Source organism: Hibiscus syriacus, unplaced genomic scaffold, assembly GCF_006381635.1.
Source record: "Hibiscus syriacus cultivar Baekdansim isolate YM2019G1 unplaced genomic scaffold, ASM638163v2 tig00110551_pilon, whole genome shotgun sequence".
In the NCBI taxonomy this organism is placed as follows: domain Eukaryota; kingdom Viridiplantae; phylum Streptophyta; class Magnoliopsida; order Malvales; family Malvaceae; genus Hibiscus; species Hibiscus syriacus.
Window position 1 is genome coordinate 608,663 of NW_024062778.1, and position 72,089 is coordinate 680,751.

Sequence of the window (72,089 nt, forward strand, 5' to 3'; positions counted from 1 at the left end):
TTTTTGGCGCCGTTGCCGGGGATTGACAGTCTGAAGTTAATTGGTTTTGCCAGAGCATTTTATTTTTGCATTTTTATTTGTGTATAGTTTAGTTGATATTTTTGTTTTATTATTTTTAAGGTTTGTTTAGTGTATGCTTAGAAGACATTTTGAAGAGCCATTGGAACCGATATAACCTGAGATTGAAAGACTCTTTAGACAAAGGAGACATGCTCAACGTGATCAAGGAAATATGTATCAAATTGGAAACCAAGGCATTGGTCAGGATAACAGAATTCCGAATGCCGAGGCATTACAAAATGCTGAACCTACTGGTAGGCCTCGAGTTATTCGTGATCATTTAAACTCGATGCTAGATGATCTGAATCCTGGAATTGTGGCACCCAAAATTCAAGCTGCATATTTCAAGCTTAAACCAATCATGTTCAACATGTTGAATTCCATTGGGCAGTTTGGGGGTATGCCAACTGAATATGCCAGGCATCATATTCGAAACTTTCTAGAAGTTTATGATTCTTTCCTCCAAGAAGGAGTGCATAAGGATGTTCTGAAATTAAATTTGTTTTCGTATTCATTGCGTGATCGAGCTAGGGCTTGGTTGAGTGGTGCACCATTCGGTTCGATGGAATCATGGGCTTATTTTTGCAAGAGTTTCTTATTGCGGTACAACTCACCGAACATGAATACTCAGTTATGGAATGACATAGCATCATCTCGCCAGGGCGACAACGAATCTATGTATGAGTGTTGGGATCGTTACAAGAGTTTGCTTCGAAAGTGTTTAAATTATGATTTTCATGATTGGACTCAAGTAGTTATGTTCTATAATAGAGTCAATGAACCCACGATGATGATGTTGGATGCCTCGGCAAATGGGATATTACTGGAGAAATCACCCACTGAGACGTTTGCTATCTTGGACAAAATTGCTAATAATGATTATCAATTTCCTTTCTCAAGGCTTGGGAGTGGGAGGAAAGCACCTAGAGCATTTGAGTTAGATTCCAAGGATTCGGTGTCTGCTCAACTCTCAGCTATCACGAACTTGTTGAAAAATTTACAACATTCCACTGATGTGAAGAAAGTGAAAGCAACTAGCTTGGCATGTTTGTTATGCCAAGGCAATCATCACGAGAGCGAATACCTGACTAACCATGAGTCCATCAACTTTGTAGGTAATTTCAATCGAGGCAATAACAATCCTTACTCTAACACTTATAATGTAGGATAGCAACAGCATCCCAATTTCTCATGGGGAAATCAAGGAGCCCACAATACTAGTCAGTCCACTAGACATCAGAATCACAATGAGCCTCAAGGTTACCAAAATGCTATACCATGGAATAATACCAACAAATGAGCTTCATCTTCAGTGAGCATAAGTTCATTGGAAGCTACAATTCAAGAGTTCGTATATACTATGAAGACAATGCTGCAATATCATCCTTCTTCAGTTAAGAATCAAGGAGCTTTACTTCATAGTCAAGGCGCCCTAATTCAAAGCCATAGCTCATCTCTGAGAGCTTTGGAAGGTCAAGTTGGCTAGATTGCTACGGCATTGCAAGATCATCAGCAAGGATGTTTCCCAAGTGATACTAAAGTCACTAAAGTGCATGGGAAAGAGCATTGTAATGTGTTAACTCTTAGGAGTGGAACACAAATCAATCAATAAGTCAAGGCTAGTGGGACACAACATGATGACTATAATCCCACTACTGACAATGGTAAAGCTGAATTACATGATGATATTATTTCTAAGAAGGACAAGGAGGAGGGTTCTACTAAGGCACCAGATTCTGATTCCAAGGCAAAAGCAATTCCTATTCCTGCAGTTAAGGAAAATAGACCTCCACCACCCTTCCCGCAAAAATTAAAGAAGCATAATGATGAAGTTCAATTCAAGAAGTTTGTGGACATTCTTGATCAACTCCATATCAATGTACCTCTCTTGGAAGCTATTGATCAGATGCCGATGTATGCCAAATTTCTGAAGGAAATCTGTACCAAGAAGAGGAAAGTAGAGACTTATGAGACTATTTCCACGGTAATAGAATTTTGTTCTTCATTAAGTTTCCACCAAAGCAAATTGATCCAAGTAGCTTCATTATTCCTTGTTCAATAAGAGGTAATTTCATTGGAAAGACACTATATGATCTTGGTTCAAGTGTCAACTTAATGCCGAAATATATATTCTTGAAGCTTGGTATAGGAGATGCAAGACCCACATCGGTTATTTTACAACTTGCCGACAAATCCCTTGTTAAACCTGAAGAGAGAGTTGAGGATGTCATAGTAAGGGTGGATAAGTTTATGTTTCCAGTTGACTTCTTAATTCTGGATTGCGAAGTTGATGCCAAGGTACCAATTATTCTGGGAAGACCTTTCCTAGCCACTGGTCAAATTTTGATAGACTATGAAAAAGGTGAACTCACTATGAGATTGGATGACCAGTGTGTGACTGTCAATGTGTTTCGAACTCTCAAGTATGTCGATGATACTGAAGAATGCCAAGACATTTTTAAATTGAACTCAATAATTGAAGAAGAGGCTGAACAGCTTTGCCAGAACAATTTTATTCAGCTAACATAAAAGAAATATTGGGTGGATGATGAAAGCTTAGTGGAGTACGATAACTTCCCAATTTTGGAGGAGCAATCTAGCTTACTACAAGTTAGATCAGGTATGAATTTTGAACCTCTGAATTTTGATGAATTTATTCCTCCTAAGCCTTCATTATTGCATGCACTTACTTTAGAGCTTAAGACTTTGCCAGGGCATCTTAAATATGTTTACTTAGGTAGCGATAAAACTTTACCGGTGATTATTTTTGCTAACCTTAATGCTAATCTAGAGCAAAGTTTGTTAAGTGTTTTGATGCAGCATAAGAAAACAATTGGTTAGACTATGGCCGATTTGAAAGGAATTAGTCTTACGATCTGCATGCACAATATTATACTTGAAGATTGCCACGTCAATTTAATATAACCACAAAAAAGACTCAACCCTTTTATGAAGAAAGTGATAATGAAAGAAATTCTAAAATGGCTTGATGCTGAAGTGATTTACCCTATCTCAAATAGCTCATGGGTGAGCCCTGTACAATGTGTTACGAAGAAAGGAGGCACAACAGTGGCTACCAATGAGGATAATGAGCTATTACCCACTCGCACTGTTACCAGATGGAGGATATGCGTGGACTATTGTAAACTCAATAAATCTCAAAGAAAGACCATTTTTCTCTACATTTCATCGACCAAATGTTGGATCGATTGGCCAACAAAGCATTCCATTACTTTTTGGATGGGTACTCGGGGTACAATCAAACTTCCATCGCACCAGAGGACCAAGAAAAGACTACATTTACTTGTCCTTATAGCATTTTTTCCTTTAGGAGGATGCCTTTTGGACTCTATAATGCATCGGCAACATTTCAACGCTGTATGCAAGATATATTTTCAGACATGGTTGAGGATTTTCTGGAGATATTCATGGACTACTTTTTTGTTTCTGGAGATGATTTTGAACGATGCCTCCACAATTTGGCAAAAGTTCTCAAAAGATGCGATGAGGTTGATTTGGTCTTAAATTGGGAAAAATGTCACTTTATGGTGACTGAAGGCATTTTGTTAGACCACAAAATTTCTCACAAGGGTATTAAGGTTAATAAAGCTAAGATTGAAGTAATTGAAAAGTTACCACCACCATATTCAGTCAAGGGTATAAGCAGTTTTCTTGGACATGCTGGATTCTATAGAAGATTTATCAAAGATTTCTCCAAGATTTCTAAGCCCTTGTGCACATTTCTTCAACAAAACCAGCCCTTTTTGTTTGATGAGATATGCCTCGGCGTATTCACTGAGCTGAAATAGTGATTGATCTCAGCACCTATAGTAGTTCCTCCCGATTGGACATCACCATTTGAGCTGATGTGTGATGCAAGTGATTATGCCATAGGATCTGTTTTGGGGCAACAACGAGGTAAACTTTTTCATGTTATATATTACTCTAGTCGCACATTGAATGAAGTACAATTGAACTACACCACCACTGAGAAAGAATTACTTGCCGTGATATTTGCTTTTGATAAATTTAGACCTTACCTAATAGGCACTAAAGTTATTGTTCACACTGATCATTTGGCTATAAAATACTTAGTGAACAAAAAGGATGCAAAGCCTAGACTTATTAGGTGGATCTTACTATTGCAAGAATTCAACTTAGAGGTGGTAGATAGAAAAGGAACTAAAAATCAAGTTGTTGATCAATTATCTAGGCTAGAGAACAATTCTGAATGCCATGACATTATAGATATTCAAGAGGAATTACCTGATGAGAAAATTTTATATGCCACGACAATCCCGTGGTACGCTGACCTTGTTAATTTTCTTGTTAGTGGAATATTGCCTTTTCATTTAGACAGCCAGGGTAAAAAGAAGTTCAAGAATGATGCAAGGCACTATTTTTGGGACAAGCCATATTTGTTTAAGCATTGTGCCAATCAACTCATTAAACGATGTGTACCTGAAGAAGAACAACGCGACATTTTATACCATTGTCATTCAGCCCCAAGTGGAGGCCATTTTTTGGAGCAAGGACTACTGTTAATGTCCTGTAATCAGGCTTTTACTGGTCAACTCTGTTTAGAGATGCTCAAGCATTTTACAAATCTTGTGATCCATGCAACCGGACTAGAAACATATCCAGACGACATGAAATGCCACTGTAAAATATTCTAGAAATAGAGCTGTTTGATGTGTGGGGCATTGATTTCATGGGACCATTCCCATCTTCTGGAGGAAATCTATATATCTTTCTTGTTGTGGATTATGTATCGAAGTGGGAAGCAATAGCAACATCAAGGAATGACTCTAAAACCGTACTCAAGTTTTTGTACAAGTATATTTTCACTTGGTTTGGAGTACCTCGAGCTATCATTAGTGATAAAGGAACCCATTTTAATAACAAGTTGATTACCAAGGCATTGAGGAGATATGGAGTTTGATATAAGATTGCCACGGCATATCATTTATAGAAAAATGGCTAAGCAGATATATCTAATCGAGAGATCAAGTAGATTTTAGAGAAAGTGGTGAACCCAAGGCGGAAGGATTGGTCGCCAAAGTTAGATGAATCACTCTGGGCGTATAGAACATCGTTTAAAACTCCTTTGGGAATGTCACCATTCAAGTTGGTGTATGGGAAAGCTTGTAATCTCCCGGTTGAACTTGAACTTAAGGCGTATTGAGCCATTAAACGATTGAATTTTGATGCTCAACTAGATGGGGAGAAGAGATTATTGGAACTTAATGGAATGGTAGAGTTTAGAGCACAAGCATAAGAAAATGCTCAAATATACAAAGAGAAAACCAAGAAGTGGCATGACCAAAAACTGATGCCACGACATTTTCATATTGGCCAAAAAGAATAAAAAGAAAAAGAAGATGATACCTCTCATTCTGATTCTTATCTCATATTCAGACTTGTTACCCTTTCTCTTTGAAAGTGGACTCCTAACGCCTATTCCTCCGAGGCCTAGTACTTATTTGCGTCTAGACTGACAAGCTGTCAAAAATTCATGCGGCTATCATTCTGGAGAGTTTAGCCACACTACAGAAAGTTGTACGATCCTGAGATTAAAAGTTGAAAGCCTCATCACAGAAGGGTTGTTGTGCTTTAAAAATGGAAAACTTAAGCTCCCCGGAAGGTCAAAACTTGTCGATGAAGGGAATTCTGCAAATCTATGTCTCTCCCAAGGCGCTAGCCAAAAGTTAAACCCTCAAAATGAACATCTCAATGATCAGTCTTAAAGTCTTCAATATGGTCATAATAATTGCAAGGGGAAAGCAAGGTCAAAAGAGATTTCGTATAGCAAGTTATATCCCAAGTTTCTCCAAGCCCAACTGATTGCTCCACGTCTAGCTAAGCTTTTGAAGACCCCTTATCCGAATTGGTCTAATGAGAAAGTTTCTTTTGAATATCACGCCAGGGCTCGAGGACATTCCATTGAGAATTGCAGTAACTTTAAGTGACAAGTATGAGATCTTTTGGCTCACGGAGTTATAGAGTTGGATGGTAACAATCAATCTATTTAACTCAAACAGTTGAGAGTCAGCCCCTGAAATAGAGTTGATGGGGTCGAAACGAATGAAGTGCATATGGAAGAGGGCGTAAAAAAATAAAAGAGTAAAATCAAGAAAAACGAGGTATGTGAGGCAGAGATAAATGATCCAACTCTCGAGACCTCTCTGACACTAAAAAAAGAGATCAAGGTCGAAAATGATGAGAAAGAAGTTAAAGGAGAGGTAATCCGAGACTGGCCGCAAAAGATTTATTGGGAAAATACGACCCTCAATGTTTTTCAAGTGCCAATTTCCAACTTGCTATCCCCTTTAATCAAGAGTTAGTACCTCACTCCAATGCCTTTAAGGGTGAAAACTAGCCCATATGCTTATGGCTATGACCTGAATAGTGCTTGCGATTTTCATCTGGGGGCTTTGGGCTATCACACTGACAAGTGCATACCATTGTTGGAAGAGATAGAAAGACTCGTTGACAAGGGAGTCCTAACAAGAGAAATGATCGAGAAATGGGGATTAAGTGACGGTAACAACCCTAATCTAACTGGGCACCCATCATTTTAGGAGAAATAGGGTATTCTGGCTGAACAAGTGAAGGTTGTGCTCCACCGCAATCGCATTTTCCATTTACAACATCTTGTTTGAACTCTTTTTTATACTTTCTCATATTTCTTTTTGTAAGGACATTTATGTTTAGGCTACTTTAAGGATGATGAACATTAAATCAAATTTTCAATCTTGAAATTTTGTGAATATCAACTGAATTAAAAACTCTTTAAATGATTAGAGCTATAAATCTTTGACAAAGTAACAAGATTGAGATCTGATAAAATAAGGACCCTTAACCTTACCCCAAAAGATACACTAGAACACCATACCCTTCCCTTGCAGGGGCCAAGCTAGCCTTCTTTCTGCATGAAGAGAACATTAAAGGTTTGACATTCAGGTATATAAAGATGTGGACAAAATGGGGCAGTTTGCATATGAGATTGCAAAGCTGATTGGTTTCTAATTTTGTTGATGATGTTCAATGATGATTGTGATCTTCACAGATGGAATAGTCGAGTAGGTGAATCTAGTTTAGGTCAGTTTCTTGGAAATTGAACTCTAAAGAGGAGATTTTATGACTTTCAATAACACCTAGACTATAACAGGTTCTTCTTGACAAGCTTAAGAAATTGAATCTGTATACCCATAATGTAATTATATATGTATACAATAAAGCTTGAGCTATCCCTCTAGAGCAATTGGTTAAACGCCCCGATTTTATGGATAAGATTCAGCTAGCCCGATAAATGCGATTATAATATATATATACAATAAAGCTGAACTCAGCTAGCCAAACAATGGCAAATTAAGTCAAATTTATCTAAATAAGGAGTTTTGGTAAAGATGGACTAAGGGAGTTAAGGAATACCTGTTATAGCCAATTTCACACGAACACTTCGGAATTTCATTTTTAGACCGATATTTCTGCACTGCCTTTGTTAAAGGAGTGTTGAGTTAATCGATTGACGGAATTGGCCAAGAGGGGGTGAATTGGCAATTAAAAATTTCGTGGAAGCTTTTGTAGAAAAATTGAAAGTAATTGTACAGTGATTTACAGTGATTCGACTTTCTCAAACAAAGTCTACGTCCACTACCTTAGCTATCCACACTAAGGATTTTCCAACAAATTCACTAATTTGTTCTTTCTTTTGAGGCCAAAGAGATAACCTTACAAAATCCCTCAAGAGTATACCCCAACTCTTGAGAACACTCTTTTTCCCAAAGAGAAGATTACAAATTTGCAAACTTACAAGAAAACCTCACAAGGTAAGATGTTTGCACAATTCTAGAACAAGAAAAGAACACTCAAAGATAATTACAAATGAGCACAAATGGTGTTCTTGAAAGCAAAATGAATATTGAAAGGAAAATTGGCTTGATTTGCACAAACTTGATGTTTGATGCTTTCTCTCTTGTTTCTCTATGATTTCTTATTGATCAAGGGCTTCAGAACTTGTTTAAATACACCATGAATCACTTCTGAACGTTGGGGATAATTAATGAAGATAATATAGCCGTTTTAGTGTGAAAACAATTAATAAAACAGCTTGGAGCGTGGGGGGAATCGGTTCCCCTTCATAGGGAATCGGTTCCGTAAGTGTAAAATTCAAATATTTCGACCGTTGAACAGGGGGGGAATCGGTACCCCCTATGGGGGAATCGGTTCCCTCCGAGCATTCTGGAAATCTCGGAGCCAAACCATTCAGGGGGGAATCGGTACCCCCTTGGGGGGGGAATCGGTTCCCTCTGAGCAATCTGGAATTTTTGGCTTTGAAATGGTTCGAAATACTTTGAAAGATTATTTTGAAATTGTTTTAAGATTAAAACTTAATTTTACACTTAAGTAAGGATTAAAAATAATTTTTGAAATATTTTGAGTAATGTTTTGATATTCGAATAATTATATCGAATATACTTAGAAAATCATTTTGGAAAATCTTAAAATTCATTTAACATAATTTGTTATATCGAAATATCAAAATGTTTTCAACAATCTCCCCCTTTTTGATATAACAAAGCATTTTAGTAATTTTAAGATTTTGAAATCAAGTTTTGAAATTACTCCCCCTTACTTTAACACTTCTCCCATTTATCATTTTAAAAAACACACTTAAAAAACACTTCTCCCCCTTTTTGTTAAATCAAAAAGACATTTTAAAGAATTTAAACAAGGTTTTGAAATCATTTAGCCAATTGATTATATATAATATAAGCTGCTAAGATCACAAGCAAGAGAAACGTTAGCCATTAGTTTCATAATCAATATTCATAAACAATGTGAAATGACAAAAAAATTGGTCATAATGCAACTAATATGTAAATGATGCAAAAATAAACATTAAGCTCAAAATGAAAGTGAAAATCAAACCAAATATATAAGCATATAAGTTCAAATATTCATTTATCCAACAAATTCAAACACCTAAAATAAAACAATCCATGAACATCAAAATGTTTCACAATTAAAAGTTCTGAGTTCGGGACGATAAACCCATTGACCCAAAGACCGAGTTTGATAAACAAATTACTAAGGAGACAACCATAAACCAAGGTTTCTATATTCTTGGAAGGAACAATGTTTATGGAAACTCACTAAAAAATGATCTGTGGCAGATAAATCTTCTTTTTATGTTGGATACAATATATCCACCATATATCTATGTTCCTAAGGGAGGATTACCTACCTCCGGATGGTCTAAACCACCAAGAGATCAAATAATGAAGAAATCTATCACGATGAGTTCTTAGGGTACTCTCAATATCCTTAGACTTATAGGGTGAATCCACAGTCTCTTTTTCATTAAACCTGAGGTATCTAGTCCAAAATGGGTAGCGATTGTGCCGGAGTCAATAAAAATGAATTGTCCTAAAAGATAGGATCAAATTCCTATAGTTTCAGATCGGAGCTCGTTTTGGACACATACCACATTGGAATAGAAAAATACGGACTAATTGATGATAAACCAAAGGTTTGAGTTAAAAGAGTTTATCAAACTTCTAGGATTTAAGAGTAGGAAGATATTGGAAGTCCATATCTTCTATAGCTTGGATCGAAGGGATACACTCTTCCCAGATTTTATATGACTCAAAACAAGTATGGTACATATGGTATAGATCTTGTCCATAACCAGGTACGTTGAAACAAGAGTTCATAATGGTCATATTTGGGTTATTTGGATTGGGTGGAGGAATAAGAGGTCGGTTTTGATTTGAGCGACTAGACAATGTCCTAGGTCGTTTAGGATTTGACATGGTTTAAGAATCGGAATAGAATATGTAACCTTGAAGGATTTCGGATTTGAGTGAGATTAGATGAAGTTTGCACGTTTTTTATGATTCCAACATGTTTAGAAGATGATATTTGAAGTGAATTCCGATTAAGAACGTTGATTTGAGGCAAGAATGGAGATAAGGAGAGAGTTTAGAGGAAACGACAGCAAGGAAGAGAAGGGTTTTGAACAAAAGTAAGGGTTCTGCCCGTGTATAACCAGAACCCCATAGGGGTATCGATTCCCCTGTGGGGGGATCGATTCCCTCTGCACCAAAATGCTAAAATCCGATTTTAAACACCCAAAATGCTAAATTAATTTCCTCTAGTGGTATTGACAACTCATATATTGAAAATTAATCATGTTCAAACAATTCAATTAATCTTTAAACGATATTTAAACATAAAATTAATTTTTCATCACGAATCATAAACTCCCCCTAACTAATAGCAATGAATGCAATCAAAAATTGCTATTATAAGCATTTTTCATTTATTATTAAAAGTGCTAAAATTATTTTAAACACTCAGTGAAGATAGATTGGTCAAACCTAATTCTCTCCTAAGTGTCCAAAATCGTTCCTTGTCTAAAGGTTTTGTAAAGATATCCGCTAATTGGTGCAAAGTATCAACAAATTCTAGAACTACATCTTCCTTAGTGACATGGTCTCTAATGAAGTGATGTCTTATTTCAATGTGCTTAGTTCTAGAGTGTTGGATGGGATTTTTAGTGAGACAAATAGCACTAGTATTGTCACACTTGATAGGAATGGTACCTACTTCAATTCCATAATCAAAAAGTTGTTGTTTCATCCATAAAACTTGTGCACATCAACTACCAGCTGAAATGTGTTCGGCTTCAGTGGTAGATAATGCAACACAATTTTGTTTCTTTGAAAACCAAGAAATTAGCATATTTCCAAGGAATTGGCAAGTACCGGAGGTGCTTTTCCTATCTAATTTGCATCCTCCATAATCCGCATCAGAAAAAGCATGCAAGCTAAAGCTAGAGTCTCTAGGATACCAAATTACTAGACTATGAGTGTCTTTAAGGTATCTAAAGATTCTCTTAATAGCTAGTAAATGTGATTCCTTAGGACATGATTGAAATCTAGCACATAAGCAAACACTAAACATAATATCCGGTCTACTTGCAGTTAGATAAAGTAGAGATCCAATCATTGACCTATATAATTTGACATCTACACATTTACCTCCTTCATCTAAGTCAAGCTTTGTTGAAGAGCTCATTGGAGTGTCATGAGGTTTCCCATTTTCCAGTCCAAACTTCTTGAGCATATCTTTGACGTACTTAGCTTGATTGATGAAGATGCCATCTTTTCTTTGCTTGATTTGGAGTCCCAAGAAAAATGAGAGCTCCCCCATCATGCTCATCTCAAACTCACTTTGCATTAGCTTAGAAAATTCTTGGCAAAGAACATCATTAGTAGAACCAAATATTATATCATCAACATAAATTTGAACTACTAATAAATCTTTACCTTTATGCTTCAAAAACAATGTAGTGTCAACCTTCCCTTTTGAAAAACCTTTTTCAATTAAAAAATTTGACAATCTTTCATTCCAAGCTCTAGGAGCTTGCTTTAAACCATAAAGAGCTTTTGTCAATTTTAAAACATGATCCGGAAAATTTGAATTTTCAAAACCTGGAGATTGTTCCACATACACTTCTTTTTTTATAAAACCATTTAAAAATGCACTTTTAACATCCATTTGATATAATTTAAATTCATTGAAACATGCAAATGCTAATAACATTCTAATTGCTTCCATCCTAGCTACGGGAGCGTATGTTTCATCATAGTCTATGCCCTCTTCTTGAGTATACCCTTGAGCAACAAGTCTAGCCTTGTTTCTCACTATATTACCACTCTCATCAAGCTTATTCCTAAATACCCTTCTAGTACCTACAGTAGATTTATTACTAGGCCTTTCAACTAATGTCCATACTTTACTTCTCTCAAATTGATTTAACTCTTCTTGCATAGCCATAATCCAATGTTCATCATTTAATGCTTCTTTAATATTCTTAGGCTCTATCCATGAGATAAATGCAACATAATTACAAATATTTCTAAGAGAAGATCGAGTTGTTACCCCTTTTGATGGATCACCTATAATTTCACCATCCTTGACATAGTTGTACTCTCTTGGATAAGATACTTCCCTTTATTCAATGGTTGGATTCTCAAGAGGATCATGAGTTTCCTCATTTTTCGTTTCTTCCTTTGATGATGGTTCTCCAACGTTATGTCTAACGTCATTTGTATTTATAACACCTACATCATCATTCACACAAGAATCCTTCCTCGGAAGGGGATTATCATCGAAAACAACATGTATAGACTCTTCTACAACTAAAGTTCTTTTATTAAATACACGATAGGCTTTAGAATTTAAGGAATAACCCAGAAAAATTCCTTCATCACTTTAGCATCAAATTTGCCAAGGTTTTCTTTACTGTTGTTTAAAACAAAACATTTACATCCAAAAGGATGAAAATAACTAATGTTAGGCTTTTTATTTTTGAAAATTTCATATGGAGTTTTCTTTAAAATTGGCCTAATCATTACTCGATTTACAACATAACAAGCGGTATTTGTGGCTTCCGCCCAAAAATATTTTGGCAAATTATTTTCACAAAGCATGGTTCTAGCCATTTCTTCTAAAGTTCGATTTTTCCTCTCAACAACTCCATTTTGTTGAGGGGTTCTAGGTGCTGAAAAATTATGGCTAATACCGTTAGAGTTACAAAATTCAGTAAATCCAAGATTTTCAAATTCAGTTCCATGATCACTCCTAACACTAGTTATAGAGTAACCTTTTTCATTTTAGATTACTTTTGAAAACGTGATGAATTGTTCTAATGCTTCATCTTTAGTATTTAAAAAATAGAACCCAAGTATATCTAGAATAGTCATCTACCAAGACAAACGCATATTGTTTTCCACCCAAGCTAGTAGTTCTAGTTGGCCCAAAAAGATCTAAATGGATCAATTGTAAAACTCTACTAGTTGATACATCATTAATGGATTTAAAAGAAACTCGCTTTTGTTTTCCTTTAGCACAAGCATCACATATTTTATCATTATCAAATTTAAGCTTAGGCAACCCTCTTACTAGGTCTCCTTGAATTAACCGTTGCAAAACACTCATACTAGCATGCCCTAGTCTCCTATGTCATAACCAACTATCATGTTCATCCTTAGCAACTAGGCATAAATTAGTCATATCAAAAGAATCTAAATGCACCATGTATATGTTTCCTATTCTATGACCAACAAGCATAATCCGATTAGATGCAATGTCAATGACTTTACAACCATTAATTTCAAATAAGACATTGAATCCTTTATCGCATAATTGACTAATACTCAATAGATTATGCTTTAATCCATTCACATATAAAACATTATACAATGTTGATTATAGAGAGTAAGAGCACATGCATAAAGTTTTTGAAAATGTTATGCATTAAAACTTTATAATATTTAAACAAAAATCTATGCATAAACATTAAAAATTGCAGATCAAAATTTTGCAAAAACAAAGTTCTTGAAAAATCAATATCAATTATTAAAGAGATATCAATTACATTTTAAAAACAATTTTGACCAAAAAATTAATATTATGAACTAGAGTTTATAAAAAGAATTACCAAAAATTACCATGTTCATCATACAATATTTTTCAACATACATGAGACAAAACATAATCATTTAGAATTATTTAACATTTAAAACCTCATGCATGCATAGAATAAATGAGCAACCAAATAAAATAAAAAAATTTAAGTTTAGAGGTTACCCATTACTTTTTCATGTGTGGCTAGAGCATCTTGAATATCATCAACTTCATCACCATTGTTCCCACACACCTACAAGAGACATTTAAGTAGATTTTGGTATCCAAATTGCTTTGGATCCTTGAACATTAGTTTCAATGCCTCTTGTTCCTTTTGGAACCCATACTTGTCTAATTTTAAATCGTTTTCCTTTCTTTAAAGGACAAGTATGTTCCTTATGACCATGATAATGACAATGTGAACATATTGTCATTATTGAACTAGATGAATTATTTAGAATGATCTCTTTTTCTTTTGTTAAACATTCAAGCTTATCTTTTAAATTGAAATTTTCTTTTTCAATACTTTCAAATTTCATTTTTGAGAGTTCTAAATCCTTCTTCAAGATTTCATTTTGATTTTCAAAATCCATTTTCATTTCTAGAAGAAGTTTGTTTAATTTGAAAATTTCTTTTTCAAAGTTTTCAGATTTTATTTTTGAAAGCTCTAACTCCTTTCTCAACATTTCATTTTTATTTTCCAAGTCTGTTTTAGCTTTCAAAAGAAGATCATTTTTAGCAATAAATTTAGAAATCAATTTATTGTATTTGGAGTTCATGGTCTCAAACTCCGAAATAATTTATCATAAGCATCTTGTAACTCATTAAAAGATTTTGAATTTGATATATTTGAGTTAGAAGATACCTTTGGCTCTGTGAGAGCTAATAGAGACATCACTTTTATTGGTTCTTCTTCTTCCTTGTCTCTATAGATCTCCTCAAGCTTATCCCACATTTCCTTGGCACTTGAACAAGAAGAAACTCCTTTATATACATTAGGATCAATTGCACAACACAACATGTGCATAACCTTTGAGTTTTGTTGAGCTTCATTCCGTTCTTGAATACTCCACTTCTTTGCCTTCTTAGTTGGAGAGGAATATCCTTTCTTGATTATCATCCAAGCTTCCATATCAAATGCTTTGATGAATATCATCATACACCTCTTCCAATGACGATAATTTGTTCCATTGAAGTGTGGAGGCACGTCAATTGGTCTGGATTCTTCCATGGAGAATGAACCGGAAGTGGACGCCATCTTTATCGATTTAACTCTTCCCGGATCGACTCAAGAGGCGATTAAACCTTCAAATGAGTTAGGCTCTGATGCCAATTGTTGAGTTAATCGATTAACGGAATTGGCCAAGAGGGGGTGAATTGGCAATTAAAAATTTCGTGGAAGCTTTTGCAGAAAAAATGAAAGTGATTGTACAGCGATTTACAGTGATTCGACTTTCTCAAACAAAGTCTACGTCCACTACCTTAGCTATCCACACTAAGGATTTTCCAACAAATTCACTAATTTGTTCTTTCTTTTGAGGCCAAAGAGATAACCTTACAAAATCCCTCAAGAGTATACCCCAACTCTTGAGAACACTCTTTTTCCCAAAGAGAAGATTACAAATTTGCAAACTTACAAGAAAACCTCACAAGGTAAGATGTTTGCACAATTCTAGAACAAGAAAAGAACACTCAAAGATAATTACAAATGAGCACAAATGGTGTTCTTGAAAGCAAAATGAATATTGAAAGGAAAATTGGCTTGATTTGCACAAACTTGATGTTTGATGCTTTCTCTCTTGTTTCTCTATGATTTCTTATTGATCAAGGGCTTCAGAACTTGTTTAAATACACCTTGAATCACTTCTGAACGTTGGGGATAATTAATGAAGATAATATAGCCGTTTTAGTGTGAAAACAATTAATAAAACAGCTTGGAACGTGGGGGGGAATCGGTTCCCCTTCATAGGGAATCAGTTCCGTAAGTGTAAAATTCAAATATTTCGACCGTTGAACAGGGGGGAATCGGCACCCCCTATGGGGGAATCAGTTCCCTCCGAGCATTCTGGAAATCTCGGAGCTAAACTATTCAGGGGGGAATCGGTACCCCCTTGGGGGGAATCGGTTCCCTCTGAGCAATCTGGAATTTTTGGCTTTGAAATGGTTCGAAATACTTTGAAAGATTATTTTGAAATTATTTTAAGATTAAAACTTAATTTTACACTTAAGTAAGGATTAAAAATGATTTTTGAAATATTTTGAGTAATGTTTTGATATTTGAATAATTATATCGAATATACTTAGAAAATCATTTTGGAAAATCTTAAAATTCATTTAACTTAATTTGTTATATCGAAATATCAAAATGTTTTCAACAAGGAGTCTACAAAGCTTGAACAAATTGAAATGGAAGTGTTCCAAAAAGTCTAGCAATTGAATATGCTAGTTGCTTCATTTTGTCTTCATCCACTTAATATGCCAAGCCGAGAAAGAAGGGCACGTCATGACGTTCACACGGGCGTATAAACAAATAATGATGTCTCAATGACTGAAACCTTAGAAAATAAGGAAGCCAACCCATCAATTTTGATACTTTTCAAAGAGTTATAACTTTGAAATGTTAAAGAGCAGTTGATTCTTTTAATATTCTATGAATTCATGTTTGCAATTTGATTGTGAGCTAGAATTAAAGGGTAATCCTTTACAAAATTCTTTCATTCTTTGATTTCTAAAATAAAAGAAAGGAGAAAAATATTTTCAAATAGGACAGTCTCAAATGCGAAAAGTCCTTGGAGCAGTGATCCGTCAAAGAATCAGATGATCGTCTTGTTTGAAGAGGGCACATATCTTATCGTATAAAAAATACAAGAGTATGACCAGTCGAGGATGAATTTTGGCACCCAAGTAGGGATGAGCCATGAAGTACCTACTTTGGGGAATGACCAAAGACCTAGATAATGTTGGATGACAAAATTCATACCATTAAGAAATCGAGAATGAGTCTCACAATTTGAAGTGTTAGGGACAAGCCCTGAATATGAGCAGAGCTTACCTCGTGAAGTAAATCAATCAAGCATCAATAAATGGCAGAGTCTTAAAAAACAACTCTGATAGCCCATTTGAGCCAATAACAGAAAGGGGCATCGAGACCACAACAAGAAATAAAACATTTATGCTGATACTATAATGCTGATGAGAAGTAAACAGAACACAAAGTCAAGATGATTGGGCAGATCTTCAGAAGTTGCAAGCTGCTACACCGATATCTGAGCAAACCCTAGTGAAGAATGTTGAAGAGGAAGAAGACATGGTTTTCCAGTTTGGAGCTAAAAGAAAATTAAATCAACATTTGTGCATGCATGAGAACATCATTTGAATAAAAGAAAATGCATTACATTGCATTCGCATTTTGCACATAAACATATAATTTTTACATATCTTCCAAGGGAAAAAAAGATTCATTATATCCAAATCCCAACAAGTGGAAGCTAGATTCAAACCTCAAATACAGAGAATCACATTCAAGGTGGTAGACTCCCATATTAGATGGCTGCGAGACAAATTTGCACAAGAAAAATTGATTTTCGAAGATTATCTTGAAATCCAAATCTTTAAGTATGATCTTTAAAATTTTTGAACATATACTAAAAATTGGTAATGTTTAACCTACAGATCTGACATTCCCTTAGAAGAAGCGAAACAGATCCCTCTCTTCCAAGATTTGAGATTCCCTGAGTGACAGCGGAACAAGTTTACCCCGATTCATTAGATCAACTCCCCCCATATATGATATTCCCTTAGAATAAGCGTAACAGATCTCTCTCTTCCAAGATTTGATATTCCCTGAGTGACAATGGAACAAGTCAGGATCGATTCAATGGATCAACTCCCCCCGATCTGATATTCCCTTAGAAGAATTAGAACATATCCCTCTCTTCCAAGATTTGATATTCCCTTAGAAGAAGTGGAACATATCACTCTATTCCAAGATTTGATATTCCCTGAGTGACAGCGGAACAAGTCTGCCCCGATCAATGGATTAACTCCCACCATATATGATTTTCCCTTAGAAGAAGCGGAACATATCACTCTCTTCAAAGATTTGATATTCCCTGAGTGACAGCGGAACAAGTCTGCCCCTATTCAATGGATCAACTCCCCCAGATCTGATATTCCCTTAGAAGAAGCAGAACATATTCCTCTCTTCCAATATTTTATATTCCCTGAGTGACAGCGGAACAAGTCTACCCCAGATCTGATATTCCCTAAGTGACAGCGGAACAAATCCCATGTCAAATTTCAAAGCATAAAGTTCACCGGACGAAAAACTCATTGTCTCTTCGTCTTTGTTCTATTCCTGTTGACACAAGAATGGGCAAAGAGGGGAAGCTATCGACACTCAATTTTTCGTCCCGTTATTATTACTACTACTACTACTACTACTACTACTACTACTACTACTACTACTATTATTATTATTAATATATTTTATTTTTAATTTTTGGCAAGTTTATACAAAACTCGATTGGGCCCAAATTACAATTGATTCAACCCAACAGCTCAGAGCCCAAAACACAAGTCTCAACCCATTAAGACCCAAACCCAGAGCCTACCCTGGAGCCCAAACCAATTTAGGGTTTTACCCTATCTCCTCAGCCACCAAAAGCTTCTATCCGTTAGATCTGGGAGAGATCCAACGGCCCATATGTAACCCATATTAGTGTTTCCTCTTCAACAACTGCCGTCTCTCATCTCAGTCGTCTGATATGGACCCATCCAACGATCCCGATCGAACTTCAACAATCAATTTCGTTCACCAAACCCTGGCCACCTCCTTACTGCGTCAACCACCGACCACCAAACACTGCTGCCAATCAGAGCCCTGCAATGTCAGCAACGCAGATCACATAAGCAACCACAAGGACCAACAAAGCACGCAATAATCACTTTTTTTAATTTATACTCATTTTATTTTCAGAAAAAAACAAGCAGAAAAAAGAAAAGAAAAAGTTAAATCAAATGTAAATCGAGGTTTATAAATACCCGAACGATAAATGTAAAAAAGATAGAGGCACCCTCCAGATTAAAAAAGTAGTAAAAAAGCTAGAGTATTTCGAGGTATATTTGGATTGATTTTATTTTTACAGTTTCGAGATTAGTAAAAAATCCCTTTCATGTAAAAATAAAACCGAGTCTAAAGGAGAAATTACCTGACGGGGAGTCCTTGAGGTGGCCAGAGCGCGTAGGAAGCCGAAAAGTTGAGGCTTTTCCTGCTCGTTTTGGGGGTGTTTATGGTAGTTTCAGGTCTAGATTTAGTGCTAGGATGCTAGATCGAGGCGAGAATGTTGTTTCAAGTGAGTTTGAGAGGTCCGTCCACCGTGTGCGGTGACCAGAACGACGATCAGACGGCGATCGGTGGTTGTTCGGGGTGACCGGTAGTAGGCCGGACGAAGCCTTTGAGAGAAAAAAAGAAAGAAAGTTTTTGTTTAGAAAATCGGTTGCAATGAAAAAAAAATCTAAAGTAGTATATATAGGGGTAAGTTAGGGGAAATTGCACTTTGGTCCCCCTAACTTACGTGTGTTTTTACAGAATAGTCACTAGGGGACCGTTTTTAGAATTTGCCCATTTATATTCATACTTTGCAATGTTTGGTTTAATCATAGTTTAGTCCCTTTACTTTTAGCTCGTTTTGCATGTTAGTCACCTGTAGGGATTTTCTCTATAATTTACCCATTTATGTGTTTGTGATTTATTTTTAGGAATATTTACTATTTAGCCCTTGCATGTTTACGCTTGTTTTGCATTTTAATCATGTAGTGACTGTTTAATTTTTCTTTAAATATTTAGGGTCTGATTTTATAATTTCCTTTTTATTTCGAGTATGTAAATTTTAGGCTAAAACAAATTGGAATATTTATGAAATGATCCTTGTATTTTTGCATATTTGTATTTCAAACCCGGGTATGTTATTTTTTATTTATTTTAATTCGGCCATAGAATTTTAATTCACTTTAATTTAGTCTCATGTTTTATTTATTTTTGTTTTAGCCCTTAATGTTGGAAATGTTTATTTTAGTCACTTGTATGTTTTGTTTTGTTTTAATTGTGGCATGTTAGTGCGATTATTTTTTATTTAGTTCTATTTTTATGTTTTTATTTTAATTTTTGCATGTTGTTTGCATATTAGTTCATTTTAGTCCTAATTAATCTCGCATTATATCCTCATAAGCATTGATTGACTCGAATTGTAGTAAATTGACTAAGGGTAATATTCGATCATTTTAATATTATCGCAAAGTGATTGTCTTAACTTATTAGAAATTTACTTTCGATAATTTTAAAATGAAAGTCTATCCCATTTAGTGACACGAATTGAATCAATTTCATTTTTAAAATTTGGGAATTGAGAAAAAGACAATGTTCTTTTAATAAAATTCATTGAGAAAAGACTGTTATAACGAGTTTAAGGCCTCCTCTCGATATATTTAAATAATTGAGCATCCTTATTCTCATTAAATATAGGTAAATTAATTAATTAATTGTGTTTGCTTGATGTTTGCTTGATGTATGTTTTTTATTTGTTTTATTTTTGCATGTGTTTTCCGATAGATTTTCAAAATAGTAACATTCGAATCAATGAGAATGGTAATATCCTTTCATTTCGGTCGGAGTAATAAATGACTGCTTTAAGGAATAAGAGGTCATTTATTCTCGATTGGAAATAATTTGATATTGTCGTTTTCTCTCGAATTAATAAAGATTTTTAGACGGAATATTAATATCTCTTTATTTCAATTGGAGTAATAAATTATTGTTTTAATGCACAAAAGGTCGTTTATTCTCGATATTGTTATTTTCACTTGAATTGATATTGAATTTTAAGATGAAATAGTAATATCTCTTTATTTCAATTGGAGTAATGAATAATTGTTTTAATGCACGAAAGGTCATTTATTCTCGATTGGAAATAATTAGATATTATCATTTTCACTCTTAAAATTATTTTGGGTGTTATTATTTCGAATTAATAATGAAATTTAGAATGGAATTCTAATATTTCTTTATTTCGATTGGAGTAAGAATCGATTTCTTCAAGGTGTGAGAGATCGATTCTTCTAGATAGGAAATAATTAAATATTATCATGTTTCATCCGAAAATTCAAAGAATATTACTCAGTGGATCTTAAATTAAATTAGACTCGAACTTGTAAATTTTATTGCAAAGATAATTAATTAATCGACTAGGTATAGATTTAGGGCGTTGTGGGGGTGCTAATCCTTCCCCACACGTAACCGACTCTCGAACTTAAATTTTGGTAACGCATACCGAAAGTTTGTTGTTTTAATTAAAATTAATATTTTATTAAAATGGCAAATTTATTTTTAGGTGCCCAATCACACCCTAATAAAAGATTGGAGGCGACTCCTCGAACCACGCTTTTTTACTAACCATTAGTTCCAAAGATTATTTTCGAAATGATACCTCTTTTTCCCCCTTCGGAAAAAACTGTTTCTACAATTTGATGAACTTTGAAATTTTTCCTCATGAGAGGGGGAAAATGTCTTTAATAAAGACAAGATTTCAAGTGAAATTTTTAAAAGTATCCTCATAAGAGGGAAAATCAAAGTCTTTATTGCACATGATGATGAATGGTTGATGCAAAGATACAAATTCCTTGCAACATGTATGTATGTGTTGGTGTATGCTTTCTCGATCTATGAGGGGAATGGTTGCGTGAGCAGTCTTCATTTTATCCCTGATTCAATTGTCTTTATTTTCCACCAGGGTGTACTCTTGCAAACTTCGACCTGGGATAACTTCTTTTCCATTTCCCCATCAAATTTTGCCCCAACAATTTGGCTTCCCTTGCCACAACTTCGATCATGAGCTTCGGAGAGATATTTGTTGAATTCCATGATATACTTCCAGAGATAATATTTTGTTTGAAAATGTTTTCCTTCTTCTTTTTATTTTCAAAATTTTGAAAAATATCAAAATGAATTTTGAAAAAAATATTGTCTCCTTCTATGTTTCACAATTGAAACAAATCATAAAAGAGGAGTTCATTGAATATCAAAAGAATCAACTGCTCTTTTAATCTTTCATAACTGCAAATCTTTGAAAAATATCAAGATCGACATGTTGGTTTTGAGGTTAGTTACCTATATTTTGTGGTTTGTTTCATCGATTCGTCATTTTCCTTTTCTCGATCATCGTGAAAATTAGGACATGGCCCTCTTTCTTGGTTTGTCATTTTAATCAGATGTGGACAAAATGACACAACTAGAATAGTCAATTGCTAGCCTTTTTAGAACACTTCTATTTCAGTTCTCTGAAATCTTCCATTTGCTCAAGCTTTATAGACTCCTCTAGCCAAGACAATGCAGAAATATCAATCTAAAAATTAGATTCTTGAGTGCTCGTGTTAAATTGAATATAACAGGTGTTTCTCAACTCCCTTGGTCCATATTCACCAAAACTCCTTATTTAGTAAATTTGATTTAATTTATCATTGTTTGGCTAGTTGAATTCAACTTTATTGTACATATATATATTAAAATTGCATTTGTTCAGCTAGTTGAAAGATTCATGTCGTCACAAAGTCTTTAACTTGACAATCACAGTGGAACAAACACCGAATCTCCAAGTACCCAATCAATGTCATGGTTTGAATGTACTCTATTCATAAAGCCATGGCTTTCGAGTTTCCTCTATAAACAATTCCTTTAGCGGAATAGCTCAGCTTTATTGTATACACTTATAATTATATTCTGGGTATACGGATTCAACTTATTAATCTTGTCAAGAAGAACCTGTTATAGCCCATATGTTTGTTGAAGGTCAGAAAATCTCATCGTTAGAGTTCAATTCCCAAGAAACTGACATAAACTAGATTTACCTAATCGACCATTCCATCTGTGAAGATCATGATCATCTTTGAACATCATCAACAGAAGTAGAAACCAATAGGCTTTGCAATCTCATGTGCAAGATGCCCCATTTGTCCGTTCCTAACACATACCTGAATGCCAAGACCAATTAACTTTACATGCGAGGAGAGAGCTAGCTTGGTCCCTACAAGAGAAGGGTACGTATTATGGTGTACATTTTGGAGTAGGATTAAGGGTTATTGTTTTACAGGGTTCAATCTTATCATTTGTCAGAGATTTACAACCTCAATTATTAAAGAGCTTTTAATTGAGTTTATATTCAATGAATTTCAAGATTAAAATTTGGTTATTGCTCGTTACCTCAGAAGAAAGTGTTTTATTTAAAATGTTTGAACGTCAAATGACTTACAAACATTCAAACATAGGAAGAAAAATAAGTTCAAATAAGATGAGAATGCTTTTGATGAGAATGCAACAAAATTCCTGATGGATGCCACTTCCTACTCCTAATCAGAATGCCCCGTCATTCTTCAATTGTCCATGCCCCTTGAATCAATCAGATTCTAGACTTTGCTTCAATGCCCCACATTTCTCAGCGGAATGTCTGGAGCTTCCTATATTGTAACTGCATACGACATCAACATCGTAGCCCTCAGGATATGGGGACTTTTTTTGCCTGGACTGAATGGGATTCACAAGGATTTTGTCAAAGAGTGTTGGAATTAATTTCGCATACGTCATTGGAATTATATCAAATTGGATCTTTTCTCGGATCATCCTAGAAGGCTCGATAATACAACCAGCTGAATAGGCTCACACCGTATTGATTTCAGTTTATTCATTTAATTGTTCAAATCTTGCTTCTATTCTTAATGTCGTGTCACGTGATAAGGACCACTTCATCGAATCATCCACGAATTAATTCCATGTTTTCATGAATGGTGTGTGAAATGCTTAAAAAATGAAATGCGGATGCAAATTCAGATGCCAAAAATGTTGATCCCAACGATGAATATCATAGAATAATTTTCATCATAGATAAAAGTCTTCAAATTACAAGATAGCCCATTTTACAGACATGCTTTCTCTTAGATGCTCAGTCTTAAATAAGCCAATGCTTCATCTCAGATCTTCGTCCTTGAAAATGATGCCCCTCAAGCACTCTGTAACCTAACTCCGTTAGTGCCCCGTGCGGTGCTGAAGTCACACGTCACTCATTAGTAATTAGCGATGGAACGATCGTAGATAAGACTCTATTACTGGATTACTTCCCAGATCAATAGATCATCTTTCTAGTCTCGAATGTTGTACAATCTTCGAGCAAGTCTCTTTCTTCTACTCTTTAAACTTCTTTTACCCCTCAATGTATGTTTGTGTACGCAACTTCTTGATTGAAAACTTTTATCTCACCTTGTGAAAATTTTCACTTGAATATCCCCTTGCGGATCAATACTTTCGCAATATGTAATGTTGATGAAATGCAATGCAAAAAGAATGAAAAATGACACAAACAAAAGAAAAGAAATAAGTTAGTACATGCAAGATAATCAATAAAATTAAAGATGTTATTTAAAGATAAATATAACACCTACCCAATCATGATATCTACTCAAGCATGCTTTTATTAAATAGCAATCCTACCCGAACATGCTTTCTACCCAAAATGATTTATTTTCAAGAAATTGATCCTAATCTCATATAATTTATAGTATGCATGCTTTTATTCAACAAAATTTAAAGCAAAAAGTAAAGATTTAGAAACACTCATCCTTTGTGTACACTTATTTTGGCACCTACTGATGGATAGAGGTTCGGTATGACTATACCTAGGACTCTCGTTTTACGATTCACTATATGCATGGTTTCGGCTCTAACGAGAAAGGATACTCGAATTTTCCTTGATGTTGGTGCCCCCTTGGGCTGCCAAACCCTCGATCCTCATCCATTACAAGTTTCAAATGGAACGAGTTCAATTTGAGGGGATTCACTTCCTTATACCCATACGAGGAATAAATCTCTATGAAGGTATAAGGCATGTATCCCAGGGGTTATTTGCTAAAACTCATACGAAGAATAAATTCTTACGAGAATAAAACATTCACCACGACTTATTTTGGAAAGAAGCTCGGGCCTAGAGCTCATGTCATGTAAATGCACATGATGTGTGTGAGGAGGAACACACAAACCTTTTACTCAAAAAATGGAAAAATAAAAACTCTCAATAGAAACTTTGACAAAGCTGAAAATAAAAATTAGATCGTTAGTATGAAAAATAGAGAAATGAAAAACATCAATAAATGGATCATAAATTATCTTAAGGCTCGAACTCATGATTTCCACTACAACAAAAATGTGTAAGCGACCAACAACCTGACTCTCTTAAAAAAAGTCCCCAGAGGAGTCGCCAAGTTGTCATAACCATTTTTTTTAAAAAACAATTAAGTTTAGAAAAAAACAATTATGACTATATTTGAAAATTTGGTGATTTTGAATTAATTTGTATTCAATTGAAAGGGAGTCGCCATCAACCTTTGGGTTAGGTAGGTCGAATACGTAAAAACGTCTTTTAAAACAATTTTAAGGAAAATCGTTTTTCAAGACAAAATTTGGGATGCGTTATCCAAAATTCATTTTTAAGGGTTCGGGAGTTGGTTACACGTGGGGAAGGAGATGCACCCCACAACGCCAAAAAATTGGTACTTAATCGCTTACACGTCGTCATAATAGTGGAAATAATAAATCGAATATAAAGATAAAATATTATCCATTTATTGAACACTGATTAATTTGTTTCAAATTATTTATGAAAATTATTCGAGTAACACATCAAAGAAGTCTAATGAAAAACAAACATGAACTGGAATATATTTATATAATATACATATAGAACAAAATATTTATTACAAATGGAATTAACAAAATTTATTTAATAAATACATAACATACAAAATACGTATATACATAAAAGATTAAAACAAAACAAGAAATCATTACACATCAAAATATAAATAACCGAATAAGCACATTTGGTAATTTAAGGGAATCATAATGGTATTATCAAAAACTTGGAGGACCAAACAATAATTACAAACAAACCAGAGCCAAGATCGAATATATTACACAATACAGGTACTGGAAACGATAATAACCCTTAAATAGTATTAAAGATTGAAATAAAATAAACCAGAAACATAAAAGAGCAAATAATAATTAAAACTAAATGCATTCATATTAAAATAGTGACCAAAACGAAAGATGCACAAATCATAGGGTCAGATTCAAGCATCAACAAACATAGCATAATATACAAACTAGTGACTTAAATGCATAATATATAAACTAGTGACTTAAATGCATATATTGAAAAATAGAGGCTCAAAACAAAATAAAATGCTATTTTATTCAAAGACCGAAGGACAAGATTATAAAGATAAGGGGACCTAATATGTGATTTACCCCTGGAAAAATGAAAAACACGGGTGATATTTACAAAAGGGATGGACCAAACACGCTATTAACCCAAACTTGAAAACACGTTGAACCCCACTAAAACCACGCGTTTCATGCTTATTATTTAAGGCCAAAACAAAGCCAAAGCCCGATCCCTCTCCCATTTGCTCACTTTTGTTTTAATCGAATGAGAGAGAGAGAGAGGGAGAAACTCTCTCAACTCTCTCAACTCTCTCATCTTCTCTTCTTTGCACTGTATCCTTGCCACCTAGAAAAAACCAAAAGCCCAAACCACTGTGGATCAATGGCCACAAGGAGTGAATCAAACCCTAAAGACCTCGATTCTCCCTTATCCTTTCTTCCTCTAAAAACCCGATCCTTCAAAAAGCTCTAAACCCAAAAAAAATCTTCTAAAAACCCTAAGGACCTAGAAAACATTACCTCCGAACGTGGCTTTCTTGGTCTTCGATGAAGCCGAATGCCTTGCTAACATGTAAACTTTTCTCCCTTTCCCCTTTTGTTTTCTTCTTTTTTTTTTCGAAGTTGTCTCTGTGTTTTTTTTAATCTGGTCCCCGAATACTCCTACTCTCTCTCTCATTTTTTTCCTTTTTAAAATTGGTTGCCTCTTGCTTTATAGGTATCTTCGGGTAGGAAAAGTCCATAGGGAAATGATTTCCCTATTCTTTTAGGATTTGGTGGGATTTTCTTTCATATTTTACTGGGTTTTTTTTATTTTTTCTTCTTCTTTTTTTCTGTGTTAATGTTAATTGACTTTCAGTCACTGTAGAATGAAAACATCAACAGTGGTGGCGGCGTGGATCTTCAATGGTGACGATTCACGCGGCGGGGAAGTGAAGAGTTGGGTTGTGCATCTCACGCGCGGCAGATCGGACAATCCACTTCTACTGGCAGCAGCGGTTGTTACTTGAGGATTAGGGTGAAAACCCTAATCTGTTTGGGTTGTCAAGTGGGCTAGTTTGGGTTGGATCCGGGTCAGGCTCCAGTTGGGTTCTAGTGGGTTGGGTTACTGATGTAATTTGGGCTTCATTTGGGTCCTTTGTAATGGGCCAGATTTTCTTTGTTTGTGCCTTGGTTTCGGGCCTATAAAATGTAAATTAATAATAATAATAATAATCGTAATAAAAAAGACCCGGACAAAAACGAGTGTCTACAAGTAATAAATAAAGTTTACTTATCTTACTTGTTATAAAAATATTAAAAATAATAGAAAACAACTAAAACAAAGGAAATAATATTAGATTTATAATAAAAATAATATAAAATTTACTTACTAAAACTTAACAAATAAAAATAAGTATTATTTTTAAAATTTTAATAAAAATATTAAAATTTTAATTGGAAATAAAAAAATTGTTTCTTTATAAAATAGTTCCCATTATTATCTTTTCACACGAGATCAATATAAAATTTTGATAACAAATTCTAACACGTATTATAGGATTATATTTGTGTCAATTTATCTATTTATCATATCTAAATGATGGTTTAATTCAAAATATTGAACGATTAAGAATTGAAATTAAATCTAAATGATAAAATTAACAAATAAGAAGACATATTTTTACAAGTATATATCAATTATAATATATATACACTTGATTTTGACTCATAGCCAATTCAACCCGAATTGACCTGATCTAAAGGTTGACCTAAACCGAAAATAATTGATCCAATATTGATCCGACCTAAAATCTAACCGATCTGGTATTAACCCGACCCAAAAATAAACCTATATGGTATTGACCTGACCCGATATTGACCAAGTCCAAAAATCAACTGAATCATGTATTGATCTGAACCGGAAAACAACCGATCCAATAATCACCTGACCTGAAAATTGAACCGGCCCGATCTGATTCACCGTACACCTGAACTAGATCCGAACCATATCCAATCGGACCCGAATAAAATTAAACCGAATTTAATCTAGACCTGAAATGATCCGAACCAAACCCGATCCGAATAACTCGTTTGCCACCTCTAGGTGTTTTGTGTATAGTTTCATAATCGGTATAAGTATATAGGTCTGAACAAATAATATAATAGTAAGTGAGTATCGTCTCTACAAGGATTACATTAGCTATTAACCAATCAATTATTACTAATGAATCCCTTAAGAATGAGTATAAACATATGAAATAAACTAAGATATAAATTATGAATAAAATAATTAACTAAAGTAATATAAATTATAAATTAGTCTACTCTAAGGTTGACTGAAGTATAACAAAAGAACTTAAACAAGGTCCAATGATGATATAGATGGCATGAACTGCTACATGATAGCCTTAAAGATCGAATAATGTCATGACATTGCTTACGATTATTAATTGCTCAAGACAAAATATATGCAAAAACTATCCAAAATAAGCTATCAATGCAACTAAAATACTCAAGTACAAGCAAATAACTAAAATATATACACTCTGATGTATGCAATGCTATTTTAGTACAGTAGAGTCATGTATACTCCATTTTCTCCTTCAAATAGAAAAGATAGTTTGTATATATGAGTGAATAAAAGTCTTTATGAGATGATTATATTTAATAGGCTCGAGAGTTTGATGTGCTCCATTTATCTTTAAATCTAGAAAATTAGATGTGATGAGCTGAAGCCCCAAAAATCACGCTAATAAAATAGTAAGAGTACTGTGCTAAAATGAAAAAAAAACTGTCAGAGCAAAACTTTAGAGTTAGACTATTGTTTTCTAAACTTGTTAAGTATTGATTGGATATAACCAGTTGCACACATACGCACAGGTGTGGATTCTAGTCTTAGAGATTTTTTTTTTTTTTTATTCTGAAAGTCTTAATTTGTTTGGATATATATGACAATATTTCGAGGACTGAAAATTTTTAATGCATGTTCTGTCTTATTATTGCTATGGCAAGCTGACAATTTTAAAGTAGCGCACAATATGGCATTACTTGAGGACAAGTAATAGTTTAAGTTAGAGGTGTGTTACTCTATGGAAAGAGTATCTTTCTTTCATGTCTTTTTACTTGAATATTTGTTTAAAATCAATATCATTTAGTTGCATTAGTACATTTTATTTGTATTTTCAAAGCTTTTCTTTAGTCGTATTGAATTGTCATATTTAGTTGTCACTTGTGGGGAATAAATTCTTTTTAGTGGTGTTGTGTTGGATTTCATTAACACCTTGAAATTGCTCAAGCTCCCGAAAGAAGCTCGAGACAGTGAAGCAAACTCACGACTTGGTAAGAAAATTTTTGCCATGATAAATGATCATTTCTAGATTTTTAAAAGATGATTTGTGAAAGTTTTGTTGTGGATGATTATTACCCATCCATGAATTGATTTTATTGGTTTGGGTTTACTTTAGGTCTGATTATTTTTAATTTTATGGATGCTTGGTTTATTTTGATATCTAATTACTTTATCCATTTCTGTGCCTATTAAGATTTATAGATGCTTTTGAAAATTAGTATTAAGCCTCTTTATCTAAAATGGATAATAATTTTTTAACTGGAATGCAATAAAATCTAACTCACCTTAAAAATAAGAAATAGTTTTATTCGACTAAAAGGAGTTGTGTTTAATCGATGATAGTATATTATAAGTTTACGCAAGAGTATATTGTAGCGATATATTATCATCAAGTCTTGTACTAGGCATACTACAATGATATGTTTAAATACTTTGTCGGAGCATTTAGATAGTAATAATTGATGTGGTATCCCAAAGAATTATAATTCCTTATTTTCTTAGTAAACCTAGGCTGTTTCATCATCCTTATTAGAGTTCTTTTGTTACTTGTGTTCTTTACTTTGTCGTGGCATAATTATTGCAGTTCCCTTTATTATTTCATAGCTCTTTATTTTACATTCTCTTCACCTTACTTCATATTTGTTTACTTTCAGTGCAATTACATAAACTATAATATTTATCAATCTTTATGTAGAAGATCTTATTCATTATTTTATTATTTGTTCGACGTGAAAACTTACATATTTCCACAACATTCTAAACATGCAATAGTAATTCACCCATAGAACTCTTGCACCTCTCAAGTTTCACAAAAAAGATTAAAAGTCTCCTAAATATTCAAATTGGTCCATCATTTTTAAGGGTTTTAACTTTTAACCTGAAGTGGTAATGGAAATAAAGCCAATGATGAATTTTTTAGAATTATAATCAAAATATTAAAAACATATTAAATTGATATTTTATCTAAAAGTCACGTGTCAAATTAGAAATTGACTTTTTCTAACATGTTACTTCGTCACTATAATGTCTAAGTGATCAAATTATAACTAATTGATAACGTAAATAATTAAAACTAAGCTTTGATCGTTGAATGATCTAAATCAGAAGAAAACCAAAAAAATGACATGCAATTATAATTTACCCTATATTTTTCTTATTTTTTGACCTTGCAAAACATTACAAAAAGTTAAAGAAACAAAAGTAATCAGAAATATAACTCAAATTAAAAGAAACAAAACAAAAGGAGTTGCCAATTATAAAAAGGCTATAGAATTAATAAAAAAATGGGAAGTATTTGTTAATAATTTCTCCCATCTTGAATTTCCTCATATTAAAAATGAGCTTCGATTAGCAACAGAAAGGACAAAAACAAACGCTAATCACATGTTAGCAACAAGTTTTTACACTACTTCGATTTGTTGGCTAGGCTTTGGCACTAGATGCTGATCAATAGGCTTCCCATTCTCTGGGGAATCAGTGGATATAATTTCATGTACTGTGATAACAACATTATCATTGCTATCAGCATCAACAACAGGTTGGATTATTCCCCTGTGAAGCAACTGCTGTGGTTTCTCCGGTGGCAGCTGGTAATATTGCTGCCAAGTCTGCATTCTCTAAGGAGGCAGCTTTGAGGGCGAACTTGAGGTCTTTCATGGCAGCTTTGGAGTTCTCCACATGGATATTGGCTGAAGAATTTGGATCTGTCATTGTTTTCATTGATATGGCTAATGCTTTTAGTGCCTTCCCACATTCTGCACTCATTCTTGTGCATGATCCTTCTATTTTACTTTTGAATTCTTCTGATGCCTGTAAACATATATCAATCGTATTCAGAACATGTGCATTGATCATTAGTTTGCTGTGTAAAGATTGTTCAGTGAAGTATTACTACTTGTATATTATCATCAGAGACAATGCATCCATCAATAGCTTCAATCTGATATGCACATTGTCGAGCAAGAGCTCCAATTTTCAAGTAGTGTTTCCATGGGTGACGGAGTCGAAAACGGACATGTCCAGGTTCCCATCTTGCAAAATTTGCCTATTATGCATTAATTAAGTAAAAGGGTTCATTATTATATAACTTAATAAATATTTAAACAAAAAAGAAAAGTTAGTGGAGAGAAGCCAAACTCACCAAAGATTCTTCTCTGCTCTTTGAGTTGAGAACACTTTAATATCCCTGAGGAAATAGCTTGCCAATGCCATTGCCATCATTTTCAGAAGATTGAAAATATACACCTCCGAATCCTGCATTTAGTTTCGGTTTTAACATAAAATGTTTTCGAAGAATTACATTAAGTATTTCTGTTAATGCACACCTTCAAGGTAAGTAGCAAGCTTTTCCAGGTTGGTAGACACAGCCTTGTGAAGATCTTCACCAGCCCAAACAGGACAAACAAATATAGATATAAGCATGCAGGTTGCTCCTCCCATTATGATTGTGGATAGTCTTTGATGAGCCAAAACTACGAGTTCATTCACTCGGTAACCCGAAACAGCTACCAAACTGAAAGTCAGTATGAATATCATCACTCCATAATTATATCTTGCCTTTATCCTCGGAAAAAATCTTGAAAATGTTTCTGCTGCAGCTGCAACTAAATCAACTTGCATGAGTACATCTAAACATGTGTACATATATCGTTCGTTTTGACACACACATTTACATAACATACCTAGGAGAAAGACAAGGATTCCTAGGACAATGGGTTCTCCAATCTTTCCGAAGAGTTCCGCAAAGTAATCGGCTCCGAGTCCGAGAGCACCAGCGAGTAATGTTGCGAAGCCCCTATTTATAGTCTTGCTTAGAGTCCCACCTGGATATAGGGTAAAGATACGAGTTATAATCAGCATTTTTCAATGATTTACTATGGAACTTTTGTGAACATTTGACAGTCTTACCTACTGTGAATTCAAATACAACCACAACAGTTAGCACTGCCCACATTCCGGACACCCCAAAACCATCATAGATAGGGCGAGTATAGTACAAGAGTGACACCGAAGTGAGAGCAAGTCCCACTTTCAGGGAGTGGGTGAGCCTTCTTTGCCCTAGCTTTTTGATGCTCTTAGCCGTTGATATGACCTTGTCCTTCAACTTTCCAGGCAAGCCCTTAATCTTGCTCCAAGAACCCACAAAAAACCCTGCTTTATCTTGTGCTGATGGCTCCATATCCATGGCTAGCTGAAGAAGAGGGAATGTGTATGAAGATTGTCCTCGACTGGCCTCATATTTGTAAGTAGAAAAGTTTGGTATGGAGAATAATTTCTACTTTCTAGTGCAGACTAGACCTAACATATTGTTTATTACTACAAACAGTAGTCCACTATTTATTACAAGAACCACTTCCACGCCATAAAGATTATGTTAGTGGCTCGGTCGGTTCTCAGATTCAGAAGTCAGAAGCAAAGGCTTAGAATCCTTCTGCTTTTAAGCACTATGGTACTTTCCATACGAATGAGGCAATGAGCACCGCCAAATTCCCATTGACATCAACTTCTTTTTGTTGTTTATGTTTCTTTTTTATTTATTTTCTGGACTTCTCTCTAAACATCTCGCTTACTTGCATTTCTGACGTGTCAACTTCCTGAACTCAGCTGGATAATAAGACTTACTCAGCTAACTCAGTTTACACCATTTTTATCTGTTTAATGATTTGATATTGAATTATGCAAACCATAATTTATTTATTCATGAGTTTTGTTTTGTTTTGTTTTTTTAAGTAAGAAAGTGGAAGGATGATGAGGCTAAAGCTTTAAACAATTGTGAAAGAATTCAGTCAAAGAATCTTTTTTGTTAACGGCATTGGACTTCAACCAGTCCTGGCCCCTTCTTTACCCCCAGAGTCAAATATATAAGGGAAAAACTCGAGCAATCTGAGATTTAATGTGGTTTAACCTTCTTTATTTCCATGGATGAAAAGAATAGTAATTCATTATAAATGTAAAGATTACAAAATGTACAAACAGATGATATTCAATATATTCTAAAATTCATTTTCTATACTAAAATTCTACGAAACTTATCTTTGTAACATAAATCCAAAGTTATAGACATTACAGAATGATTATATCTCTCCAAAATAATATCTCAAATCACTCACCCATTATAACTACAAAGTTATAGAGATTACAAAATGATTACATATCTTCAAATAATTTACTCTCGTAATTCTAAATGTTAAGATATTCTTTATATCTTTATATTTAGAGTGAAACACTTCATCAAAAAAAACCCTATTTCATAAGATCTAATATCTAACACATATTAAAACATATACTTGATTCAAGGTTCAAATTTGAAACATAATAGCAACATGTGTAATAAGTGTTAAGAATTTCGGTGGCATAACTTGGGAATAAATTTAAGATATTAAAAAGAAGAAAAGGTCCAACAAAACATAGTGTACGCCTGTAGTTGTCAACAGAAGAGAAAGTTAAGAATCAAGTCCATTATTCACTGTTCAAATGCGTATTAAGATTGAAAATAGCTGTTGTGCATTGGATCATGGTGACTTTGCCCAAAAATAAAAAAGGTGAAAAGTGTAGTGAAGATAGGAAATGAAGAGCAGACAGATATAATGTTTTTAAATTGCATCTTAGAACTCTCCATACCATCGTTTTCAGCTTTTGGGTGTTAAAACTGTATGAAAATAAAAAAACGTAACTCAATATTCAACTATTTTAAATGATGTAAACACTGATAATCCCATGGTTCAAACATTGGGGATGGGGTCCAGATACATTAGTTATTTCAAAACTTGAGAATAATCTATCATTTAAATACTTTAGTGACGTGTCGCACTTCTAGTAATCTAATCTTCAAATGATCATTTAAAAACAAGGGGATCATTGTATTAAGAATTTACGAATGTAAAGTTTATTTTTGGAGTTTTTTAAAATAGATCAGGAATTTAATCGTTGATTCCAAGGTTCAAACGAATAAAAATTTGAGTTCTCATGTCATCTCCATTATCATAGTTATTTTTACATTTTAAGCGTATTATCGTCATTCTATTCAATTCTGCCAGTGGCATTACTCCTGATAAATTAGGCTTCAAAGTATTCTAGTTCCTTTAAAGTTCAGAGTAATTTGAACATTGGAGGTTATTTTAGTTATTTCGTAGCTCAAGGACATTTCGACAATTCCTTTCAATCCAAACATATGCATTTTTTCTGATAATTGGTCAAATATGTCATTTTTGGGTTATTTTTCACCATCAAGGGAAGTCTTGGTCTTTTACAGTACAAAGACATTTTCGTAATTTTACCCCATAGCGCTATTTTTGGTAATTTTTTTTTATCTAAATATTCTCGGTATTTAACCTTTAAAGAAATTAATAAAGATTTTGCGGATCTTGAAGTCAATTCATTTATTAATGAATCACTGAACTCATAATTATTTCTAATAGATCTTCCAGTTTCTTATACGAGTCATCTAAGTCTTATACATTTTAGTGTCTTTTTACTGAATTCTGTTCGAGTCCCAAAATAATTAATTTTACCCAAAGGACCAATCATTTCATCGATGCAGTTACCAATTACTATCTCGATTTAATAGCCATATCGATCAACCATTTAATCTTCATTCGATCAGAAATAATTTCTCAGATACATAGCAAACGAATTCACGTCAGAAATTGAACTTAATCGAAAAACTAATTTGAATCCAAAGATAAAATATTGAAAATGACTTACCGAGTGTGAATTTAGAAAAACAGACTTTGAATTCAGACTCAGGATGTCGAAAAACATGAAATATGACTTTTCGAAAAATTTGACTTTTTGATCAAAGTCAACGGTCAAAGTCAACTATCAGAGTCAACGTGTCAAAGTCAATGGGTCAAATTCAACGGGTTGACTCGAACGAGTTGACTTAGTCGGGTCAAATAGACCCGACTCAAATCAGTTCGGGGTTGTTCGGTCCACCTGAACCATTTATAGAAGAAACCATGGCTGAGAAAGAGCCCCACGCGCGCACGACGACGCGTGGTGGCGCGTGACGACGACGACATGCTCGTTGTGGTTGGTCGATTACTCCACTAGCAGTTACACACCATTTCAAACCAGAATTAAGCCAAAAACATCAACCAAACCAAGCCAACATAACCAAAAACATTTGGGACTTACCCAAGCCATCGATTGAGGGAAATCGACAATGATAGAACGATAGTGAGTCTAATGTGTTCAGCGTTGAGGCGAGACGGTCGTCGGATCGGCCATAATCGAAGGAAATCCGAACGGAGATTTTGGGTTTTCGGTGAATCTTCGACGAGTTTTCCATGGTGAATGATGGTCGATCTCGGTTAGGGATGAGGGGGTTTTTGGTTGGGGCGAGGTGGCGCTTCAGTTGGGGTCATCGATGACATCCACGACGAACGGTGGCGTCGAAACGATGAAGGCAAGCCGATGGGTTTTTTACAAATTCGTGCCTAACGACGATCGAATCAGCCGATCGGAAGGCTGGGGCTGGATCGCTAGTCGCTGTTGAGCTCGGTAGTAACGGCATATTACACCACCATCGATCGAAGGCGACGGGCCGAAGTGCAACGGAGAATGGTAGTTTTGGTTGGAGAAAATATGGGTTTGGGGTATTTTGTTTACGAAACCAGGGGTTAACTGGGTTTATTTTTCACTACCTAGGAAAAATGGGAAAATTCAAGGTTAAATCCATGAACTTCCTGTAGTTTATGAAACCAACTTTTAAACAATTTTTACCATTTGTTTATCAATTTTTCCCTGATTACGACTTTAATTTAATACTTTAAATTAATAAAAATTTAACCCCTAAATTAGGGTGTGACATAAATATTAAGAATTAAATGTATATATTATAGAAAAGTAGTTAAAATTTAATAAAATATATAAATGAAAAGTATAGAAATATGAATTTGTCAAATCCAAATATAAACTACAAAATTCAAAATTATTACTTTATATATATTTAACAGATAAAAATATTTTAAAAAATAACCATTGATATTTTATTTTTAAGCGGACTTAATGATTAAGAGGATGTTGTCCTCCCTGAAGTACTAAAATGGAGCTTCTACCTTTACAAAGTGTACGTGCGTTGTTAATGATTAAATTTTTTTTGAATATATATTACTTTGTAATATCTCCTGACCATTCAAAAAAATATTTTCTTCTTTTATAAAAATAACTAAATAATTTTAAAATCTTCTAATCTTTTTATAAAATTACTTGTAATATTTCTGTAGGAAATAATTTTGTGGATAAAAATATATTTTCGTGTAACTCTAAATGACAAGAGTTCTGAATAAATCTAAGTAGAAGATCATTAGTTTTTCCCTTTGTACTATTTTCGAACAGAAAATAACCAAAGGCTAAATGTATTTTAATCTTAGACCAATAAATAAAAGCTATGCCCCAATTCGATATAATGGTTGAATTTTGATTTGAGATGGGTTGATCTCAACACAGCTAAGTAAAAAAGGTAAATTACGTTTTTCACCACTTAACTTTACACATGTTTTTGTTTTGGTCATTTTACCTTAAGTTTCTTTTATTTAATCACTAAAATTTTGAATTACTTATATTTTGATTACTCGGACATTAAATCATAAACAATAGGGTGATGTGAATAGTGTTATGCTAGCATGGACTGATATTTGCTGATGTGGAAGGAAAGTGTTGTCTACCTTAATTTTTCCCTTTTTTCTGATATATTTGTTTTATTTCATCCCCTCCAACAAAGATGAGACTTTAAGAGCTTCATCCCTATATCATGTAAGTGTTGAAATTGTTATTCTTCAACGTCTTCTTTGTTCACTTAAGACACCAATGAACTCGTATCAACGTCTTTTACCACTCTATTAGTTTAGGTTTTTTTTTAAAAAAAAAATCTCTTTAAAACTCAACCCAAAACTCGGAGAAAATGAATATGATCTACAACCTCCATTGTTCGATCAACATCGTTTTTCACAAAAAAAATAAAATTTTAAGACCTTTTTCATAAATTTAAAAAATGCTCTCTCATAACATTATTAATTATTTAACGAATGAGTGATAATAAATAACAATTCAAAAGTTGAGTGATCTATTATATTTTTAAAAGTTAAGTGATCAAAATAAAAAATATATATATAATTTGTCCTAAAAATTGTAATTTAAGGGGCTAATAGATGGTGGCTGTTAACAATTTTAATTGGATTACAACAAGGGAAGGAATTATGATTCTGGCTTGGGAGGGACAAAGTATAATCAACTATAAAATCTAATAAAATAAAATAACATTAATTGCTATAATTATTTCAAAATGCATCCATATTCAACTTAACAAAATAAAACACATCGTTATTTCATGTCCCAAAAAAAATATAATTGAATCTACTTCAAATGTTTCAGCAATTTCTTTTACGATATATAACAACAAACAATTAGATAAGAATTGAACATCAATTTTGTTACGAAGTTTATTTTTAATAATGTTAATCTCTAAAAATGATGGCTACGTAGTAACTGTAGAATTTGGAAGGATAAAAATGGGAGTCAACACTGTGTATATGGCAGGATAAATATCATTTCCCCCCCCCCCCAAATCTCATTGATACAAATCAGAAATAGTTTTCAAAATTTTAAATCTGAAAGTCTTCGCACATAAAAATGCTCAAATTGCATCATCCCATGTTTTGCAAAGTCTGAAGGATAGAATTTATGAATATATTGACAAATATTATCAATTCTAAATGAAGTTTTCATGTCATTTAGATTTAGTGATGAACTAAGACTAAGCAATTCCATTGCATGATCATTGAATTTATCATTCAATTCCTGTAATTAGTATCAGTCACATTATTAAAAATGTCTCTTTTACAGTTTGTTGAAAAAAATAGATTTTTAGAAATTTTGAGACATACTTTTAATGGGTAAAGGTGAAAATTTGAACCATAAAATTATAGTTTAATATTCTATTCCATGAGTCTTTTATATCGGTGTCTTATATGGTGAAAATGGTTGAGTAATGGATAATAAATTGATGTTCAAAATAAACTATTGTGGCGGTTCTCCATGGGTCAGCTGTTGCTTGGCTACTTGAGCTTGATTTGTAATTGTTTTGGATTTGTAGTAAATGTATCTATAAAATAAGTAATATTTAATAATAAAAGCTCTTTTTAATTATGCATATACTAATATATATAATTAAATATAATAAATAATAATAAATATATATAATAATATTAATATTAATAAAGGTAAATTATGTGTTTAGTATCTAAACTAACATTTTTGGTTTATTTTAGTACCTAAATTTTCATTTTTTTTATAAAAAAATCATACATAACGTTTAGTTTTAGTTTGATTTTAGTACCTCACCATTACAAACTTAACGGACGGGCTCGCCGGTCGCATCTATCAGCCGATGAAGCCCAAACTTTCCAACTCGTACCTTTTAGAACCCTAAATGTGGTTTCAACCAAAAACGCCTCAATCTCTCCAAATTGACGATAAACTCTTCAATTTCTTTTTCTCCAATGTCCATAGTCTAGAACTAGATTATGTTGGTCGACTTATCATTCTCTTGTGGTCCACCGTTCGATGGGCCTGGAACTGGATTATGTTGGTCGACTCATCATTCGCTTATGGTTCACCGTTCAAATTTGTCGTCCGTTAAGTTTTTAACATCATAGTACTAAAATGAAACAAAACCAAATGTTATATATGGTTTAAAAAAATGAAAGTTTAGGTATTAAAACAGAGTAAAATTGATAGTTTAGGTACTAAACGCGTAGTGTTCCCTATTAATAAATAATAATATTAAGAATAAAAATAATAATTAGTGATGGTAATTAATAATACTAATAATAATAATAGATAATGAATATATATTTATAAATTTAATTAATCTAATAAAAAATTAAATTATATTTTAGACGAAAACAGGTGTCTATAGTCTTAAGGCTAAAAGATTGAAGTATTAATGATGTGATAAGAAGAATAAAGGTCGTAAACAAGAAAATATATAAGATACCATTGTGATTAGGAAAATGAATAAAAGATCCTATAAAAACAAAAACTACCATAACATTCTTGTGTGATAAGATGATCCAAGCAATTTGACTTAATGAAGTGATAAATGTAGAATGATTAATAATAGTGACAGGCGTGTGTGGCTAAAATTGACTGAAATTACTTTTATATAGTAAAAGGCTAAAATACCATTTCAAATAGAGAAAATTATAAGAATATTCCCGTAGATAGTAAATAAATTTATAGAAGTTGAAGGATGATTAAAACGTGTGTAATGGCGTGCTAATAAGTCTTATAGTGTATTACATGTTGCATGATGATTTGGGAGACTTGTGATAAGTCATCTCATATGTGTAATCTCTATTGTAATAACTATTAGTATGACATAGAGTCTAACAACTGCATTACAGCACCTCAAAGTACAATCATGTGGCATTTGGGGTTATCGTGTCAGTGCATCATTTTCATTTCCGACTCTTGTATCATAAGCTAAACTTTTTCTCGTTACTTCAGGTACTCTTATGATAATGACTTCATTCATAACACGATGTTCACTACATCTCATTCATGATATACGTATATGTGGTATTGATCTCAATCATGTTGATTTATATGCTAATGAAAGTATGATTTACTTATCGTCTTTCAAGATAATACTTTGTTAAGAATAGAGGAGGCCTTCAAGATTAGAAGAACTATTACAATTATGCGTAATGAATATGGAAAAACTTATAATATGAATTGTGATAAAATAAATAAAATAATGTGCAATATTCAATAACGTTATGTTCTTAAGTAAATTTAAATATTATAAAATGATTTGATCTAGTGTAATGAAGTATTATATCCCTTAAACATAGTTAAAAGTTTAAATTTTAAAGTTTACGAACTTGATAAATTGGGTTGGAAAGATTACCTATATAATATATCTTTATAAAATTTAATTTAGTATAATTAATTAATAAATCGGATATAGATGGCTTAAAAAATAAAAACAAACAATTTACGGATGAAATGATCCTATAACGGAGTCGGTAATTAGGCAAAGAAAAAGCTAAAGGCAGATGATAAAGGAGGGTAAACGAGTCATTTGCAGAAGGGGAGGTTGGGTCACGTGACAGTAGAAACCAACACGTGTCTAATCAAAGAAAGAGAAAAAGGCAACACTCCTCCTATTGGATGCTTTCTTTACCTTACCCATCAACACGTCGGACCTTCTGTTCGTTGAATTACACGTCTCTCTAATATTACTTATTTTTAAAAAAATATATATTAAATTCAAAAATGTTAAAATAAAGGGTAAGCTACAATATTAGTTTCCATAGTATTATCTCTCTCCTATTTTGGTCACCAACCAAATTTTTTTCTTCATAATTGATTACTAATGTTATATTCTTTCAAGTTTAGTCACAATATATACATTCTATTAATTTGGTCCCAAAATAATTTAATAAATCATCAATATTTAAAATTTCTATCATATATATCCTTATTTCAATTCTAAATATATTAATAGATTTAACCTTATAATAAGATGGTACAGAGGCCGAACTATAGCAGGACTAGAGGGGTCATGGCCCCCAATTTTTTTAGGGTAAAGTGCACATTTAGTACCTAAACTATTAATTCTTAAATTTGTCCCTTAATAAGTGTATATAATAAGTTATCAAATTTAGTTATAAAAAATTGTATACTACCTTAAAAATTTAAAACTACTACTTTATAATTTAGTTATTATTTAAAAAGAGTTAACATTTATTTATTATTATTATTTTAGTTTTCTGTTTTGTTATTTCTGATTTCAATATACACAATTCTTTTTTTGTTTTTGTTTAGTTGTTTATCTTCTTTGAGTTGAAGACTCTAATTAAGTTATTAAGTATTTAACTTTTAATTTAAAAGGTAGTAAAATATTTTAATTAATATTTATATTTTTTAAAATAAACACTAATAAATAATGTTGAGTTCCGTCTCTGAGATGGTATCATGTGTTTCACCATCCTATTAGTGAAAATTAAGAAATCAATGTCCAACGCTTAACAGTTTGGCCAAATTGTCTAATGATTACATTGTAAATAAAAATATATTTAAGTTAAACCGTAGTTGAAACTAATGGAAAAAAATGGTTGAAGTTGGGAGGGATAGAAATAGGACATGAGGGTAAAGTTTCAGTTGAGCCAAATTATGTAACTGTTAAATGTAAATAAAAATATTTTAATAAATAATAAAGAAAATGATAAGATTAAAATAAAATTATTATATTTTATATTTAATAGTCAAATTATTATTATAAATTTAAAGGTAAAATATAATTATTTAAAAAATATAAATCTCAAAATAAAATGATACAGATTAATAATATATTAATAAAATCTAAAATATTTTAAATATTAAATTTATCAATATTATACTGATAAACATAGTATTTCTTTTATGGTAATGATGCGTATTAGTAATGGTGACTGGTGAGCGTATTAATCAAGATTTTTTTTATGTTTTTTAGATTTATATATAGTTTAGTATCTAGTTTTTTAATCAAATAAACTTTAATTAAATATATAGAAATATATTTATATATAAATATAAAATTTTAAGTATTTTTATTTAGGTTAAAATATAAATTCAATGATTGTATATATAATTATAAAAATAAAAAATGTAAAAAATATTTAATTTAATTTAATTTAAAAATATAAAAAACTTGTATGAAATTAATAATAGATGGTTTTGTCTAATGGTTGAGCGATAAACCTTTACTTGGGTCCTAGATTTGATCCTTTCTAATCTCGACCATTTTTTTAAATTTTCACTGATACGATAGTAACATGTATCATCATTTTATTAAAAGATTAAATTATTAATTTATTTTATAATTAAAATAAAGATCAAATTGATAAAAAATTAAAATTGAGAAAATATTAAAGTATTTTAAATTAAAAATAAATTGATAAAATTTATAAGATTTATTGATTAAAACTATTATTAAATATTTAATGTCTGGTGCCAAAAAAATAGTTTGTGACCATTTATATAAAAACAATTGTATGTTGACCAAAATATACTAGAGTGACCAAAGTATAATTTACCCTAAAATAAAAAGAGTAAGATTTTATTGGACGGTGGGGCCACATGTAGGAAGAAAACAAGTGTAGAGGCTAAACTTGACATAATACTAAAATTAGCCTTCAATATTTACTAAAATAGTTATTTTGTCTTCTATTCTAGTTTTTAGAATATTTTGGTTCTTAATGTTTTATTTTAGGGTAAAATTGTATCTAACATTAAACAAAATAATCACTTTGTCCTTTAATTTTTTTCTTATGGCATTTTAACCCTTAATATTTCATTTTAAGTTGAAAAAAAAATCTTATTTTAAAACATTGATCATGTTTTATCTAATAATTTTTATCCATAAGTTTTGAATTTTACAATACTAAAAAATATTATGGATCAAAATAACAATTTTAATAGCCGGCGAATCTTCCGCTTCTTTAAAGCAAAACCAGAATTTGGATATATGCGAAGAGTTCCGTGGGGTCGACGCGTGTACTATGTATAGATATTAGATTAAAGGTAAGGGTGGGTGGTGTCCTCTTTTGGCTGACGGCAAAGCTCCAATTTCAATCCAATCATTAAATATTTTTTTTCATAATAAGGGATATGAGGCCTTTCTATTTTTGAAAAATATTAACGTCATTTTTGAATTGTTTTTATATTTAATATGATCTTTTAACTTGAAAAATAAATTTAGTGTAATTCTTTTACTAATTTTTTCATTGCTATGTTATTGATGTAATACTTTATAATGTTAATGTGGCGATTCACGATATTGACGTGTCGCTCTATGATGATTGATGATGTGGTGAATGATATGATAGATAAACTAAATTAGTATTTTGGTCTTGTTCAAGAGTCAAATTGATTTTTTTAAAAATTCATGGACTTATTTAATTTTTTTAATTTTTTTTAAAATTTAAAATATAAAAATATTCAAATATTTTAGAAAATAAAAATATTAAAAACAAAAATCAAATTATTAAAAACATTAAATATATAATATTAAAATACTAAAAGATAGTGTTAAAAAATTAAATATATGTTATAAATTATAAAATGATAAATTATTAATTATTAAAAAATAAAAAAAAAATAAACATGTATATTATACATGTAACATAATGTCAAATCACCAACTTATACAAAGTATTTTTACTGGATTAGTCAAAACTTATAAATTTTGTATCTAAATATAATTAGAAAACATAATAAGTTTTTTTTTGGTATCAATACACACTTCTAATCATACTTCGAACAATTCTAAGAACTATTTGTAAACTCTTGCACATCGTATAATAAGCTAGTATATAAAGTGACGCTTAAAATTATATAAAATATGATTTTATTTGTTTATTGATGTGAGTAACTTACGATGTTTCCTAACTATATTTAGATATAAAATTTATAAGTCTTAGACTAATCCAATCAGAGTACTTTGTATAAGTGTTGAAGATATGATTATATGTTATATGCATATATATATATATATATATATATATATTAAAATTATTTTTGATTTTTGAATAATTTATTTTTTATTGTTTTATATTTATTTATTTTAATATTTGAATATTTTAAATTTTTTATTTTTTTAAAAAATTAAATAAATCCGTGAACTTTAAAAAATTAATTTGACCATCGAACACAATTAAAAAAATCAATATAGCCTCATTGTCATGTCATTTGTCATCATTGAGCGCCACATCAACACCGTGAACTGCCACCTCAACAATGTGAATTACCTTTTTAGCATGTAACGGTGAATGACATAAAACTTTGGTTAAATGCCACATTGTGTTTGTTTTCTAAGTTGGAGGGTCACATTAGGTGTAAAAATATTTAATTAAAATAATACTCCCCTCCCATTAATTTTGTCCAATGTTGACCAAGCATATAATTTCAGGAGATAAATTTGACCACATGACAAAATTATCTTTCAAAAATTGATTGATAGATTTGACATATTTATTTTTTATAGGAGTAGAATAATGAGATATAGAATAGTATAAAAAAAAGTGTTATTATTTGTTGATTTTTCTAATAGGATATTTTGAATGAGATAATTTTAAAATCCAAAAGGGACAAATTTAGTGGGATGAAGGGAGTAATAATAATAAAATTAATGTACAATGTCCAAAAAATGTCCCTAAGGTTTTAACTAAGTAATTTTGTTCTTATTCTTTGTTTTGAGCACTTTGGCCTCCAACGATTTATTTTGGGATAAAAATATCCCATAATTGGATGAAAAATGTTAGTTGACTAACGGTTTGTAACGACCTGATTTTTTAGAGTCAAAATTTGAGTGTTGACCCAAGAATTTCTTAATAGATTTATTATAGCATAGAGGTCTATCAGTTCGAATTTGAATTTAATTGGGTGAGAAATTAACCTTCTTGGAGGTAAAAAAAAAGATGATTTTTTAGCTTACAATAAAAGGAGTAGGGCATATAGTGTAATTTCCCCATTGGAGAAATTCACAGCTCTCTGACATTCAATGTGCCCATATGCCCCCTAACTTTGACCCATTTGCCACAACATAAACCCAAGAAAGTCCCTTCCTATCCAATTGACCTTCTTTCTCCTTCCCCTTTTCAATATTATTAATAGTAGTTGCCTCAAAATTTGCTTTTTGATTACTTTTTTTTTGTCATATCCTCATTGAAGCTATCTCTTAGTAATTCCGTTTCCCTGACAATTCTTTCCTCATTATTTTTTTTAGTACAACATTCGTTTTGTGTTTATTCCCATTAACTTCATCATTGAACTTTTCATATTCATGGGATATGTACAAATCAAGAATTTTAACATGAACCACACCATAAGATTGGTAATCTTCCAAAGATTTAGTCCTCTTAAATTGCTTTCAGTTGCTGACACTCGTTTTGCCTCGATTATTGTGATGCTTAAGAGGTTTAAGCTCATCAAACATTGACTTTAAGCAATGGTCATAAGTGATGAATAAGGTTCTTATAAAGAGTATGACACAAGGAAGGTGAACTTTGTGAAAGAGAATATTGTGAGTGACGATTGATGGGATAATGTGACTAACATTATTGATTTCACAAAATCTATCTATGACATGCTTAGAGCATGCGACACTGATAAATCATGCTTTTATTTGATATATGAGATGTGGGATTCCATAATTGAGAAAGTGAAGTTTGAAATTTATAAAAAAAAAAAGAAAAAAATTGTTGCCTTTCAAACTTTAGTCGTTTTTACCATATTTTTTGTGAGATTCTTAATGCTCGTTGAACAAAGAGTTTGTAACACCTTGAATCTCAGGTCAATAATTTTGGGTTAACCCAAGTGAGCTTTGGATTATCAAGTAGACTTTTAAGAAGCATTGGGTCATGTTTAGGGCTTAGTTGAGTTAAGGTTGAGTCCAAATATCTTTTAAAAGGGTATTTTTAAATATGAGTTAAATGAGGAATGACCAAGAAAGTAATTAATTGTTTTATTTTGAAAAATACATTATCCCATTGAATGAGAGTGATGCAATCGATGTATATAGCGAAGAGAAAGCTTAACCCTTGTCATCATTTTTTCGCACTCCCTTGTCTTCTCTCTCATTTCGTCACTTTTCTCTCCATACTTGAGTTAGCAATCATTCTACTTCCCTATTTTGAATTTCTGAAGGTAAGGGTTGCAATCTCCCTACTTAGAGCTCTCATTCTCCATATTTGGTCATGGTGGTATTGGGTGGGGATTTAAGAGGGTTTTAGAAACCTAAAGCTAACCAGCTTGTTTGGGTTGGATTTTGACACCTAAGAATCTCCTTTAACTTTCTTCCACGTCTTTAGATAAATTGATGACTTATTTCTTGTTCTTTGATTAGTCAAAGAGATGAGGGAAAGCTCTAAGGGCAAGGGCAAGGAAAAGTTTATGCTTGGGGTGAGCTTGAGGTTGTTTTCCAACAGTTAGGAGTAAGGTAACACACCTCTAAGTCACCTATACCACTTTAGATCATTTTATGTGCTTACCTTGCTTGTATGAGTGTATAAAGCATATGAGTGCATTTTTCTTGAAAATGATTCTTGGGCGAAATTAACGAAAAATGACCTATTATGATCCCATATATCTTCCATAAGCTTTTAATGACATTTTAGGACCTTAAGAGGGTTTTGGGGGCGTGTAAGAGTGAAGTACTGATATTGAAAGAATAGTATTGTTACTGTTTGTATAAGAAGTCAAAATTAGGGGTGTTGGTTGAGTATTATCGATACTCTATTCATCGAGTATCGATACTGTTTATTGGTTATTAATATTGAAGGTATGAGATTGATACTGAGGGTCAATTTCAAATTATAATAGACAAAATTAGTATCAATACTTGGGGTGATATCGATACTATAAGAGGGTAGTATCAATACTCTAGGTAGGGTATCAATACTGAGGTAAATTTCCAAACATCAAATATAAATTTGATATCAATAATTCAAGAAGTATCGATACCCAGAATGTAGTATCAATACTCCATATGGGGTATCGATACTGAGGGCTTCCAAAAATATTGAAAGTAACGAGGGCATCAATACCCCAAGGCAGGGTACTGATACTACTAAGTGTAATTGGGGCTATGATTTATTCAGGGATTCAAAAGAGGTAATCTTAGGGAAGAGAACCTTATTAATAAAAGCTTGCAAATGGTAAAATAAATTAAATGAGTGATAATAATAAAAACATTATGAGGTAAGATTTTATAAATTTTATGCCTTTGTTTGACACTAAGGAAACGATGAGGACACCCAAATTACATGTGTGTACATGATGATTGTCTTGTTTGATGAGTAAAATATGGATATATCCAAGTCAGTGCTAAGATACGTAAACTGCTAGTCAGGCGTAGCTATGATGTTGTGTGACCCATAGGCGTCCCAAGTACTCATGAGAAGTATATGGATCAGGTGTATGATTTTGATATTGTGTGACCCAAAACTCACCCTAGGTACTTGGAAATGAGGGCATTTCTAGATGAAGATTCTAATGTTGTGTGACCCAAGTCTTATCTAGGGCACCTTTAATAGGCTAGAAGGGTGTGAGTCTCGGGTGTTGTATGGCCCCACAATACACCATGATGCCTACCTATGTTTGTGTGTTGATTTACTTGTGTTGTTCATGACTATACCTACGAGCATGCTCACATGATTAATGCATGTAGTATGATAGAGTTATTCTTATGACACTTAGCTTGTGAGCTAAACGTTCAAAATGTGTTTCTGTGCTAGGTTAGTATGTGGATGCTTGAGGATATTATCACCGGGTTCGTGTTTCTAAATCGATCGAGGCACCATAGTACGTCTTGAGTATATTTTAATGAGCATGTACTATTCACTGACCTTATATCTATTTGAGTCGTAACTCTAGTTTGGGGTATAATATAAGGAGCTCCCCACTTTTGCAAACTTATTACACTTATGTTTTAAACTCATGAATTTGGTATGATTACTCTGACAATATTTATTTATATTGGTTATTGATTTCAAGAAAATGGGTTAGTCACTTCGGTGATTTCGTGCAATGCTCTAATTCTACAATCTTAGGGTCAGATCAGATTAGGGTGTTAGAGAGTTATACTCCTCTTCATTGTATATCTCACTCACTATATCCAAGGTATATAATATTGTTAGTTTTGAATTTTATAATCCCAAATCTTATTGATATATATGCAATATTTTTAATATACTGAAGATTTTATAGCGATGATTGGCTAATCGAGGACTCTAGTAGAATTGCTCATCATAAAGATGGGAAATATCTCGAAAGAAAATGAAGTACTTTCGTAGATTATTTTCAAATGATGATGATTATGATAAAGTCTTGGATGAATATGCTTATTTCTCACTTAAGAGTGGGCCTTTTGAAGATTTAATTTCTCTTACAAAAAGATATTCTTCGAAAAAGTTTGTGGGTTAACTTTGGTGTCGAAACTCCACTACTTTTCAATCTTTAGCTTTCAAAGTGCTTAGACAACCTAATTCATCATCTTGTTGTGAACGAAATTGGAGTACTTATTCCTTCATCCAGTCACTTACGAGAAATAGTTAAATCCAAGTCGTGTTGAAGATTTGATTTACATCCACTATAATCTTCGTCTTTTATCAAGGAATTCTAGTAAATATGAGGATGAGAAAAACAAGATGTGGGATGTTGGTGGAGATGAAATTGATTCTTTAGGAGATGTGAGATATTCAGAGTTTTTAAAACTCTCACTTGATGAGCCGAATTTAGAGATTGAGTTAATCTTGAAGGTATTAATAATGATTGATTTACGTTGTTCAGTGTTTTCTTGACTTAGTTTATTGTTTAAGATTTGGTACTTTAATATTGTAGTCTTTTATGAATTTTATTTTTTATTTCACTATGAACTTTAGTGAATATTTAGGATATTTTTATATATTTATATATTTTTAAAATTTTAAAATTTATTTTATATTTATTGTACCCTATAATTTTACAATTTGTTGTTTCTCATTCTCGTACCTGTATTTGTCCCCGTACCCGTATTAGTGCAACAAAGATTCCAACATTGGAGTGGCATGCCTGAAACTTGGATCCAAGAAACTCTTCCTGGTATATGGTAGGCTTCCGTCCACGATTCTAACTCAGTGAGTATTTCCTTTAAATAGGACCAATTTTGTTCTTCTAGTAGTTTAAAGGTTCCTGGTCCTTGATCTCGATCAAAAAGCTCCGACCACCCATGCTCTTTATGATAATTTCACCCAGTCCTCAATCGTGAAGTCGTTCAACTAGTCTGTTAGTACTGCATACCGTTGCCATAGTTCCTACAAGACACTTCCCTAACCTCCATAATGTTTATTCCTCAACATGACCCTGGATTCTCTTGTATCTCTTTTCTTTCTGTGATTCCATTTCTCCATTGCTCGAATTCTCTATTACTTTCTCTTGGTCCTTTCGTTCGTCTTCTGGCAATGATTTGTCCTTACGTTTCTTCATTTCCCGACCGCAATCTTATCGCCTATACTGTTGGCTCTTTGCAAATGCATGAAGATCTTTACCGTTGTCTACTTTTCTCCAGGTCATTTTTGTAACCCCATATTTTAGAATGTGTTAATAAATTCGACCTCAAATTCTTAATTAGTTTCTGTTAAGTAATAATTTAAGGTCAGTTAATAAAAAATGGCTTTAATTATTAATTAGGTTTTATTTGATCCTTAATTAATATTTGGCGTAATTTTTTTAATTTAATTCAAATTTTCCATAATTTAAAATTAGTTAATAAATTTGGCTTAAATTTCTCAATTAATTCAATTTAGTCAATAATTTAAAACTAGTTGATAAATTTGGCTTTAATCTTTTAATTAACTTCAATTTGCTCTAGTTTAGTTTCTTACGAAATTCATAATCGCATACATCATATCAATTGCAACTCAGCTCTTATTCATGTTTATTATTCCATATTATGTCATACCCCAAATTAGGGGCTTAATTTTTTCTTAAAATTAATTTTGGTGATTAAATTGAAATTTAATTAAATTCGGGGACCAAAGTGAATTTTTATGGATCAAAATTTAGAAAGTAACAAAAAATGGAGGACCTATGACATAATTATACCATTTTCCAATTATGTTGGGTTTAAAAACCTTCAACTTTTAGCAAGAAATCTTAGGGGGTGTAAATGAACTGAACGTTCGATGAACTGTTCGTGAATCGTTCGGTTAAAGCTCATTTATGTTTGTTTATTAAGGTAAAGAAACAAACATGATTTTTATGTTTGTTTAATAAAATGAACGAACACGAATGGAGGTGTGTTCGATTCGTTATGTTCACGAACAAGTTCGTTTATATGCTCGTTTATCTTTTTATATTTAAATATTGGTGAATGTATATACTAAATTGAATATATTATAAAATTTAAAGTTTAAATATGAATCCTGATAAGTTTAAGCACCAGCGGCGTAATTTCATCATTTCCCCTATTACAACTAAAAAATCCCTTTCCCTTCCGGTGAAAGGCTTTCACAGTTTCACACTATTTCTAATTTCACCCGCTGTCTAAGTCTCTTCCCCTCCCCTTTTTTCATAAACTGTCATCCATAAACCTTATTTTCCAACACCGTGCTCTACATCGCCAATGTCTTTGTGCTCCTCACCTCGTCCCGATCACAACGATAGTTCTATACGTGTCAGTCGTTTTCATTTACTTGCTTTACAAATACAAATCCCTGTTTTTATTTTACTTTCATCTCTTGATTTTTGTGTGGGAATTTTCTGTGGATTAATATCTAATTTTAGTTTCATGATTACTCGATGTATGATCTGGGGCTTGATTGATTGTATTTTAAGAGTTTTATTTTGTGATTAGATTCAAATGAACCTTGATTTGGCTTGTTGTTGGCTGCTTTGAAGACTATTATGAGTAATGGAGATTCTGTGGTTAGTAACTAATTTTATTTTGTTGGTTAGATTCAAAGGACTTCTCAATACTATTATACGACTAATGGAGATTTGGGATATTAAAGTTTTGCTGCTAATTAACTGGAAATTATTGACATAGCTTTGGTAATTTGATTTCATCGTGTACAATGAAAACTTTCACTAATTATTGACTATTTTAATTTAATGTTTATGTTGTTATATAAACGAACACGAACATAAATGAACATGTTCACGAATGTTAAAGAACACTAAATAAACATGTTCACGAACGTTAAATGAACATGTTCGTGAACGTTAAACAAACGAACACGAACACCATCAAAAATAAATAAATGAACACGAACACAATATTAAAATTTAAATGAACACGAACCGAACAATGAACACTTTAAAAAATAAACGAACAAACACGAACACACCCTTGTTCATTCTAGCTCGTTTCATTTACACCCCTAAGAAAACTTCAAACGACATTTCATCATCGGCCATAGCTCTGTTTGCTACACCTCTCATAACATCGTGTTCCTTGTGTTGTCTCGAGTCCAGGGGTGTCCCCTTTGTCTCCGTTGCCCCTCACGTGTAAAGGGTGAAGTGAAACAAGTTTTTGACATTGCGAAATCGAGCTCTTTTCCGTTCACCGTTGTGAACCGAGCTTGGTTAGTGTCTCAAAACACTTTAAAATGAATATATAATTTTTCTGTAATTTTTTCGACCCCTCAAAGAGCCTCACGGTCCACCGTTGTGAATGGGGCTTGTTCATCGTTTAGTGGAGCGTTTGGAAACGGGTCAACCCGACCCGTCTAACTGATCTGACCCGATCCAATCCATCTGGTCCAAAACCGAACAGGCCAACCGTTCAACCAAATCCAAATCTGCCCAACCAAACCGGTCCAGCCCATGAACCGAGTCAACCGTTGACTTACGTTGACTTTTTCGAAAACTCTATCTTGACGATTTTGACGTTTTAAGTTCGATTGTACAATCCGTTTAGTAAAATTATGACCCAAAAGCTCTGAATCGAGCTCGTTAACTCAAAAATGCTATTAATTTTAGCATTTTTTTCTTATTTATTTGAGATATGATCATGGAATTGATTCGAGAATATATTTTTATGAAGGTACTCATGTTTCTCTCGATCAAGGGTCGACTAGATTCAGTGCTTCTAGTTAGATAGACCTGCACAATCCACGTACTTTGAGAGTTACTCGTAGGTTTCTGTAGATAGTTTAAACAAATGTTATTATTTATCATATTAGGATTGTGATATAGTGTTTTTTTATTCGTATGATCTAGCACTGCCGCTGATCGTGATAGGTAGACCCAGAAGTAGGCTATATTATTAGACTTTTCAGACCAACATAAGTGTGTTTCCTGATGGTGTTACATTATTTTCTTGAACTACCTATCTTATTAGAATTCTAGTGTTCGGACAGGGGTAGTATTCATGTTTTCAAAACATGTTTAATGAACTGATTTTTACTGAAGTAGTTTATCTGTATGTTTTTATACACCGCAAAGAGAACAATTAGCTTTTTAGCTCACTTTTAAAATTTTTAACTTTTTCAGATAGTACCAGACAATAGACTAACAGACTTGGCATTAGGAGGGCCGATCACTCCTCAGTTTTGTACCACTGTATATTTCTATATGCCCTTTTTGTTATATTTTGGTGACACGTGTTTTTGCTATTGTTTCGATACATATGTATTATCGATATTTTGTTCTGTATATACTTTTATACGGTTTTTATGATATATATATATATATATGTGTGTGTGTTTACCCTATTAACCGTCAGGTTAGTTTCGTATTATACTATTATATGAAATTTCAACTTTGTTTTAAATTTGAAATGAACTTAAGAATACGACATGTGGCCGCCTAGATTTGGTCGTAACGTCCAAGCAGGGTCTAGAGGGTTACACTTGGTGGTATTAGAGCTTTTGGTTTTAAACACTCGGACTATGTATGAATCCTAAATATCGTATTTTCAAGATATTTTCTGATATTTTAAAAAACTGTCACATTATTTTATGTGTTTTAAATATATTTGAGATTCCTGATGTCAGTCTAACTTTGGTTCAAATTCTTTATGAAGAGCCTTGTAGACTTATCATATGAGTGCTACATGAGGTTGTAGGCCAAGTTGTGGCTGTGGTCGAAGGCGAGCGATTCAACCTTCTGTTTCGATAAATGATCCAATGTTAGCTTGAGATCCTCCTGCTTTGCGTGTAAATCCGGCTATTTCTAGAGGATCCGATTACACCTGTGAAAGACCCTCCTGTCGTTGAGGACGAGGAGAATGATTTAGATAAGGATGCCATAACCAGAGTTATCTTTCATATGTTTTGAAAAGTCGCTAGAGTTGCTGGTAATATGTCTGTAATTGAAATTTCAAAGTCTTTAGTAGCTGTTGGAGTAGCCTCGTTTGAGGGCATTACTGGTGGACCTATGACTAATGTTGAGTATTGTTTGGAGGTTACCAAGAGGATTATGGATGAGATAGATCTGAGACCTAATAAGAAATTAACGAGGGCCCTAGCCATGTTGAAGAAAGAAAGTTTTAGATGGTGGCGATTGATTTCCAGTAGTATTCCTGGGAATAAGTTGAAATGGGATATTTTCAAGCACGTTTTCGGAGTCGCTACATCGGAGAGAGATACCTGCTGGAACGAAATTAGGAATTTTCAGAATTTGGAGCAGGGCGACATGTCTGTTATGGATTATGAGATTGAGTTCATCATATTGAGTCACTATGCTGTTGAGCTTGTCGACACCGAGTTGGATCAGTTCTTGAGATTTATGAATGGACTCAGATATGAGATCAGAAGTCGGGTTACTACCCTTTGGGAGAGGAACTTTGATACCATGGTCGAGATAACTAAGACCGTTGAGGAGATGGAATGAGTGGGTATAAAGCGTAGGAGGGATAGAGATCGAGACCGATTTAGGAGGCCTTATAGTTCTGTTGACTCTTATGTGTGACCCAACAAAAGAGGTATGGATGAGGCTTTTTAGAGAGGTGGTATGAGTTCCAGGCATGTGGCGTCAATTTCTTCGACTGATTCAACCTCCAGTCAGGGTGGTTCTTCTAGGTTACAACCTTTGCCTACTTGTGAGCACTATGGAAGACGTCACTTTGGCTAGTACAAGAAGAAGATGGGTACTTTCTTTAGATGTGGGTCCGGTGACCATCTCTTGAGGGATTGTCCAGAGGTAGCTCCTACCAGTTCGGACTCCTGCTCGTACTTAGAGTACAATTTAAACTCCAACAGGGGGTCTTAGTTAGGAGAGAGCATCAGGATTTGTTAGTAGAGGTTGACCATCTTAGAGTAGGGGTCTAGCCAAGTTAGAGGTATGTAGTTCAAATTGTTCTAATGTGATCTTATTCAAGCGTATGTTGTTCTTTCCTAGCTTTAATCTTATGATCTCTTTGAACCTACGTGTGAAACAATCACACGCTAAGTCGTTGACTTAGTGAGACATAAATGAGTATGAAAACAATAAAGCATTTATTTAACATTTTCAAGAAACATTATATATGGAAATCAATATAACTTTCATACACTTACTTATAATCTTATATACTATTCAGTTCATATCAATTTGTTTAAAGAGCCCAACGCACATTATTGAGAACTCAAGGTATGTGAGTACATTGAGGTTGTGCACTATAATTACAGTCACCATTTCCATGTGTGATTTGCACCGAAGTGCCACGTAGAATATGCACCGAAATGGCACATAGGTTTGTCCCGAAGGACCACGTAGAACCCTCGATTCTTGGCATGCCAACTATACCTCTAATTCTAATACATTTACTTTGGGCTTTAACCATATAATTATTTTTCATTTCCTTATTCAAAGTATATTTTATCCACATAGCACACATTCGTATAGAACATTTTCCACATAGAACATATTCACATATAAAATATTCACATACTAATACAATTAAAACAGTATGAAAAAACAATTTATATAAAACATTATAAAAATATTGCATAAAAAATATTTTCGATCGAAAAATTTGAGGTTGTCTTATTGCAAGTCGTCCTTCTATCTTATATAACATAAATAAATTGCACTAACATTTGCCTCACGTAGGTCCTAAATGGAATCATTTTTAACTTTCGTTCAATCTCTTACTACGTCGATTTGTTTAGTACGATTTTAATCCAAATCTACACATCAACATGTCCAATATCAATACAAAATTTCCATTAACGGGTAACCAATTAGCACTTACATAAACAGAATAAAAACTTCCTAATTTAAATTTCAGACTAAATAGTATCGATACCCTTCCTTTAGTACCGATGCTTCTCTTCTATGGTAGCGATACCCACTTCAGTACCGATACCATTTTGGTGTTATGGAATTTCATCTTCAGTTATAATATCGATACCTCAACTTTGGTATCGATACCTCAACCTTGGTATCGATACCTCCACATCAATATCGATACTACTTCAATCAATATTGATATTGTTCATCCGATTCATACTATTTACTTCAATTTATCCTTATAGTATTGGTACTGTTTTCTAATACCGATACTCTTGCCCATAATTTACCTATTTCACTTCGAATTTTACTTCACCTAATCCATTAAATTAAACCCTTTTAACATCACAAATTATCTCCTATGGAACACTTAAACTAAAAATCATACCAAATATTCAAACTGTTCTCAATCATTTCTAATACTTTAAATACTTTAATTAGACCTTTGACCAGTCAAATATGCCTTTAGAATCTAATTACTAACCAAATTTCATCATTTCATTTAAAACCCATTTTACTAATTCACAATTAATTCCATAATCACTTAGTTTCTCTTTATCTTTAAGCTTCCTTAATATTCTATACCAACCAAAGATTCAAAACAACACAAAAATTAAAGAAATAACCAACTTGAAACATATTTTATCGTAGCAATGGAGTCACGGTGGGAGAGAAGAAAAAGAGAAGATAACCAAAGTTTCCTGACTTTTCCTTATCTCTATTTCCTATATGCTTTAATATCCTTTAAAATGAATTTTACATTCATTTCATGCTAAAAGACCATAATGCCCTTCCATTCTTCAATCTTTGATAACAAATCCTAAACAAAAATTCCCAAAATCAGTCCTTGAACATTTTAATTTATTTAAATTAAATCGCCAAATTTTAAATTATTACACTTTAGTCACTGACTTGATGTTTTGGGTATTACAATTCTCCCCTTAAGAAAATTCGTCCTCGAATTTTCACTGTACAAAAAGATGAGGAAACCGTCTTCTCATATTCTTTTCACGTTCCCATGTCGCCTCTTTCGCTTTGTGATTTTTCCAAAGAACTTTAACTAATGGAATCGCCTTGTTCCTTAGTTGTTTGACTTCATATGCTAAAATCTGCATTGGTTCTTCCTCATAAGTTAGGTCAGATTGAACTTCTATTTCTTTCGGTGCTATGATGTGTGAAGGATCTGATCGATATCTTCTGAGCATTGAAACATGAAAAACATTGAAGATCTTTTCCATTTCTGGTGGCAATTCTAACTGATATGTTACTAGTCCCACTCTGTTTATAATTTCATATGGTCCAATGAATCTAGGAATGAGCTTTCCTTTTCAACTAAAATGAAGAACTTTCTTCCAATGAAAGACTTTCAAAAATACTTTATCTCCTACCTGATACTCAATCTCCTTTCTTTTCAAATCCGCGTAGGACTTTTTTCTATTTGTTGCCATTTTAATATTATGCTGGATCATCTGGACTATTTTTCTACTTTAATTAAATCAGGGGTCTAATACATTCCTATCTTTTAATTCAAACCAATTTAATGGCGTTCGACATTTTCTTCCATATAAAGCTTCATATGACGCCATCTAGATACTCGATTGATAACTATTGTTATAAGCAAACTCTGCGAGTGGTAGTTACTTCTCCCACAATCCATGGAAATTAATTACACATGCCCTTAACATATCTTCCAGAACCTGAATCGTCCGCTCTGATTGACCATATGTCTGTGGATGAAAAGTCATGATAAAGTTCAATTGTGTACCCAATGCTCTATGTAAAGATTTCCAAAACATCAAAGTGAACCTTGTATCTCTATTAGATACTATTGAAAATGACACTCCATGTAGTCGAACTATCTCCTTGATGTATAGTTCATCATACTTATCCAATGAATAATCAGTTCGAACAGGAATGAAATGTGCGGTCTTTGTTAATTTCTTAACAATAACCCATATTGAATCATTTTTATTCAGTGTCAAAGGTAAATTCGTTACGAAATCCATCGTAACTCTTTCCCATTTCCATTAAGGAATGAAGGTTGGTTGTAAAAGTCCTGAAGGCACTTGATGTTCAGCTTTCACTTGTTGGCAGGTTAAACACTTTGCAAAAAAATCTGTAATAGCTCTTTTCATACTTGGCCACCAGTATCGCCCTTTTAAATCTTGATACATCTTGTTCCCTCCTAGATGCATAGTCAATAGACTACAATGCGCTTCAGACAATATATATCTCTTCAACTCTTCATCATTTGGAACACAAACTCAGTATATGTAGTATAAACTTCCATCTGACTTTACTTCAAAATCTTTGATTTCATATTTTTCCACTTGTACTAATCGTGTTAAAACACTTATCATATCTCATTTGCGACTCCTGTATTCGTTCCAACAAGAAAAGTCTTAGCTTTAATTTAGCCATCAAAGCACATTGTCCTTTAACGAAAATCAGGTGTCTAACATACGTAAAGCTGCAAAAGTCTTTCAACTAAGTGTATCATATACAACGTTAGCTTTCCCTGGTAATAATCTATTATTGCATCATAGTCTTTAAGTAGCTCGATCCATCTCCTTTGTCTCAGGTGAAGCTCCTTTTAAGTCATCAAATACTTTAAACTTTTGTGATCTGTGTAAATATAACAACGTTCAACATATAAATAGTGGCACCAAATCTTCAGTGCAAACACCACCGCTGTTAACTCAAGATCATGTATCGGATAGTTCTTCTCATGTGGCTTAAGCTGTCTCGAAGCATAGGCTACTACTTTTCCATCTTGCATTAAAATACATCCTAGACCATTATGGGAAGCGTCACTATAAATTCTATAGTCCTTGCATGATTCTGGTTGCACTAGCACTGGAGCTTCCGTTAGCACTTTCTTTAAGGACCCAAAACTCTCTTGGCATTTATTCGTCCAAATGAATGACACATATTTCTTTAACAACTTTTTCAAAGGGGAGGAAATTATCGAAAAGTCCTTAACAAACCTTCGATAATATCCAACCCATCCCAAGAAACTTCGTACTTTAGAAACATTTCTTGGAACTTCCCAATCTATAATAACCTTAATCTTTTGATGATCCACCAGAATCCCCTCTGCTGATACCACATGTCCAAGTAATGCCACTTTAGGTAACCAAAATTCACATTTAGACAATTTAGCATAAAGCTTATTGTCTCAAAGTGTTTGAAGAATCACTCGAAGATGGGCGTCATGCTCCTCATTTGTCTTTGAATACACCAAGATGTCATCAATGAAGATAACAACAAATTAATCGAGGTATGTTTGAGATACCCTATTCATAAGGTCCATAAACGTTGCAGGTGTATTGGTTAATACAATCGACATTACTATGAACTCATAATGTCCATATCGAGTCCTAAAAGTCATTTTTGAAATATCTTTTTCTTGTATCTTCAACTAGTGATAGCCAGAGCGTAAATCAATTTTGGAAGACAGTGAAACTCACTTAGATTGATCAAATAAATCATCGATTCTTGGGAGAGAATATTTATTCTTTATTGTCACCTTATTGAGCTGTCAATAATCAATGCATAGATGCATCAAAACATCTTTCTTCTTTACAAATAGCACTGGTGCACGCCAAGGTAACACACTAGGTTTGATGAATCCCTTATCCAATAGCTCTTTCAATTGAGCCTTTAACTCACTCAGTTTCTTTGGGGCCATTCTGTAAGGAGCCATCGAAATTGGTGTTGTTCCCTGCATAACCTCAATTTGAAACTCAACCTCTCTAGCTAGAGGCAATCTTGGTAGCTCAGCTGGAAATACGTTTGGAAATTCTTGGACTATCGGAATGTCCTCTAATCTTATCTCCTTGGCTTGAGTATTTATCACATTGGCGATGAAACCTTAACATCCTTACAATATTAGCTTCTTAGCCGATATTACTAATATCACATTAGCTAATGGATTAATTCTCTCACTGACCATAATTACTTTTGATCCATCATAACTTTTCAAAACTACCCTTTTCAATCAACAGTCGACATTGGCATGGTAACGGTACAACCAATCCATTCCCAAAATAACTTCAAACCCGTCAAAGGGTAATTCCATCAACTTAGCATGGAATTCAATTCCCTGAATCCTTATGGAATACCCTGGACATAATTAACTCAACTGAGCACTATGCCCTAACGGGTTAGTCCCGATCATATCATTACTTATATATTTTAATTGGATTTTCAATTTTTTCTCCAATTTACTACTAATATCAGAATAATTTGATCCTAGGTTAATCAAAACCAAAATAGGTTTATCAACTAACTGGAAAGTACCTGCAATGATCTCCGGAGCATCGTGATATTCATTAGTCGTAAGGTTATAGACCCGAGCAGTGGAGTGCATTTTAGGTTGAGTGGTCAACTCATATTGATTTCTTCCTTTGTCGCATCTTCTACCTCTCTGAGGTACAATAGCATATCTCTCAGATTATGCATGCTCTTCGGTCATCAATGAATAATCTCGGATAAAATGTCCCACGTCCCCACATCTGAAACATGCTCCGGAGACTATTCGATATATGTTACTATGATTTTTTTCCATAATGTTGACATTGACTTGGCCTTTCAGCTCCTGATTCAGTAGATTGAGTCTGCTTAACTCTCACCAAGTTTGATCCTCTACCTGAGGATGCTACTGATTTAGATCTAGATTGAGGTCGAAAACCCGAACCTCGACTTTTCTTCAATTACAATACACTCGACGAGGTAACCGCTCTCTTAGTCGACTAGGTCTTCCGTTACCCATATCTTTCATTTTGAGCTCGCTCTAAGGCTTTAGCTCAATTTACCACCTCTTGGAATGTAGAAAGGTTGAGTGCTATCAACAGCTCCTTCAATCTGGGGCACAACCCCTCCACGAACCAATCACATGAGTCTTTTTTCTGTAGGGACCAATTCAGCTGCAAATCTGCTCAACTTATTAAATTCGTACTCGTACTCATACACAATACAATTCCCTTACTTCAAATTCATGAAATCTTGTTTTATTTGTCTGATGAACTGATCACCGATATACTTGTTCTTGAAATCTTCCAGAAAGAATGACCATGTTACTTGGTCCCTAGAAGCTCTCATCATTATATTAGTCCACCATATAAGAGCTTGACCTCGTAGCAATGAGACTACTCCATCCAGCTTCTCCATTTCAGAACAGTGAAGACCCTCAAGCATAATCTTTATATCATTAAGCCAATGATCCGTAAAAACGAGACCTTCCTTAGTTTCTCCTATAAACTCAAGTGCTCCTTAGCTCATTTGTCACATTCATTTAAGGAGATGGGAGAGCAGACAACTGGAAACACGTCAGAATCGCATCTGACATCCTGAAAAAGAATCCCTGATCTTGCGCAGGCACTCCTTGAGGTGTATGCTCTTCACCTTGCCTAACCGGGGTAGGTGAATTACTACTTTCCTCATGTCCATCTCCTGCTTCACTTCAGGAGCCCTCATAATCCGACATCTATTAAGATATAATCACTAACTCTATTAGCAAGGACAACATACTAATTACCCTATCAGATCAGAAATTTTTAACATTTCGTTAGCATGTACACTTTTTAAAACACAATTTGCTTCATTTCAAACTTAAAATCAGTTAAACCATAACTCTGATACCAATAAATGAAACACCTTCAACCCGTACCTGACCCGGATATGAATCTGATATGTCACATTGACTTTTTAAAACTTTGCCTAATTAAAAATTCGTTAAAATTTATTTGTATTTTAATTATGAAATGAAATGAGCTCAGTTGGTAGAGCACAAGGCTCTTAACCTTGGGGTTGTGGGATCGAGTCCCACGGAGGGCATTTCATAATTTGGAGGTCTCCTACGGAAGCTACTCTCAACCTGACGTTGGGGGCAACCTACTATCCTACCTCCCCTTTACCCCATTACATATGGGAATAAGGGTCAGCTAATTTATTTGTATTTTAATTGTGAACCCCTATACAAACATTTATATTGAAAGTTCATAATCACAATGAAAATAAATACTTAATATGTTTTTATAAACTTAAAATAGTATAATTATAAAACGGATCAAAGCATTACAATTTAAAACTTTATGATACATACCAACAAAATTTCAAATTACAAGAAACCTACAGTTCAAATTATTCTGATATGATCTTCTGCAAGCGTATGATGTCCTTTCCTAGCTTTAATCCTCTGATCTCTTTCAACCTACGTGTGAAATAATCACATGCTAAGTCGTTGACTTAGTGAGGCATAAATAAGTACAAAAAAATAAAGCATTTATCTAACATTTTCAAGAAACATTATATATGGAAATCTATATACCTTTCACACACATACTTAGAATCTTATATATTATTCAGTTCATATCAAATTGTTTAAATAGTCCAACACATATTATTAAGAACTCAAGGTATGCGAATACATTGAGGTTGTGCACTATAATTCCAGTCACCACTTCCATGTAAAATTTGCACCGAAGTGCCACGTAGAATATGCAATGAAGTGCCATATAGATTTGTCCCGAAGGACCACGTAGAACCTTCGAGTCTTGGCATGCCAACTATACCTCTAATTCTCATACATATACTTTGGGCTTTAACCATATAATTATTTTTCATTTCCTTAATCAAAGTATCTTTTATCCACGTAGTACACATTCACATAGAAAATTTTCCACGTAGAACACATTCACATATAACATATTCACATACTAATACAATTAAAACAATATTTCAAAAATAAACATTTATATAAACATTATAAAAATATTGCATAAAATAAATAAATTATTTTCAATCGAAAACATTCGATGTTGGCTTATCATAAGTCGTCCTCCTATCTTATATAACATAAATAAATTGCACTTATCTTTGCCTCAAGTAAGTCCTAAAAGAAATCTTTTTAACTTTTGTTTAATCTCTTACTATGTCGATTTGTCCGGTATGCTTTCGATCTAAATCAACACATCAACATGTCCAATATCAATATCGAATTTCCATTAACGGGTAACCAATTAGCACTTACATAAACGAAATGAAAACTTTTTAATTTAAATTTCAGACTAAATAGTATCAGTACCCTTCCTTCAGTACCAATACTTCTCTTCTATGGCACCGATACCCACTTCAGTATCGATACCATTTTGTCATTCTGGAATTTCATCTTCATTTATAGTATCGATACCTCAACCTTGGTATCGATACCTCCATGTCAATATCGATACTACTTCAATCAGTATCGATACTATTTATCCGATTCATACTATTTCCTTCAATTTAACCTTATAGTATTGGTATTGTTCTTCTAGTACCGATACCATTGCCCCGAATTTTCCTATTTCACTTCGAATTTTACCCATAATTCACCTAAATCTCATAATTTTAGCTCCAATCAAACCCTTAAACTTACTAAGATTTATCATAACCAACTTATATCCATTAATTACCTTTTAACATCCAAATTTCTCTATGGAATTCTTAAAACTAAAAATCATACCAAATATTCAAACATGTTCTCAATCATTTATAATACTTAAAATACCTTAATTAGACCTTTGACCAATCAAATATGTCTTTAAAATCTAATTACTAACGAAATTTCATCTTTTCACTTAAAAACTCATTTTACTAATTCACCACTAATTCATTAATCACTTAGTTTCTCTTCATCTTTAAGCTTCCATAATCTTCTATACCAACCAAATATTCAAAACAACCCAAAAATTCAAGAAACAACTAGCTTGAAACATATCTCACCTTAGCAATTGAGTCACGGTGGGAGAGAAGAAAAAGAGAAGATAACCAAAGTTTCTTGACTTTTCCTTATCTATATTTCCCACATGATTTAATGTCCTTTAAAATGAATTTTACATTCATTTCATGCTAAAAGACCATAATGCCCTTCTATTCTTCAATCTTTGATAAAAAGTCCTAGATAAAAAATCCCAAAATCAGTCCTTAAACTTTTCAATTTATTCAAATTAAACCATTAAATTTTAAATTCTTATACTTTAGTCACTGACCTGATGTTTGGGGTATTACAGTCAGTCCATAGAGTTTGACCGAATTTATAGGGGTTGTCATATAGAGCTTCATGGGGAGATCTTTTTGGTCGGACTGATGGAGTTATATTTGGAGGATTTTGACTTGATTCTTGGCATGAATTGGCTGAATAAGCATCGAGTTAATCTCGATTGTGAGACCAAGAGAGCTGTTCTGAAGACTCTTGATAACAAGAAGATTATGATGATCGGGGAACGTCTTCCTGACGAATGTTGTGTCTGTTTTTGTTAAAAGATGATCAGGAAGGGTTCCGAGGCTTTTTTGCTTATATTATTAATACTAGAAGTTTCCGATATGACATTGAAAGATCTAGACCGTTAGGGAATTTTCTGATGTCTTCCCTGAAGAGTTGCCTAGATTGCCACCGGATAGAGAAGTTGAGTTTGAGATTAAAGTATATTCTGGTTCTACACCAGCTTCGATGGCTCCTTACCATATGACCCCAAAGGAGCTTAAGGAATTGAAAGTTCAACTCCAAGAATTATTGGATAGGGGATTTATTCGACCTAATGTTTCATAGTAGGGAGCCCTAGTTCTTTTTGTCAAGAAGAAATATAGGGCATTGAGACTCTATATTGACTACAAAAAACCGAACAAGCTCACAGTTAAAAACAAATATCCTATGCCTAGGATCGATGATCTGTTTGACTAGTTTCGATGGGCTTATATCTTTTCGAAGATAGACTTGAGGTCTGGTTATTACCAACTCAAGGTTAAAGATTTTGACGTCCCAAAGAAAGATTTTCATACTCGATATGGGAATTATAATTTTTTAATGACGCTATTCGGGTTAACTAATACCTTGTTACCTTTATGGATCTGATGAATAAGATGTTTTGATTGTACCTAGACCAGTTCATGGTTGTGTTCATTGGTGACATTGTTGTATTCTTGAACTAAAGTAGAACATGATGAGCATTTGAGGATTGTTCTGTAGACTCTGAGGAAGAACAAGTTGTACGCCAAGTTGATTAAATGTGAGTTATAGCTCAACAAGGTGACCTTTATAGGGTATATTGTTTCTGCTGAGGGTATTTGGGTATATCCGAGTAAAGAGGAGGCTATTTTGAACTGGAATCAACTCAATAACGTCTTGTAGATCTGTAGCTTCTCGGGTTAAGTTGGTCATTATCGTCTTTTCTTCGAGGGGTTCTCAATTATTGTAGTTTCTTTGACGAAGTTGCTGAGAAAGGACATTTCATTTGTCTAGTTTGAGGATAAACAAGCTAGCTTTGAGAAACTGAAGACTGTTCTAACAAGCTAGCTTTGAGAAACTAAAGATTATTCTAATTCAAGCTCAAGTATTGATTCAGCCTGAGTCGGAGAAGAATTTTTCTATCTACAATGATACTTCTCACACTGGACTAGGATGTGTTTTGATGTAGGATGAGAAGGTTATCACTTATGCGTTATGCAGTTAAATCGACATGAGCGTAATTATCTCACTCGTAATTTGAAGTTAGTTGTGTATTTTCTCTAAATATATGAAGACACCATCTATACAGAGATAAGTGTTATATCTATATTGACCATAAGAATCTGAAGTGTCTGTTTACTCAGAAAGAGTTGAATATGAGACAACGTCAATGGTTCAAGCTTCTGATGGAATATGATTGTGAGTTAGAGTATAATTTGGGTAAGGCCAATGTGGTGGTCGATGCCTTGAGCCATAAAGTGGTATCTGATATGAAAGCCTTGTTTGCTAGGTTGAGTTTTTCTGGTGATGGCAGTCTATTGGCAGACTTATAGGTTAAACCAACTTTTTCAAGGATATTAAGACCAAACAGCTCATTGATAGCTCATTGTTTTTCATTATTGAGCAGGTTGAGTAAGGATCGAGCTCAGGGTATACTTTTGATCAAGATGGCATTCTGTGTTTCTATGGTCATTATTGTGTTCCTAAAGATGATGAGTTAAGATGGATTATCCTTTAGGAGGCCCATAGTAGTCCTTATGCTATGCACCCTAGTGGGGAAAAGATGTATAAGAATCTCAAGAAGCGTTATTATTGGGTTGGCATCAAGAAAGATATTTTAGATTTCGTGATGAGGTGTCTGGCTTGTCAGCAAGTTAGGGCAAAACATCAACATTCTTCTGGACTGTTGTAACCTATTAAGATTCCTGAGTGGAAGTGAGAGCACATTACGATGGATTCTATTACTGATCTTCCTCTAACTCATTCAAAAAAGTATTATGTTTGGGTGATTGTTGATCGACTTATGAATTCATCTCATTTAATCCCTGTTCAAGTTAATTATTCTCTGGACAAGCTGGCTAGGTTGTATATCTCTGAGACCGTAAGACTTCATGGTGTTCCATTGTCTATCATTTTCAATCGAGATTCGAGGTTTACTTCTAGGTTCTGAAAGGTTTTACACGAGGCTCTGGGTACTCATTTGAATTTCAGTACAACTTTCCATCCGTAGACTGATGGTCAGTTAGAGCGAATGGTACAAATTTTGGATAATATGTTATGGGGTTGTGTGATAGACTTCTGTGGTAGTTGGGAATATTTATTACCCTTAGTCGAGTTTGTTTATAATAATAGTTATCAGACAAGTATTCGTTGGCACCGTATGAGGCTCTGTATGGACGTAGATGTCGTACTCTTATTTGTTGGATTGAGTTGCATGATAAGAAGACTTTGGGTCCATAGTTAGTCTGAAAGATTGGGGATACTATCAGAATGATATGTGCTCGCCTTAGAGATGCGTTTGATGGGCATAAATCATATGTTGATCAAAGATGAGAAGGCATCGAGTTTGAGGTTAGAGATCAGGTTTTTCTTAAGGTATCTCTGTGGAAAAAGGTACTGAGATTTGGATACAATGGTAAGTTGAGTACAAGATTTATTGGGTCATATCGTATTTTAAAGAGAGTCTGACATGTTGCTTACCATCTTGAGTTGCCTCCCTAGTTTAGTCGTATTCATGATGTTTTCCATGTATCCATGTTGAGGCGAAACCGTCCAGATCTAGGTCATATCATTCATATCAAGGATGTAGAGTTGAGACCTGATTTGTCTTATGAGGAGGAGCCGGTTCAGATTTTAGATTGGGATGAGAGACTTCTTCAGAATAGAAGTATTCTGATGGTTAAAGATGAAATTTTTTCTAAGGGGAGAGTTGTCATACCCCAAATTAGGGCTTAAAATTTTCTTAAAATTAATGCTAGGGATTAAATTGAAATTTTAATTAAATTCAATTACCAAAGTGAAATTTTAATTAAATTTAGATCCATATTTAGAAAGTAACAAAGACTGAAGGACCTATGGCATAATTATACCATTTTAAAATATGTTGGGTTTAAAACCCCCCAAACCCTGAAACTTACCTCTTTTAGCAAGAAAATTTAAAACGACGTTTCTTCATGGACCGTAGCTCCATTTGCTACACCTCACATATCATTGTAACCATTGTGTAGTCCCGTGTCAAGTGGTGCTTTGTCTCTGTTTCCGTTGGAGTGTGAAGGGCTGAAGTGAAAAAAGTTTTTGACATTGCAAAATCGAGCTCTTCATCGTTCACCAATATGAACCGAGCTTGGTAAGTGTCGCAAAACCCCTTAAAATGAATATTAATTTTTTTTCATAATTTTTTTGACCCCCGAAGAAGCTTTACACGCCCCCACTCAACGTCGCTACGCATAGGGCTTGTCCACCGCCTGGTGGAGCTTCTGGAAACATGTCAACCCGACCAGTGTAACCGATCTGACTCAACCCGCTTGACCTAATCTATTTGGCCCAAAACCAAATCGGCCCAACTGTTAGGATTTTCGGAAGCTCGAATCGACAACCGGAACGGTTTGCAAAGAGGGGTCGGAACAGTTTTGTGTTTAGGGAGTAAGGAGATTGAAAGATAGAGAATTACACAGCGATTTATAGTGGTTCGACTTTCTCAATCAAAGTCTACGTCCACTACCTTAGCTCCTCACCAAGGATTTTCCAACAAATTCACTAATTTGTTCTTTCTTTTGAGGATAAAGAATAACCTTACAAACTCCCTAGTTTTTCCAGGATAAACTAGAACCTTTCCCTAGCTTTTACACGGGATTAGCTATAACCTTTCCCCTTTACAAAAGGATAAGAAATGTAAACAAGAAAACCTCTCTAAGGTAGGTGTTTACAAGATTGAGCTCACAAGAACAAAATATTTACAAGAGAAAGATGAAATAAGATTGAAAAACTCTTCTCTTGTGTTTGATTGCTTGGATAGTTGTTCTCTTACTTCTTCAAGTGTCATTAGCTTGTATTTATAGCTTGGAATGTGTTTGAAGTCATATCTAGCCGTTGGGGATGTTTTGGAGCCTTTTGGGAATGATTTTTCTACAAAAATAGGCTGTCCAGAATGGGGGGAATCGGTACCCCTTCATAAGGAATCGATACCCCTTCATAATATTGAAATATTATGACCGTTGGGCTGATGAACAGTGAGGGAATCGGTACCCTCAAGGGGGGAATCGGTTCTCTCCGACTAATTTGTTATTTCTCGGAGCCAAACTATGCAGGGGGGAATCTGTACCCGGGGAATCGATACCCCCTGGGGGGAATCGATACCCCCTGGGGGGAATCTGTTCCCCCTGGGGGGAATCTGTACCCCCTGGACAATCTGATTTTTCTTGAAACCCTTTAAAAAGAAAATATTTTTGGCTCAATTAAGGCTCGAAATACTTTGTAAAATTGTTTTAAAATAGTTTTAAGTATAAAACATAATTTTACACTTTAGTAAGGATTAAAATGAACTTTGAAAGACTTGGAGTAATATTTTGATATTCGAATAATTACATCGAATATACTTAGAAAATCTTTTGTAAAATCTTAAAATTCATTTAACTTAATTTGTTATATCGAAACATCAAAATGTTTTCAACAATCTCCCCCTTTTTGATATAACAAAACATTTGAGTAATTTTAAGATTTTGAAATCAAGTTTGAAATTACTCCCCCTTACTTTAACACGTCTCCACTTTAACACCTTCACACTTCTCTCCCTTTTTGTTAAATCAAAAAGACTCTAATCTTTGAAGTTCAAAATAACTTTGGAGAGTAAGTAGTAAATTTGACATTTTAAAAATCATTTGAAAAAAAATCAAATCTCCCCCTCAATAAATGCATTCCAAATAAAATTTTTCTTTTAGGATCTTGAACTTAAACAAAATTGAATTTCAACAAAGAATAACAAACATGTTAGTAGCATATGAAATTCAATATATCCAAGACTAAAATACTTTATGCAATACCAATTGTTGAATTTAAGATCATATGCATAAAGTTTTCTAAAAATGTTATGCATTTGAAAATTTTTGATATCAATTATTAGAGGGATATCATTTTTATTTAAACCACATGCATAAACATTTAAATTTAGGTCAATTTTTTTTAAAGATTTATAAAATCAAAGTATTTGAAAAGTTGATATTAATTGTTAGAGAGATATCATTTGCATTGAAACAAATTTTGACCAAATTTTATTATGATGAACTAAAAATTCTGAAAAATCATTACAATTTTAAAATGTTCATCATATCATCTTTTCAACATACATGAGATTAAAAAATGATGCATAATCATTTAAAACCAAAACTCATGCATGCTTAAAATCAAATGAGCAACCAAATAATCCAAAATTAAAAGTATTAAGCTTAGAGGTTACCTATTCCTTTTTCATGTGTGGCTAGAGCATCTTGAATATCATCATTTTCATCACAATTGCTTCCACACAACTACAAGAGACATTTAAGTAGATTTTGGTATCCAAATTGCTTTGGAACCTTGAACGTTAGTTACAATGCCCCTTGTTCCTTTTGGAACCCATACTTGCCTAATTTTAAAATGTTTTCCTTTCTTCAAAGGACAAGTATGTTCCATATGACCATGATAATGGCAATGTGAGCATTTTGCCATTTTTAAACATAATAGATTGTTTTTAGAAATTAATTCTTTTTCTTTTGTTAAGCTTTCAAGCTTAACTTCTAACTCAAAATTTTTCTTTTAAATCATTTATTTTGAATTCTAAATCATTTTTCAAAATTTCATTTTGATTTTCAAAATCAACTCTAGCTTTCAAAATCGATTTATTTTCAATTTTGAGTTTTGAAATTAATTTCGTATATTTGGAATTCATGGTCTTAAATCCCAAATACAACCTATTATAAGCATCTTGTAACTCATCAAAAGTAAATGAATTAAATTCATTTGAGTTAGAAGATACCTCGAAATCTTCTTAAGTGGTCATGAGGCATAGGTTGACTACTTCATCTTCATCATTGGAATCATCTTCATCACTCCAAGATGCAACAAATGCCTTCTTCCCCTTTTTCTTTAGAAGAGGACATTAATACATGACATGCCCCTTTCTTTGACAGTCGAAACATACCGGGGGACTCTTCTTCTTGGTTGATTCATGTTTCACTTCCTTGGAAATCATGAATCTCTTGAGTTCGTTCAAGAGCTTGACCATCTCTTCTTTTTGTTTATCATCGTCTTCACCCACCTCATCACTTGAATCTTGATAGCTTTCATTGATGCCTACGTCCTCATTCTTCTTCTTCTTCTTCTTCTTGTTTTTCTTCTCTTCCCTTTCTTCATCTTCCTTCACCATCATCTCATGAGTGAGAAGGGAACCAATTAGCTCGTCGAGAGTGAGAGACTTTAGGTTTCTTGCTTCGATAATGGTCGTCTTCTTTGATTGCCACTACTTTGGAAGAGAGTAAATCATCTTCCTCACAAGCTTCTCATTTGGGATTACTTCTCCATATCCATTGAGACCATTGACAATCATAGAGAATCTATTCGTCATAGCTTTGATGTATTCATCGGGTTTCATCTTGAAGTTCTCGTAGCTATGGTTGAGAAGACTTTTCTTTGATTCCCTCACTTCGTCGGTTCCTTCATGAGTGACTTGGAGCTTATCCCAAATCTCTTTGGCACTGGAACAAGATGAGACTCTTCCATATTCATTTGGGCCTAAAGCACAAAATAGAATATGTATAGCCTTAGAATTAAGCTGAAAATTTTTCTGCTCTTCTCTACTCCAATCGTTTTACTTGCCGGGTGGAAATGAGTAACCATCCATGATTGAGTACCAAGCTCCTAGATTGTATGATTGAATGAAGTACATCATCTTATTCTTCCAATGTGCATAATTTTCTCCATTGAAGAAGGGTGGCTTCTTGACCGGTTGTGAATCCATAATAGGATATTCTTCAAGATAATAAGCACCGGAGGAAAAAGTCATTTCTTTGTCGGTTGCGTCGAGAATTGGTAGAGCTTCTTCTAGGATTGTCTCAAGGTGGTTAAAACGTCTTAATGAGTTAGGCTCTGATGCCAATTGTTAGGATTTTCGGAAGCTCGAATCGATAACCGGAACGGTTTGCAAAGAGGGGTCGGAACGGTTTTGTGTTTAGGGAGTAAAGAGATTGAAAGATAGAGAATTGCACAACGATTTATAGTGGTTCGACTTTCTCAATCAAAGTCTACGTCCACTACCTTAGCTCCTCACCAAGGATTTTCCAACAAATTCACTAATTTGTTCTTTCTTTTGAGGATAAAGAGTAACCTTACAAACTCCCTAGTTTTTTCGGGATAAACTAGAACCTTTCCCTAGCTTTTACACGGGATTAGCTAGAACCTTTCCCCTTTACAAAAGGATAAGAAATGTAAACAAGAAAACCTCTCTAAGGTAGGTGTTTACAAGATTGAGCTCACAAGAACAAAATATTTACAAGAGAAAGATGAAATAAGATTGAAAAACTCTTCTCTTGTGTTTGATTGCTTGGATCATTGTTCTCTTACTTCTTCAAGTGTCATTAGCTTGTATTTATATCTTGTAATGTGTTTGAAGTCATATCTAGCTGTTGGGAATGTTTTGGAGCCGTTTGAATGATTTTCTGCAAAAATAGGCTGCCCAGAATGGGGGGAATCGGTACCCCTTCATAGGGAATCGATACCCCTTCATAATATTCAAATATTATGACCGTTGGGCTGATGAACAGTGAGGGAATCGGTACCCTCAAGGGGGGAATCGGTTCTCTCTGAGTAATCTGTTATTTCTCGGAGCCAAACCATGCAGGGGGAATCTGTACCCGGGGAATCGATACCCCTGGGGGGAATCTGTTCCCGGGGAATCGATACCCCTTGGGGGGGGGGAATCTGTACCCCCTGGACAATCTGATTTTTCTTGAAATCCTTTAAAAAGAAAATATTTTTGGCTTGATTAAGGCTCGAAATACTTTGTAAAATTGTTTTAAAATAGTTTAAGTATAAAACACAATTTTACACTTTAGTAAGGATTAAAATGAACTTTGAAAGACTTGGAGTAATATTTTGATATTCGAATAATTACATCGAATATACTTAGAAAATCTTTTGTAAAATATTAAAATTCATTTAACTTAATTTGTTATATCGAAACATCAAAATGTTTTCAACACCAACCCGATCCGATCTAACCCGAACCAAATCGAATCGGTTTACCACGAACCGTTAACTATTGACCGTCGTTGATCGTTAATCGATGTTGACTTTTCCGAAAACCTACCTCCTAACGTTTTTCGACTTCCCGAGTCTGGTTTTATGGCATGTTTGTCAAATTCTGACTCGAAAGCCCCGAATCAGCTTTTAAGACTGATACATGTGTGTTTCCTGATGGTGTTACATTACTATTTTGAGCTACCTATCTGAACTGTTTTAGAATTCTGATAATGTTGAATATTTTTATAATATGTTATCTAATTTTTGAATACGGTTGACTTGATATCTGATTTTTTGTATATTTATGATATAATCTCTTGTTATTGTATTTCTTTATCTGATTTTGGAATATGAAATATTTTCATATTTTAATGAATTAAACTATCGTTTTTACTAAGATACATACATGTTTATTACTTTCATGGGGTATTATTGGAGGAAGTATCTCAGGCCTAGTCTATGACTTGAAAGTCTTACCGTAGGCTCCTCTGCTCTATGCACAGGGTAAGTCCTTACCGCATGTCCTTATGTTATACATATCAGGTCCTTAGCGGGTGTACATGTGGGTGTATGGTTCAGGGGAACCTACACATTCTAGTGTTCGAATGAGGGTAGTTTATGTTTTCAAATCATATTTGATGGACTGATTTTTACCGAAGTATTTTACCTGTATGTTTTTA

General features: G+C 33.4%; 1 pseudogene; it reads right to left on the bottom strand.

Annotated features, from left to right (window-relative positions):
• Positions 1 to 30,513: 30,513 nt before the first annotated feature.
• LOC120131282 lies at positions 30,514 to 32,316 on the bottom strand (annotated as a pseudogene).
• Between the last annotated feature and the right edge of the window lie 39,773 nt (positions 32,317 to 72,089).